Raw genomic sequence first — 72,089 nt, 5'->3', positions numbered from 1 at the left:
AATGAAAAATATTTTCTTGTGATGGTAGTAGAGATAGTGGATTGATAAGACAACATGAAGCATGTTTTTAAAAAATACTCAATTATATTCTCCTTTTTAGTAAAACACTGCGACCACGCAATATCACATTGTGGGAAAGACCATAAAAAGGGTGATTATATGTCAGATGTTTGCCCCCAAGTGGCCAAAGAAATCAATGAATGCTCTAAAAAGCTTTTTTTATCTGTTTATGCAAAACTAGAATTAGATATAAAATGTTATAAGTATTATAATATCTGATGTTCAAACATCGTCAAATAAGTCTGTCCGTTTTAAAAAAACGCAATGATTGATAAAGAAACAACAACAAAAAAACAAAATAGGTCAATTCTGTAAGAGAGTGAATGTGCCAACCAGGGGGGAGTGCCCATTGTTCCAACGGCCCATTATTCCACAGCCCCAAAAGTCCGAAAAATTTCCTTTTTGACAGAAATCCCATTTATAATCCCAAAACCATCTCCAATCGCTTTGAAGGCCCACCACTCCAAATAATCAGTGATATCGGTGAGGTGAGGCGCCTGCACAGAACCTATACTGTAAAAATGTATCTATGCTTGCCGCATCTGCAAAGGTTGTGTACACAACAAAGACTGTATACAAGAAGTGAACGTAGTCACGTGACATCACCCATTGGTGGGTGGACTGCCGTTATGAAACCTTGAGCTCGGCAATTTCGCCGTCGCCTTCTTGCATTATGGCCGTCGCCGTGTTGGTTTTTTTGCAACAGATGAACGGAAGTTACCATATTTGGAATAAGGAGGAGTGATGCAGAGACGCCGTATACTGCCCTGGTAACGGCAGAGACCTGTCAATCATATTAAGCCCGCCCTAAAGTATACTCTGCTCTATGGTCTATTTGAATCTAAATGGACCATAATTTACTAAATGAATATCCTGCTGTATTGAAGAAGACTTGAAAGTAGAGATTGAGACCATAAACACAATGTTTACTGAGGTAGTAAATCAAGAGAGAAGTAGGGTCATTTTCTCATAGACTTCTATACAATCTGAGGAGTCGCGCCCTGATGGTCAGTAGAGAAAATGCATGTTTAAGACACTTTCACATCGGGTTCAATCGGCAGAACAGGAGGTTGCTGCCTGGTCGTCACGGAAGAAGTTACATCAGACCATCAGACGCAGCCCTTTGCTGGGGTAATGTGCAGCCGGTTTACGGTGCTAAGCCAACATTTTCCAACTACACGAATGCGTATGGGCCTAGAAAATGGAGAACTTTGAAGGGCAATGTAATTGCCGGTTTGACTTAAGGAGAAACCCGACACAGAGTTTAATAGATCCATACGGCTGACAATAGTCCGTGACCATCATTGCATAAAGTACAACCAAGGGCTTAACAAACCGATGTCTAATAAAAGACAATACACACTTAGCAACAGCCTGTTCACCTTGTTGCAGTCTGGCAATCTATACAGAAGTATCTGCTGTTGTTACAGATTTCAGAGCAGCTTATTTTCATCAACTCCTCTTCTGTACTCAACATAGAAATGGTTTTTTGTTCGGCATAAAGGGATCACAACTCACATTTTGTTGTGCAGGGAAAGACAATAAATGAGCATTGATACCTTGTACAGAGGACAGTTTAGGACCAAATATAATTGGTTTCGATGAAAATCATAACAGTGATGAAAAACAAGACAACAAAGCACTTGAAACACAGAGCCCTGTATGCCAGTGCCCAGAAAACACTACAGACCTCATTTCAGCATAAGATAGCTGTCCTTCCACATTGCAATGAATTCAAGTGTCTGTGGAAGACACTTGAGGCTGACGGCAAACCTCCTGTATGCTGTTTCACTTCCCATCAGTCATTGTCCTTCTAATTCATCTGCGACCAGAAGGCTGTTTTCTCCAAGGAGACATCATTTCAATAACGATGTGACGAACAAGTGGACGTCTTTATCTCTGTGAGAGGAGGGAGGCTTGTTGTCTCACAGAACTAATCATAGGAGAAGACCTCTAAGATGTCGACTGTTAAATAATGTAAAGCAAACATGTAGAAAAAGTGATCAAAAACACAAATATATGTAATTCTACTTTATAATTTGCAGTTCATATTCGCAGGATCATGGCCTCTTTTATAGCATGATGATTAGAAAAATATTCTATCTCTTAAATTATTTTTTTATTTAATCTCATTGGATGAAATGAAACCATGTGTGACCATATATTAAATATACATGGGAAAAAGTTCATCTCTGTGGGAAGAGCATATATCAGCATGATATTGAGGACTTTGAATTATATCTTTTTAACTAAAACTACATATCATCAACATAATTATATATACTTAGTTAATATATATTATTATAAATATGTTATTATTGTTGTTGGCGCTGCGCCCAAAGTAGAGCGGGCATGGCGCCCCACAAGCCATTGGAGATAATGGGGGTCAGAGCACAGTGGTGCTGTTGTCTGAGAGGCCAAAAATGGTATTTGCTTTAATGTAATAAACATTTAATTGGTGCTTGGCCTTATAATCACTACAGAAAATCATGCGTGTGTGCATGTCTGCGTCTGTGAATAAGTGCGTGAGTGACAGAGTGTGCACCTCTGTGTCTGTCCACGGCAAATCTTGCATTCTGCTACAGCAAACTGCATCATATTTTAGGTGTCCAGCATGCTGAAGGTCCTCTCATGGTTGCGGTGACTCACACTTTCTAGTTTAATACTGCCATATACTGCCTGCAGGCTCCTCCCTGACAGCGGCCCCTACCGGCCCCCAATACTGCTGAGTACATCGCAAACCCCCAGCCGCTAATCTGTGGCCACAAAGTGTGTGAAAACCATAGACTGTATATCTCTGGGGAAAATAGTTTGCTTCACTTTAATCACTTTTAACAGCTAACTGATCTACACACACACAGATGATTGCATCGCTGCCTCTGAGCAGCTGCTCTGCAGCAAGAGACATGTTAATATGTGCCTTTTTGTTGGGCATCAACCTCATGTTAACACGCCTATTGTCGAAAAAAATAGACTTGATGCAGAGTGGACCTTTCTAGTTGAACCTATTATGTGCACATGTGTGGATGGATGTATTAACAGGGATAAAAGATGCCCTAGACCCTGACCCTTTCCACTAGTGTTCCACTGGGACATACTACTTACAGAGGACCTCATGCACTGTGCAGAAAGCTGATATTTTGTTGCTACTAAAACACAAATGCGTACTGGTTGGATCTCCATCAAAGCTTCCGCAGTGGTTTAGGAGATTTTGATCTGGTGGATAAAGTTACCACCCTGTGTGGTTGTTGAGGAAAGCCTCGTCTTCTGCGTTTATGTGCACAGTGTCTCCTGAGATCATCGGAATTACACATTTTGTATAGTTCTCCAACTGTTTTACTACCTTATATCACATGTAAGAAGCCTCAACAATCTGAGAAGCAGGAATCTAGCAGAGGCCCTTCCTGTTAAGATGAAGAATCAACCCCAGAGGAAGGGGTCGAGGTCATATTTATTGCATACCAGAGTACGGATTCTCTCTAAATTTAATTAGCATGAATGCAGGTCCATATAGCCCGAGTTCAGAGGGAGGCCTGGCTGTTTCAGTGACGGGGTGACAGGTCAGATCACACTTTCCAAACCACTTGACGGTGCAACCCCCGAGCTGTTTGTTTTTCTAATGCAACCTGAGACCCCAGTCTCTGAATATTACATTCATCAATGCTAAAGTCATTGAAGTGTCCTTTATCCCCGACCATGTTACTCCGTGCATTCGGGAGTTGTTTATGTAGTCAAGATGAACTTTATGTTACCTGTCCTTTGTTTCTGCCTTTACAGTACTTTAACCAGCATCGAAATAGTCAGTATTGTACATGAACACACTTAAAGAGCACGTTCAGGGTCAAGTCTCGAGCGAGGGCAAAGGGAGGGTTGAGCTTCCACTCGTATCAGTCCTGTGCTCACAGAACCCTATTTGAGCACATCTGCATGCTTAGTTTCTATGTGGGCGGGTCCTGTTCTTTATTATCATATACACATTAACTACACAGAAGCAGTCGTTGACTTTTGAATCTTAGGCTCAAAACTACTTGGTTAGGTTTAGGAAAAAATCATGGTCTGGGTTAAAATAACTATCTATATGTTATGTAAAATAACTATGTTTTTGATGTAACTGACATTAGTAAAGTAATAAGTTGCATTAAAAAAATACTGTTAAATAAGTCCACATTGATGTGATTTCCCACATGAACAGCAGTTTCCGAGGTGAAAGTCCTGTGTTTGTTTGACCCATCCAACCACCCCCTACCTGCGCCATGCGGACCTGCCTGCTCTTTTTACCAGTTCAGGTACTCTGGCCGTCTAATGCTGAAAGATTTCAAGAAAAGTAAACACCTCTGTTCCACTTCCCCACAGCTAAGGACCCCAGTCACATGATAAAATACTCAAACACCCACATTTACACGCAATTTGCATTATTGACTTGCAAGAAAGATTTGGAATGTTTACTCTTTAGAATTGAAAGTCATTTCAGATGAGTTGTCTATGAGTGGGTTTACATTGAAGTTAGTTGAAAGCCTGATGCGTCTTATACTGATGCCAAAGGGTTCCTCAGTTCATCAGCATCAGAATCAGGGGCAGTGGTGGTGTTTGACTAGTTGGGGGTGAGAACGGATTGTTTAAATGGTGATTGGGGATATTTAAGGCAGCTTGAAGACCTCTATGCAAAAAGCATGCTGCAACAAACTGAGCAGTCTTCATGGTATGGGGGAGTTGCTCAACGATATGAAGTGGGCTGCTTCAGTGAAACGATGTACTACTGTCAAAATGGTGTTGTTGCCATCAGAAAGGGGAAGTCCAGTAACATAATCAAGATAAATGTGGGACTAAGGTCCATGTGGTACTGGAAGGGGTTGCAGTTGCCCAGATGGAACGTGGTGAGAAGACATGTTTTGGACACAGACTGAACGGATAGCTACTCAGAACTGTGGCTGGAAGCTGGAACCCCCCCCCCCCCCCCCCCCCCCAAACCGTTAGTAAAAATGCACAGTGTCAGGTCAGGTTAAGGTCTGGAGATTAGGGGTGTCCGGATGGGCAGGAGTGCATCTAAATTCCATTAGGGAGACCAGGGTCTTGTGATTAATGTTTCCTTTCTTTTAACTGTAATGATAATCTTTCCCTAACCTTCACCATATTTAACTTTCCCACTGCTTACAGTCTTTGTCTTCTAATCTGGAATGCTCGGTGCACAGAAATCCAATCGACTTGGATCTTCTCAACTGAAATCACAAACGTGGAGTTCCCTAACCATAGGTCCCTATAAGAGATAAATCAGATCCACATTCCGTGTCTGCCCTGTTGCTTTCCTTCTCCCACCCATAGCTCTTAGCCATGGACAGAGGAGGAATGAGGAGCCTAATCCAAGCAGGCAGGCATTCCTTCAGCCAATGTTTCATCCTGCAGAGAGGAGTCATGGCTATACAAACACAAACAAGGATCGTGTGAATGCTGTGTACCTTCTGCCCCTGTCTAATGAAACTGTGACCTGAGAGATGTGTGTACACTCACTTTTCTCTCCAACACACGCATTCACATTCCTTACTTCTCTGCACACATGTTCACACCTCAGAGTGTTCAGCGTGTCCTGGACGCAGGAACTATCGCCCTTCACAGCAGATAGAACAACCCGTTAGAGATCGCACCGGTATGCACTCACGAAGAGAGAGTTCTATACTCACATGTTAAAAAGCCTGTGTATATGTGTGTCTGTACATAGTGAGACGGTGAGAGAGAGCTGGGGGAGGGAGTGGGTTAACCAAACAGAGTTCATAACCAACCTGGAGAAGAGAATGACGCCATGCCACATATGTTGTGTGTGGTGGGAGGAGAGATGACATGAGGAGAGGACAGTGGGGGTGTTTCATTACAGAGAACACCCAGTGTACAGATACAAGACCAGTGTTGGGGGAAGATTTACACCACCTATAACATCCAATAATGACCCGTACTGCAGGACAGACTCACTGTTATTTAATCAGAACAATCCACCGATTTCATGTATTTGTCAAGTACATTTACTCAAGTACTGAACTACAATTTTGAGGTACTTGTACTTGATAGGTACTTGGACAAGTTCCAGTGAAACAAAAGTAAGTGTGTCTATAGCTTCCGTACTGTGACGCATCTTACATGTTGAAATGTTGCAGATATGGTTGAGGACATAAACAGTGTCTCCATTACATAGTTTTGTCCAGAGAACCGTAAAATTTCCCGCTTTACAAAAATTGAATTAGAATTATGTTTAGAAAGATGAATATCGCATGATATATCATCATAACAACCTTAACTCAAGGGCGACTCACAAGCTTGTTCATAAGGTTTGTCACACAAACACTTCTACATGCATTCTCTGTCTGAGAAAATAACTCAGACAGAGATTCAGGTGAATCTCAGCTTTGGCTTGGTGAATACAAATGTATAGCAGACTTTTTTGTGGATACTTTGGTGTTTACTAGACAGGCAGGGTCTAATGAAAAGATGGTGGCTGATTGATTGGAGGTTGACAAAGGAAGGATATCTCTTCTGCTTGGGTTTTGATCTCTCATTTTTTAAACTCTCCTTTGTGATTCCCCTAACTTTAATATAATACTAAATCACTTTATTGACATTTAATATTGCAAATAAGAAGCCTTATTTTTGAATGCTCAATTCTTCGAGATTGCGAAGCTGTTTGTAGAGTTGTGTCATTTATAGCAGATCCTGTACCCATTCCTTCTAGAATTTAGTTTTTGTTTGCAGGCAGTCTTACCTTACCTGGGAAGGTTGTTGAAACTTTATTCGTAAAGGAGTACCTGCAGACACTACTCAGGGTTGAAAAGGTTACTGCCGAATATTTTTTTCAGGTTAAAAAATATTTAGTTTTAATACAGATTTACAGTTATTATTATAAAAAGAATTGAACAACAGTCATAAATAAGATGGTACAGCACAGTGCTCTGTGTAGTGAAGATGTTAATACAGAAAGTACCACATATAAATAAAACTTTATAGATGACACACACACATCCTTATCTCTATTCTGCATTCATATGCAGAATCAGTAGACAAAGGTTTTTTTTGTTCCTGGAGCATTTGCAGTCAAAGTAAAAAGAGGCAAAGCATATTTGCTGAAATACCATCGGGGAACCCAACAGCTATTGTCTGGAGATGATTTTTGCTTTTTATCGGATAAAAATGAGCTTATAAACTGACTACTTGGTCAACATAAATTTGGTTGTTTACATTGTAGGGTTTTTAAGTGTTCTGAACCATCCAGTCCTTTGAAATCCTGCTGAGATATAAAAAAACAAAAACACGTAATGGGAAGAAATATTATATAGGTGGTCAAAAGCCTGATTATTAAAGGTTAAAACTCCCTCCATTATCCAATTCAAGCAATGTCAAATCACATTATAATCACCGGAATGTTATTGTTACCAATCTACCGAGCATCAGTGGTATCGGTGAGGTGGGGTGCCTGTGCAGAGCCCACCCAGCAACAGCCTGATTCCTCTGCTGTCATCTGGCTATAGAAACAGAAGTACCGGCTGCCATACCATCAGACTACAGAGCAGTTTTGTTCTTCGCCCTGTGAGACTCATCCTCCGTTCTCCACCATAAAAAATTGTGTTGCATAGTGGAACTACAACTTGCATTTCGTTGTGCAACCCTGTGTTGTAGAACAACAATAAATTAACCTTGAATTTATTTTAAATGCAGTCACGAAATGTCCGACAATTTACAGAGGCAGACAGCACTCTCAACAGGAGGTCTACTTACAGGCTTGAGAATATCAAGGTACCACAACATTAACCTTTCCAGTCACTGTAATGAGATGGACTTGGTAATCACTCTTTTCCTGGTTTAAGTTTCCTCTTTTTGAGGCTCTCTTGAGGCCATTTTAATTTCCTCCATTTAAAATGTACATTTATTGTCTTTAGCTGAAGCTGAGTGATTGATCGTGACAGAGGGCGTGGAGGACGAAGATGGGAAATGATGGAGGGAGTAAAAAGATTGAGGAGAGAAAATGAATTGGGAATAAATGGAGACAGTGAAGAGTTGATAGAGGGAAGCAACATAGAAAAGGGCAAAAGCGACAGCAGGGAATTTAAGAGAGGATGGAGAATTAAGACTAGAGGTGATGATGGAGGGATGTAGTTTATGGCACTCATTGAACCACTCGCTCTTCAGAAGAAATGTACAGTAGCCAATTATTCAAACTTGATCTTATTCTCATTTGTCTCAATTCTGACTGTGGCTAATGCTAACTTTGCAATTTGGGACATGCGTGCAAGCAATATGTTTTCAAACGCTAATGTTTGAGTCCATCCAAATTTAACACAGATATTAGCCTAGGGTGACCATATTTTCAAACCCCCAAATTGAGACCTTCAAGTGTACCACACGTTTATGCAAGCATACATGAATGGGCTTATGCACGCACCATAGGTGTGCTGTTGGATGTTTCTATTTGGCCATCTTGATGATGATGATCTTTTACATTGGCATTTCCTACGTGCTCCACTAAATATATACTCTTGCAGTGTGTGCAGAACGCAGCATTTGTATTGCCAGGTAACCTACATTACAAAGGAAGGAGTAAGCCTCATGGAGCTCTTGAGAAAAGACCTACAGCTGGTACTGAACTGACCGGTCCTGCAGGAAAGAACACCAAGCCTCATGTCAACAGCCTTGTAAGCAACACATTGGTTGAGTGACAAACATAAAGACAAATCAGTGTTGAATTCAGACCCGTTGTGCATTGTTCATGTTCTTATATTGGGTAACATGATAAACATCTACGAAAGCCCTTAAAACAAGTTTAGTATTATGATTATTATTTTAATTGGTAGTGACTGATACAAACCAGGATATTTTAATGTTTTACAGATATTTGTCAGGACTCTGGACTAACACACCCTCACTAATGAGCTGGAAAAGTTTCATAGAACCTGTAGTTCTTTGTATGTGCCATCAGATCTCCACATCAGATAGCTAATAGCTCATCCTGGGGTGTAAATTTGAACTCAATGTTAACATCTTTCATGTATAAGTTCATTATGAAAGCAGTAAGAGGCTTGAGCTGCTTGCTCTGATGTTTTGTCAGAGTCCACATTTACCAAACCCTATAGCTGATTGCTATGCAGCTAGCTATGATAGCTAATCAACATGGCTAAAAACTTAACAGACCGAAACAAAAGCAAGTCTGAAAAAATGGGTCTGAGTTGCTTTTTAAAATTGTCCACAGATCTCAAGTCAGATGGGAGAGAGCTCCAAAGTTTAGGAGCTACAACCTCAAAGCACAGTGGCCTTTGGTCTTAAGCCTGGAGCGAGGAACAACCAACAAACCCTCATCAGAGGCCCTCAGAGACCTGCTGCTGAGGTCCTAGCTCCTTAATGCAAGCAGGCGCCTGTCAAAACAACGTTCCAAATGTGATCACAAGAATCTTGAACTGGATTCTGAATTTGGTGGGAAGCCAGCGTAGATAAATACAAATGGTAGTCACATGAGACCTTTCGACTTAATCAAAAGTTGGCTTAACCACTTGTAGGCAGGGGAGTCATGCAATGATAAATAAAATAAGAGCTGCAGTAGTCAAGACAGGAGGAACGTGTGAATAATTATTTCCAACTCAGCAGTGGACAAAATCAGATGGAGTTTAGCTCAGCTGGTAGGAACAGCAGCAAATTAAACAATTTAGATGTTGGTCAAGAATCAAAACCTGGCTCATAGTTTTCACGGAAGGGATTAGAGAACCAGGACTTTCTATCAGCATCGGGACGACGCCAGCTGGGGCCGATATAAGAAACTCTGTTTTGTCAGAATCCAGCTTTAGAAAATGACCTGCCAAGTTGAGGCAATTTTGCCAAACAGATTTTATATAGAAGGAGAGCAAAGTCAGTGTGACCCATCGGTCGGAATGGTTGCAATTATGACACCCAGGTTGATAAATACGGTATTTTTCCTCTAGTTGTTCAGTTTCACAGGCAGAGAACAGCATCTCTTATTGACAACATTCTCCTACTTTTGATTTCCTCTGCCGCTGGGAGATCCATCTGAATTTTAATGCTGTGAAAATGAACACAGCGAGATGCTCCGTTACTCCATTTCCTCACTCTGTCAACTGTCAATCACAAGTTTCCTTTTTCTCGAGTGCAAGCCTTTAGAAACAAAACAGGACTGTGGGGAAGATCAGTTTGTACATCTGGAAGTTGAGATATGAAAATAGCTGTGAAATTCAAGCCACATGACCGAACCAGCAGTATGTCAGAAAGGCCAGGCTTTATTTGACAGCAGCTTTAGGTTCTGTGAAACACACATTGTTGGGTCAGTTCACAGACTACTCGTACTTTTGTTACACTACATTTACAGGCATGTGATTGGCAAGAGTCCCAAAAGCAGGAAAATATACAGATCGTCTCCATCCACCCACACAATAATCCTATTCTACACCACCCTCATGTTATATTGCTTTCTGTTTGTTTAAGGGGTGGAACATGCAGGAAGCAATCATTATTATTTATTCACTAACTACCTAGCTATTTGGCCTCAATGAGTGTGTCCCGTCCTGTGAGTCGGCTTGTTCAGATTCTCTCCACATTGTGTTTACGTTTCATACAGCTTTATTTGGTGCAATAACACACAATAACACATGCTGAACTGTATAATTGCTGGGGAAACTAGAGGTTTCTGTGTGTTCCTTCTTTTGGCATTGACAGCCAAAGTCAGCCTTTATTAACAGCCAAAGTGGTGAGAGAGACAATTCATTTAGGGAGAGATAGCATGGGAATGAAATGCAGCAAATGGTTCAGCCATCCGGGTACCAACTGGAGACACCCTGCTCATGGCATTTGGACGGATCAACGTTGACTTATTTTACTTTACTTATTATGTAAAATTCATATTATGTTAAGGCCAGTTACATTAAAAAAACCACTTGTTTTAACCCAAACCAGGATATTTTCCTTAACTGTCCCAAGAAGTATAATTCAACCTAAAAACTAAATAACCTACATTGGAGGTTTTAGACACTATGCTTGCCGCTAAGCTGAAACTGTATGTTTCCTGTCAACACAAAAGTTTATTTTGAAAAGACACTATGAATGTAAGAAGTGGAAACTGACAGGCCGTCCCTGCTAAGTCCAAATCTGTCACTGTTTGAAGCATAGAGCCACTGAATAAAACAAGAATCAGTGTTTGTCAAGTTGGGAGTGACAATAGCTGTGTCCCAATCCAGCAGCTGCAGCCCACAGAGGACCCAGCGCGGTCTACGTCGGCCGGGTCCTTTGAATACCGCGAAGGCTGGACCGAGCGGTCCCCGAAATGAGACGGTTTGGTCCACAAAGGATTTCCTGTTTGCGTCACCAGCTTTTCGCGCCCCCACTCTTTTGCCGCTCCCGTCTCCTAGCAACCAGCTGCCGTTGTCCTAAAAGAGGTAAAGCTAAGTTAAAAGATTAAAGTGGACCAGCAGCTATAAATAGCGCAGCGGCTCCCGGTAGCGTCAGATGGTTAGTTAATAGTGTCACGTAAATTAACCGATCATTTTAACACAAGTGTGATCTGATCAGGTTCCTTGTTTTTAGTTTTAACACTTGTATCTGTAAATATTCAGTTAAAACCCAATAATTACAATTAAATGTGAATTCTCCCACTGCTGGTCCACTAGTTGCCATGTCATTAAAAAAATAAAATAAAATCAACTTCACCGGCACGCAATGAATCTTGGGATATGTTGGGCCGTGAAGGACCCATCAGTTGTATCTTCCAAATCTGGGAAAAGTAGGCCGCATTTGTCAGCTACATTAGGAGGAGTCGTTGAAATGGGACAGCCTTGTCGCGGCTGCTGTCGGTCTACAAATACACCCTCCAAAGGATGCAGCCGCTGGATTGGGACACAGCTAATGTGTTGCGCAAAGAGATTTCTGGCTACTGTATTTGATCATAAAACTCATTACAATATAATAAAAATACATCCTGCAACATCTGGACAGACAGACATGACTGTGATGAGGCATCAATAACAGCACAGACACTGAGCGATGTATAAAAAGCACAATATTTATTTACAAATAGATATTTAGCAGAGTGATTCCAAAGTTTCTGTAAAAGATTGTCATACCAAAACACGCTTCTGTCGCCTCTAACTTGAATTGTACAACATCTGTGACACGGTGAGCATAAAATACATGCGATTCTATCTGTACACTCTGATCCCCGTCACCAAAATAGATCTGATTACAAAAGATAGTGAGATAGTGCTCAATATAAACCTCTGTGGAGTTCTGTTTCACCAGCTCACTCACTATTTGTTTCTCACAAGTTCTGAAATATTCGTCCTCTGAGTGCTGTGTATTAAAATAACAGAGCTGCTAAAGCTTAGCAAAAATAGACTCTGCAGTGTCTCTAGCTGTTGCTGTCTGAATATTAAAACAGGTTCCCCATCCTCTCCAGTGAATACTGACGTGTTGTTGCTGGCTGAATACAGTGTTTGGGAAAAAATATGAAGTGTTTCTTTTCTTTTTGTCTCTTTTTACAGCAGTGAAGGCAAAACTAGAGTTTCCTTAACCCCCATTGTGTCTGAGTTTAAGCTGGTGACAGGAAACTGAAAAGAATTAAAAAAAAAAAAAAAAAAAAAAAAAAAAAAAAAAAAAAAAAAAAGCGTTGAGCCTGTTTGCTAATTATATGTGGAGAGTTTCTGGGTAGAGTGTGGTGGAACAATACATGAACACAGAGCTATAGAGAAAATAAAGGGAGAGCCTTGACCTGTGCCTCACATACAGAAATAAATATATAGATATTGGGATTTGCCGATTGGCTGGTAGCTTGAACGAAGGACTGCTGTGTGCCTTTCTAACAGGAAAAGAATAGCTAGCAACGAGTGATTCAAGCTATAATGTCCATTAATCTTCAATTTGTCAGTGCTTTTAAGCAGCATTGCAGGAAAATGTATCTCTTATTTCTGCAGGATGTGATTGTTTCACTTTAGAAAATAGTGCTCCAAAGAGAAATAACAGCATATATAAAGGGGTCTCATGCATTCATAGGCTCTCTTCATAGGCAGATGCGGTTGTGGGAGATTTCTAGGATTGATCTATGGTGATTATTTGATTGGTGTAGTTTCCATTTTTTTTCATTAAAGCCACTATGTGTTTGCTATCAAATGTCGCCCACCAGTGGTAGCATGGAAAAAGACATATAGGCAGAGCGATGTCTACACCCACAGAAAGGCTACAGTTAGATCTGTCTCCTGGACACTGAGAATGACAGCATCAAATGGGCTTGTAGTTTCATGACTAATGCGTTAACGAGAGAACACACCACCACCGCGTCATCAACTATGCTAACATGCAGAAAATAGTCAGATGTTTGCCCTTATTCTGAAAAAAAGACAATATGCCACGTTCCACGCTGGGCTAGTAAATCTAGCATATAATTTGCCCAGTTGGTCAAGTGGTAATAAGGCCTTATTCAGAAAATCCAATTTGCCAATCCAAACAAAAGATGCTGCATCATATTTGGAATAATAGTGGAACATTAGTGTGCATGTAAACATAGTCACTGACTGTTTCCCACCAGGAAACTAGAGGCCAAATTTTTCAATAAAGAAAAATATGCTATAATGTATAATGCATTGAAAATCTATACAGAGGCTTTATATAGGTGTGATGTAGAGAGATTTGAAGCATGTCACCATTCCTATAAATTCCAATTTAATTGAAACCCCAACCCTGTATTTGGAGAACTAAACATTAACTATACTATTCCCAGATTTACGGGATTTATTGACGTTCACTGTGGTCCTGGGATTTAACGTAAAAACAGGGTGAAGAACAAGAAACCACGGTTTCAACCATTAAGTCACAAAAACTGATGTGCCAGCTCTTTAAGATGATCCATTTATACATGAATAAAAGTCAATCTAGGGGCGAAGGTGTTCTGGACTATTGTTGTACAGCTTATTTGTAAAGTTGAGAGAAAGACTCTATAGTTGAGTAATGAGACACACAATGTAGGAGGCAGGACAGTTTTTCTTAACTGTGATCTAGCAGCAGTGAGATCCTTGCCACAGGGTTCCTCCTCTCTGCATCAATCTGCTCTACGTAATTGTGTAGAAGACAGAGTGAAATAAGTTAGAGCGAATTGGTTTTCCCGGTGACGGATGACTGATGTCAGACAGGTCGATAAACAGAATGCAGAGTTCCCTCAGCTCTGTCTCTGACAAAGTGCTGCTACGCCCTCTGCTGGCAGCTACAGGTACGTTCAATTCTCATCACAACAGATCTCTCTACCTGCCAAGGGTTTGTAAACTTAAAGAAATGACCTGCCAAGAATAATTAACAAACATATACGGCCGTGTATCCTCCAGAGAATCCACCGCTTCACTCGCTCAGTCACTTAAAATAGATCCAAACTCTTCCATATATATATATAGGATTTATTGCTGAAGACCCAAGCAGCCCACTTCTTCACAGTATCTATTCTCACTGTCAGAAGCACCTCAAACGCCACCAACTGTGAGCTCCAAATACACTTCAAGTGGAGCGAGAGCTCAACAAGTCAGATTAGTGATTATCTTCTAGTTTGACAGTTTAATTAAATAACATTCTTATAGGAAAAAAAAGCCAGTGATGCACCTCTATGTCCCCCATAAGGGAAGGAGAATATTTTAAGATCGCGCAGAAGTCTAGCGCTCACAATAACGGTCAAAAATGAAATGTTGGTCACCAACAAAACGGAACTTAAAGTTAACCGGTTAAAGGGAAACTTTGGTATTTTTCAGCCTGGACCCTAAGTGACAAATATGAACACCAATTTCTGAAATTGGTTCAGTATTGAGTGAGAAGGCTGCAGCTGCCAAACAGGCGGTAATGTAATCGCTCGGAGCAACTCTTCACCGTCAATGTACGTCCACTAAAAGTGCTTGTTTTTACCACTGACGGAGTGTGATTATAAATGTCTGACTACATGACGAAAAGAGCCCTACAGAGAAACATGTATTTTTCTTCAAATTTCACTTAATCTGATTAGTTTGTTATTGTGTCTGAACAAGTCCTGCTCGAAGAAGTCTCCTACAAACATCTCGTGAGATGTGATATCAGCTAAATATCCAGCCATGACATTGAAAATATCCTCTATTCAACGTCACTCCCGTTTCCACCATTGTCTTCCGGCAAAAAGTCACCTCTCACAGGATTTATGAATGAGACTTCTGTGATCGAGACTTGAAACAGTAACAAACAGACCGGATCAAGTGAAGGGTAAAGGAAAACTCTCTTTCTCTGTAGGGTCCTCTCCATAATGTTGTCAGACACTTATAATAACAATCCAAGCCTATAAGTGGCAAAACCAGAACGTCAGTGGACGTACATTGGCGGTGAGGATCACATTACAAAACGGTTAGCAGCTGCAGCCTTCTCCTTCAATACTGGACCATTTTAGGACCTCAAAGTAAAAGATCTTCAAAAATGTTTGAAAACTCATAACAATCTCCAAGACCAAAACATTCCTGTGTGAAGACACAAACGCAGACGTTTCAGACTACACAAACTCAAATTCAGGATTTGCAGTGTCGGGAAATGTAGCATAAATCCTGAAGATTTGGTTTATACTCGACAAAACAGACGTAGACACCTGATGAACTATGGACATCTGCACATGGGTCTCTGCTGTCCCTAATGGACATCAGCAGACCCGTCCCGTAAGAAGCACACATTAATTTGCTTGTTCTCACGAACTAGAGTGATTTTGTTTAAATACAATTTGAATTGTTAAGTTATTTTAATTTGATTTGATTAAAGACAACTTTCTCGAGTATTATCCACTAAAACTAGTAACGACTACAGAACGATGCAGGACATACCTTAGTAGATATTGTACTGTGAGACACTTTCAAACAGTGGTTCGGTTCACCGATGAAACCACATTTTAATGGACTTAAACTGCTTTTGACTATGTGATTGAGACGTAACAGACCGTCCTTTTTCCAGCAGTTTCGATCCAGTTGTTGTTTGACTGACAGCTTTAACGTCCTTCCAAACAAACAGAAACACACAGTATGTTTCAGCCTTAACGGACATTGGACCCCCTAAGCTATCCCATCACCCAGCTTCACCAACAAAAAAACTACCACCAGCACTGAATACAAACAGAGGTAAATAAATAAATTACTAATACGTCGTATAAAACACCGACCGCTTCCAGCAGAACGTTTCTCTACAACAGCAGAGTCGTGGTGTCCGACTTCACACAAATAAGAAATCCAGATGAAATGTCGCCGTTAAAAACAAGCCCATAACATTATGAAATGTAGGTGATGTGGATGTGTTCCTGCTGTGTATTTACTATTTCAACATCACACAGACGTTCCTGTGCTCCGGTGCAGCTACAGCAACATCTCTGTGAGCCTCTAAAGACCACAATGCAGTGCAGCCGTGAGGAAATCGGTTTCTCCAACAACCCTCTTCAACGATTTCCATGTGTCCATCTGGAGATGCTCAAAGGCATCAAAGGATAATTCTAGTTTATTAGAACTTTCTGTATGGGGAAACCAGGCCTATACCTGCTTCTTTTAGATTCAACTGAACCCAACTAGTACTGACCAATTTAACATCAAAACCTGAACCCAACAAAATGACCCCAACCCAACACAAAAACCCCATACTTTGCCGAGACCTGTCAGGTAGCAGAACTCAGGTCTTGTTTTTAGAGTTTTGAACCCCCACCACCTAAACGGAGTCACTCTGTAGAAGAGCTTCAGCTGATTTATCGACACATCGATACTTAGACCGTAGAACATGGCAACTTAGTCCGCATGGCTGTTAGCACTGTAAGCCCACACTGGACTTCACCTGAACTCTTAACTTGGCAAAAAGAAAAAACCCATGACATGACAATAGCAGAAAAGTGTGTTGGGGGCGTGGGGGGGGGTCAGGAGAGGCAGAGGGAGCTTGGGAAGGGGGTGAGGGTGCACACCGGTGTGGGGAGGCCGTAGTAGGAGGGGTCGGTGAAAGGGAAGAGGAAGAGCAGGAAGAGGACGACCCCCATCAGGTAGGAGGAGAGGACGGCGAGGCGGTGGGGGTGCTCCATCGCCGCGCTGATAGCTGGGAAACCCATGTAGTTACAGAAGGAGTGGCAGAGCACCGGGCCTATCAGGTGACCTGCAACACACAGGAAGAGGAGACACATTGCTGGAGATAGACCAGTATACAGCGGTAAGGGGACATGGAAACATGTGGTACACAACGTTGTCTCTGTTAGTAGAAGTCAGTTAAAATAGATTTATAAATGTTCCTTCATCGCCGCTTTGCTAAGTCATTTTTGCACCGCTGTTGTTATGGTAACATTACACCATGCACCATCTAATGTTGTTATATTTCCAGTTTACTTTAACAGCCATGTTCGAGTGAGAAAATGTCTTTAACCAACCTCTCAGACTGTTGTTACTGTCTGTATATCAGATATATTATTCCCCTTGCCCCACACTGATGTAGCATACATTTGATTATCTTTACTGCTATTTCTCTAGTGAAGAAATCCAATCCGTCATAACCGTTTGAAGTTTTAAGTCAAGTGCTTCAGTAAAAACACTGATCCGGTTCAGGGAAAAGCGTTTTTATGACGTAAAGTGATTAAATTAATCTGTGTCACAACATTTGAGATCTAGTATTTTTTCTTATAAGGCATCTGACATATAGGCATCTATAATCTTGTTACATTTGTTTGTTTTAAGTTGTTTACAAGGACACACATACGTACAGAGAATTCTTGCTTTATAGTTAGATGAACTACATATGTGAATGCAGATCCTATACGATCTATATATGATTGTCTGCTTATGGAATATATTCAAGCTTGAATGAATGCCTCTCGGTTGTATGCCAACACCCACCAGTCAGGTTGCAGTTTACATCCGTGTCCGTCCAAAATGTCATCACTGCATAATTTTATTCTATCAGACATTTATGTGAAATTGTCATAATGAGCATATGAATTCTTGAGTTTAGGATCAAAAAACGTGTTATGTGACCTTTGACCACCAAATTCTAAACAGTTCATAGTTTAGATCAGGTGGACACCTGTGCTGAATTTGAAGAAAATCCCTCCAGGGGTTTTCTGAGATACCAAAAGGTGACAGACGCAGGAACGGAACGGCGAGCCAAAACAAACATTTGAAACAGATGTTGGCTGATGCTCGAGGGTAAATGAAATATTTCATGTTCTAAAACAGTTTGGACGCCGTTTCAGAAGATTTTCTTCCCTTACAAGAACAAATCTTTGGTTTTGGTGTGAAAACAATCACATTTAAGGATTGGTATTGTCGTCCAAAAGTTAATAGCGGGACAGGAGGGGATGAGTATGAAAGCTCCTCACCTGTTCTGATGAAGAGGAAGGCAGTGTAGGCCCCAAACACCGCCGTGTAGGAGAACTGGAACACTGTTAGAGACCAGAGAAACATGATTATTCATCACCTTCTGCCTTATCCCACTGTACGATACAGTGAGATCCAGCCATGATGAAAACTCGGACACGTGGCTAAAACACGTCGGTGCTCACCTGCAGAGAGGAAGATCCCCGACAGCGTCCCCTGTCTGAACCTCAGCAGCTCGATCACATGGTGGAAGTGAGCTGGAGGAGAGACGGCCAACGTTAAGACAATCAGAGATGCAGTGACACGATCGATAAAGCGGTACAGGAAGCATCAACGCCATCGGTTTCTGACTGTCCCTGCCTTCTTTAGATCATTCACTTTGACAGCATTTCCACCTCAAAGTAACCACACCAAAGGACGGACAGCGCCCTTACCCATGATGCTTTATGTTTAACAGCTAATCCTTCTTACACTTAGCTACTTTTCTAAGCAGCCATGGTTTACATTCATTTGTACATACTTTAGAAATAAATCAACTGAGTGCTGAAACAAGTTTGAGTTGTTCCATCCCAGTGAATATTAATTATTTATATTAAAGCTGCATTGATGGTTTTTTTGGCCACTTGGGGTCAGCAGAACATTATGTTAAAACAGCATTATGTTGTTGATTGGATGGATATCATAAAGTGTATTTTTTCTTCAAAAAGGATCATAATGGCAATAAACCAGTGGATTACTGTGTAATGGAATCCTCAACAGTTTTGTAAATTGAACAACTGTCTTCAAGTGAAGCAGTGATGTGTGTATTTTATGTGTAACACTCGCATACTGTATAATCACTTTGCAAATTGATATGGCTAACATGCTAGCAAACAGTTACAGACAGAGACCAATGCATATCTCCCAGGAGTGATGTTTGTGTCCACCTGAAGAATTTAAATCCAATCATTACACTGCTTTTAACTCCGTTTTGGGTCTCCATCAACCCCCCGGAGTTTCTTTAGCAGCTAAATGCTCCACAAAGTTCACCAGCTAGTCTCTAACTGTGTCTGTTTGTTGTTTGCTGCAGGGCAAACTGTTGGATTATCAGAGACTTTTCACTGAAAACAGCTGCACCTGCTGCTGAAAACCAGGCTGATGAAATGCTGAAAATATCTGTAGAGTTTAAGGAGATCTGCAGAGACTCTGAGGTGTTCTTTAGAAGCCTTTAGTGTTACGCATAATAATCAATTTTTGATATAAAAATATTGATTAGAACAACTTGTGTAACACTCGTGTACACAGCATTACCTACCAAGACATTTAATTTATGCAGAACTGCAAACTCCAGAGATGTATAAAATGTGAAAGATATGGATCCAAAATCAGGTCGGGGAAATTTGAGGGATTATAATACGCAAATTAAGCCTTTTTGGGATTACAATACAACGAGAAAACATCATCTTGTTTTAATAAAAGAAAAAGTTTAATTGCATTACATTAGAGAGAAAAATGGACCACAGGATAAGCTTACACTTATGTAAAAGTACAATGTACTTACAGTACCAAAAGGAAAAGTACTCATTATGCAGAATGGCCAATTTCAGAATAATAAACATATTATTGGATTAAAATGACTGAAATTTATTTTTTTTAATATTAATATATATATATATATATATATATACACATACACAAACACACACAGCGGGTAAAATAAGTATTGAACACGTCACCATCTTTCTCAGTAAATATATTCCTAAAGGTGCTATTGACGTGGAATTTTCACCAGGTGTCGGTAACAACCCAAGTAATCCATACATGAAAAAGTATTTAACACGCTTACTGAAATTTATTTAATACTTGGTACAAAAGCCTTTGTTGGTAATGACAGCTTCAAGACGCCTCCTGTATGGAGAAACTAGTCACATGCGTTGCTCAGGTGTGATTTTGGCCCATTCTTCCACACAAACAGTCTTCAAATCTTGAAGGTTCCGTGGGCCTCTTCTATGAAATCTGATTTTTAGTTCTTTCCATAGATTTTCTATCAGATTCAAGTCAGGTGATTGGCTGGGCCATTCTAGCAGCTTTATTTTCTTTCTCTGAAACCAATTGAGAGTTTCCTTGGCTGTGTGTTTGGGATCATTGTCTTGCTGAAATGTCCACCCTCGTTTCATCTTCATCATCCTGGTAGATGGCAGCAGATTTTTATCAAGATTGTCTCGGTACATTTTTCCATTCATCCTTCCTTCAATTATATGAAGTTTGCCAGTGCCGTATGCTGAAAAACAGCCCCACACCATGATGTTCCCACCTCCAAACTTCACTGTTGGTATGGTGTTTTTGGGGTGATGTGCAGTGCCATTTGACCTCCAAACATGGTGTGTATTATGGCATCCAAAGAGGCCACGGCGGTTGAGTGCATTACTTATTGTTTTCTTTGAAACAATTGTACCTGCTAATTCCAGGTCTTTCTGAAGCTCTCCACAAGTGGTCCTTGGCTCTTGGACAACTCTTCTGATAATTCTTTTCACTCCTCTGTCAGAAATCTTGCGAGGAGCACCTGGTCGTGGCCGGTTTATGGTGAAATTATGTTCTTTCCACTTCCGGATTATGGCCCAAACAGTGCTCACTGGAACATTCAGAAGTTTAGAAATCCTTCTGTAACCAATGCCATCAGTATGTTTTGCAACAATAAGGTTGCGAAGGTCTTGAGAGAGCTCTTTGCTTTTACCCATCATGAGATGTTTCTTGTGTGACACCTTGGTAATGAGACACCTTTTTATAGGCCATCAGTTGGGACTGAACCAGCTGATATTAATTTGCACTGACAAGGGGCAGGATTGCTTTCTAATTACTGATAGATTTCAGCTGGTGTCTTGGCTTTCCATGCCTTTTTGCACCTCCCTTTCTTCATGTCTTCAATACTTTTTCCGTGTCATTCCATTTTATTACACATAACTTAATTTCTGAACATATTTGTATGGTTTTTACCGACATCTGGTGAAAATTTCATGTCAATAGCACCTTTAGAAATATATTTACTGAGAAAAATGGTGACGTGTTCAATACTTATTTTACCCGCTGTATGTATGTATGTATGTATGTATGTATGTATGTATGTATGTATGTATGTATGTATGTATAACACTTAACATACTGCTAGGTAGCTTGTGAATTTACCCCTAGGGACAAATAAATCCTTATCAATATTATAATCATAATTTATATATTGATTATCTATTTAAATGTTATAATGTTGTAATCTGAATCTGCAAAGTAACTAGTAACTAAAGCTGGAGTAAAAGGTAAAACATTTCCCTCTGAGATGTAGATGGAGACTTGGAGCGGTGGGAAAAAAATAGATTTTAAGATCTAAAAGCAATCAGGAAGGATTTGAAAAGTGTTGGTAAAAATATAGAAAATACACAACTTAAAGTTGAGCTGCTAAACTTGCAAAACGCTGGTATGACCCTTGCTTTTTCATCCAATAAATAGACTTAAATTATAATACTCCAGGTAAGGTTATTAACGTAATGAATCTGACACTGGTGGAACTCACCCACTCCAAAGAAGAGGGGGCAGGTGAAAATGGCAGTGAGAGGACCGGCACAGGGCACCAACATGGGCAGCATGCAGGCCCTGAACACCAGCTCCTCCGTCAGCGGCGCCACCACCTGATTCCTCAACCAGCGCATGTCGCTGAAGCACAAAGACCAGAACCACGGGTCTGCAGGAAGACAGAGACAGAGGAGGAGGCAGTGGAGAAACCACTTCATTATAGTCCACTGACGGATGTATGGAGATTTGGTCCACATTTGAAATGGTGCTAAAAGAGAGGATAGAGAGGACACAATCCAGCATGCTGCCTGTCTCACCCAAGGCCACCCGGATCCCATCCATGAAGCTCCAGGGACAGTCCATAGCCAACTGCATGAGGGGGCCCAGAAACAGGACCTGCAGCACAGGACCACACACAAGACAGGCTCTACCTCCAGAACTGTGTGCTACACAAAACGTGACGTCATTTTCATCACCGTTTATTGTGATGTAGTAAGGTTTTTTTCTTTTCAACTCTCATCCCAAATAAGGCCCAAAATAATTTTCATCTTCCCCCGATCCTTCTTGTTTAGGCCTCAGGACGATGAAATGTCCTTAAGATTGAGCCCAAGACCACATGATAAACAATTTACGATGGCAAAATGTGCTTAAATAGTTAAACACAGAATTCAGAGGAATCTGGAAAATACATAAAACTGATTTAATAGGGCCCTACGTCGTCTAAAAAGCGTAGGGCCCACCTTCCAGTTCCCCCAAGGTAAACACTGTCATGTCTGTCAGCACTGTTAGCTGCGAACCACCAGCTCAGCTGCCGCCATGTTGCGAGCCGTGGTCTGAATTCCGTATAGAGAATCTTTAAAGTGACGGTTGGTGGTTGAATTCTGCTCATGACTGATCAGAGAGGATTTGTTCCTTACCATGGTGAGCATCAGAGGAAGTATGACTGCAGGAATAAGGCCTTCAAACCGGATCCCCATGAGAGCCAGTAACGATGGGCCAGTCTGACACATAAACACACAAAAACAACATCTCAGTCTCATAGTACAACAGCTTATGTGTCAGACAGCAACATGACAAACAGTACATATAAAAGGAATACGTTAAATCCTGGTTTTGGTCAGTGGTTTATGAAACATGGACTCACCCTGACACCTGTGAATGCTCTCCATGCCCACACAAAGAGGGGCGAGAGGCCGGACACGATGAGGACACTGGTGAAGCGTCTCTTTATCACAGTGGGATGATCCCTGAGACAGGATCAGTAGAGACAATAATAACACATCACGTAATCATCACCGGCACAGAGGACAAAAACTGAACTGGCAAAAATTGTTTTGTTTTAATATTATTTGGCTTTGCGCTTATCATATAGAGCATTTTCGCCCAGTGCTTCAATATGGACTATTTAGGTTTAGGACCAGTAACTTCCTGGAGTCTGCTGGTTGCCTGGCAACTGCTCCCAACCAAGAATAGTATGCCACATAACCCCTAGTAAAACAGTGGTTTGTCATTTTCACACTTTGATTTTTGTATGGAGTAATCCTCTAAAAGGATTGAACATAAACTTAACAGTGATTCATAAAATAACCCTACGATAGTTCATAATGAGAATAATTGTTAGTTATCATGAAGTCAGCAGCTGCCTGAAGACCTAATTTCCAGATATAGCTATGAGAGATAATATAGATAATGTTCATTTGTAGATTATAACTGTTTCTTGGGGGCGAATGAGTAGCCCCCCCCCAGCTAACTTTGCCTTGGGGCCCAATAAAAGGTTAGTACGGCCATGGTTGTGCCAAGTTGAGGAACCATCAAATACGTTACAAAGTGTTTGATAACAGGCCACACAGCGGCGCTACGTTCGGGTGTCACTGTCAAACACATGCACATGTTAAGGTCACAACATGTAAAGGTTGTGACCTTAACGTAAAAGCACATTGAGCCATATGTTTAGGTAAATATGTCAGAATGAGCATAGTATAACTGAAACCACGTAGCAGAGAGCAATAGAGCCCAGAGAGGGGGTCTGTCACACCGCTGTGTGTGTGTGGCTCACCTCGGCAGGTCGCTCCTCCACACGTACAAACTCCCGACATAAGAACACGCCAGCAGCAGACAGGACAGCACCGACACCCAGCACAAACCGTCCGGCGGTACGAAGTCGCCATCGCCGTGTTTCATCTCCTCTGTCAGAAGGTTCGGCGAGAATTCCTCCTCCTCTGCCATGACGACTGCCGGTTGAGACTCAAGCAAACGACTCCTCGGCACCGGGGAGGTCGGTGGACCATCTAACGAGTTAATACATCCACCAGCATGAGGTGTGGAGTTGTTAATTATCACCCTTCTCGAAACCTGAGCTAATGTTGCTAGCTGGAGGGCTAGCTTCCGCGGCGCTCTATGACGACGTCATCATATGTTGCCTTTTTTCTTCTTCTTCTTCGACGGGTTTTATTGCAGCTGGCACTCCTACTGTAGCATAACCGCCGTCCTTTGTCGTTACGTATATACGTGCGTCCTTCAATTGTTATATCCTAACGTTACCTTCAACAATCCTAAAATATGCTAAAACGGAAAATGCAAATTAGTTTTATATTCCGGACACGAAGCGGTCAATATGTAAAGAGAGACTATCAAATCCAAAGTGGATTTAAGGTGTATGTTTCAGAATATGTATCATAACATAATTCTACCACGCTCCATCCCATTCAGATTTTTTTGTCATGTTATTATAACCCAAAATAAATAACGTGTAAATCCCCCTTTTTTTCATGAGCATATGTTGATTTCTTTGAAAACTGCTGCACTTTATTACTTTTCTTCCCTTTATCGGTTTCTTTACTTGTATAGTGTAGTTTTATGTTGTTTTTATCTATGGTCTGATTTTATAAATATGGCTAATGTTTTGGTCATGAGCTTTGGTTGGTTAGGACGGGAGGAGCCTCCTGTTAAATTTATTCATCCGTCAAAAAACAACTATGTCCTATCTGGAACAACAATCACATTATATATAAATGATCTGAAACATTTGATTTATTAGAGTAACAGCTTATGAAACTTTATAGCAGATCTTATGAACAAACGTTCTTACAAAAAAGTTCAAGTTCCGTTAAGTTAATGGACAAAGACATTTAAATATGTCGAGGTAAGAAAAGCACAAGTGTCAAATGCATTCGGCTGAATTCCATTTAGCTGCTTCGGTTTCAGGGTCCTGGTATCGTTCAATCTGCCACACTGTCACACTGTCATGGCTTACTGGGACACCTGAATAGAACCAGAACCCTCTTTAATGTTGTGTGCTTTTCCAATCTCCATTTTTTAAAAAGCACTTTAAGGACTTTGTGTCCATGTTAACTTACAATTTGAGATGATACGTTCATTCTTGACCTTGGAACGAAGTAAAACTTTCATGAAAAATAATTACATTTCAATGTCACTATTCCACTTGTTAATAACTGCTGCTTCTCCACAAAAGTTTGCATAGATGTAACTTTTTAGTAGCTTCAGTAATCTAATGTATGTTTCTGAATCTATGGTACAGTTTATATGCTACTAATTACAGAAAAGTTGCTAACTGCCTAATTAACTAATTTGTCTGTTCTTGAGGTGTCAGATTAATAAATCAAGAACTACTAGCAGTGCTATTCTCTCTTTTATGCGTATTGAACAATATCTCTGTTGTGAAAAAAATGAAGCACATCTGATGTTTTGTGATTTATTTTGCTAGCCATTTTGATTTGCCCAAACAGCTATATTGTAGGCTATAGGTAAGCTATGAATGATATATTTCATTATCCCTGTTTGGAAGTTGTATCATTCAAATATACAGGGTGCCTACCTAACAACAGTTCATATGATATGTTAAAACACCTTTCAAAATTATTCAAAATGTTTTTTTATGAGATTGTAGTCTTTGGAATTATTCTTGGGGCCATGCGTTTTTGTTTGTGGGAAACTGAAACTATTGCCACCAGATGGCGCCAAAGTAATAAATGTAGTGGCATTAATTTGAATTTACACATGAGTAGTTTATTAAGAGGTGATGATCTGGATTCTATTGTACTTTATATGCAATATTTAAGAACTGAACGTGTAACACACAATTGTGACCATTTTGAGACTCATTTTACTCCATACACCAAAGTCAGTAGGATTTATCTTCTGTGCACCATGAATATCTGTAGGACTACAAAGTTTCATCTAATAGTTGCTTAGAAATTACAAACAAAAAATCTACTTAAATGTGTGTCTCATGGTGCAACTTCGGAAAAGTCAGGGGATCATCAACGATGTTTGGATTCATCCTCTGAGGACCATGAATGTCCATGAGGTCACAGTAATCCATCCAATAGTTGTTGAGACATTTCAGTCTGAACTATCTCTATAAACAGATATCTGCATATAAACGAAGGAATCCGTAGTCAAAGGGACATGTTTTTGGTATCAGATGTGTTTTGGTTTCCATTTGTAGTCTGAGAAGTATTAACCAATTGTGTTTCTAGCAGGCTTTGGTTGTATGTAGGTAAACATCCTGCGTGGAGCACAAAAGAGGCGGAACGCATCGACCAAAATGCATTCTGGGAACCTAGCAGATATTGTCTGACAACAATTTAGCTTTTTATTGGTTGAGCTTGAAACTGGCTACTTGTGACACAATCTCTCAACTCTAACTCCAGTCTCCCATCTCATGTTGGAACCGAAGACTGTATAAAAAGTGGACGTGGTCATCGTGACGTCACCCATTGGTTTGTGGACTGATGTTATGCAGCCTGGAGTTTGGCGAATTTGCGGAGTTTGGATTGCAGCCATCGCCATGTTGTTTTTGCAACCAATGAACAGAAGTTACCATAAATGGAATGCAGACGAGTGACATAAAGACGCTCGTGGTGTTGCCTAATTCGGCTCTGGTAGTGGCAGCGATCTGTCAATCACAGTAAGCCTGTCCTAAAGCATACCCTGCTTTATGCTCGATTGCATAAATGCATAAATGGACCATCATTTACTAAATGACATCATGCTGTATTGAAGAAGACTTGAAACTAGAGATTGAGACCATAAACTCATGTTTACAATGTTTACTGAGGGAATAAATCAAGAGAGAAGTAGAGTCATTTTCTCATAGACTTCTATACAACCAGAGCAGTCGCCCCCTGATGGTCAGTAGAGAGAAAGCAAGTTTAAGACACTTCTGCATTGGCTTCACTCGGAAGAACCGGAGGTTGCTGCCTGGTTGGAACCCCCAAAATATAGCCCCTTGTCCCCAGAGACAGCTGATGGGTTCCGATATTAGTCTGCAGCAGAAAACTGTACCTACTCACTGACAGACAGAAGGACATTCCAACCCCCAGAACAATATTTGGTCTATAAGCCCCTTTACTTGGGCGTCACAGAGCCACAGAACAATTTATAAACCAATAATAAAGCCATAGATTAGCATAGAGATCATTTTAGAGTGGTCACTTTTATTTTATTTTATTTTTTTAAACAGACATTGCAGAACAATCCAAAGAAAAAGATACATTGGAGCATTTATGAGTTCTTGAAGGCACCAGATATGGAACCCCAAATTCACCAGGTGCACGTAAAGGCGGCACTATATTCGTGTGATGTATTTTTCTTTCTCGAGCCAGAGAGAGAGAGAGAGAGAAAGAGAGCGAGAGAGGCGTGACATCGGGCTGTCTGCTGTTATATCCGGCCGGTGTGAACGTGTCTCAGTCTCCGGTGTAACGTTGAACGGAGGAGAGAGGCGATGCTGCCGCTGCTGATGCCCTGCGCTTCTTCTTCTTCTTCTTCTTCTTCTCCTCCTCCTCCTTCTCCACTCCTTCTCTCTGTCTCTCCGCTTCCCAGGCCGTACGGGGACTGACGGAACCCGCACCCCGACACACGCGCACATCCACCCACCCCAGAAGGAGGAATTACACACAGATCCGAGCCGGTCCCGGACCTCCATTGGCAAACATCAGCGGGTACGGGCCTGTTTCTATCTGATCCCCCCCCCTCCCCCCCATCACCTGTCTTTTCTTACAGCAGCCCCGTCCACACGGACAGATGGACCGGAGGCGCCAGCTGGCCTGTTGTGATTTATGTTAAAATCACCTTTATATTCCTGGATTGTTGACTTTAATCGCCTAAATCCCGCTGACGTGAATCTTTATGAGGTAAATTGGCAAGTGATGTCAAACTGTTGGAAGTGAAGCAATCAACGGGGCTTTAATTGTAGTTTCCTTGCGGATTTTGTTCTTATTATTGAGCGTTTTGTTTGATTATTTACCTCTCCATCACTGCTGCTGTGTGTATGACAGGGAGATGTGCGTAAGGAGGGCGTGTATGCGCGCGTGCTGATGTCTTCCCCGTATGTAGTGTGTGTTGTCTGTGCAGTGGAATCCCCCGTGTACAAACCCATCCTGCACGATGGGCACAGTAGCCTGTTTACGTCGCCAAAACAATGACATGTAAATGTTAAAAACGAGTAGGAAATTATTGATTTTGCGATGGATGTCGATTTTTTTTTCCATTTTCCCTGTTAATGGCCAAATCCGATCAGGTTACTACACCATCGTGCCATAATAGAGCGCAGAAGAAGAAGAAGAAAAACGCGTGCATCCATCCACACACAGCGTGGCCCTGGGAAAACGCAATCCGCTGCAATCCGCACAGACAGAGCAGGAAATAATGAGAGGAGACAGAGGCCATGTTTGAATCATCTGGACCCCAAATCAAGCCTCTCTGGCGCATTAACAGTTCCGTGCAACATCCCCCTGCTTCTAGATGGTTCCGTTTCAGGAGGAGAGGATTTGGTGGGATGGTTGAGGGGAAATGAGTTCAAAATGTCTCACTAGAAAGGGAGCATCAGAACTTTGATGTTATTCATGATCCAACAATAGTGTAGTTTTGCTGAGTAATGACTCATATTTGTAGCTTGCTGGGTGGGAGATGACAGTGTTAGGCATATGGGCCCTGAACATACTTGGAGATGTTGCAATAAGAGTCGGGCCGATGCAGATATGTGAGGCTGAAAATATGTAAAACCAGATGGTACGGTCGGTGCCGTCCACCTCTGCATTAGTGGATCGTGATGCAGCCAGGTTATTAATTCATATTTAATGTAGAGAGGATCTATGGGGATTGCATGTCGAGAAGACGGCTGTTAACCTAAAGTGATTTATTCTGACAAGTTTGGATCAAATTACAATGACTTAGAATCTTACTCAGAAATGTTAAGCATTCAAGTTGCCACATTTACATGTGCCTGAAATTTGAAAAAAGCTAATAGTTAAAGAGCCTGAAAGAAATAGGTAATAACACAATATTTCGTACGAATGTAAAGTAGTATTGAGTCACAATAAAACACAACTTGGTTCAGTTCAATACCCTCAGGAGTTTGGTTGCTACAGCCTCACTTGGTCTGGTATGACCATTAGCTTATGGTGGCTAATGCTATCTGTTAGTAAACTTTAGATAGATGTTGCTATATAACTTAAATGACTGAGTATGTTGGCTGACTTGAATATTCTCTTCTTGTGCCTCCGTTACACTACGGTTTGAGCATCAAACTGCCGGGCTAACTTTAAAGGTACCCATTGTCAAAAGAATTATATTGACAGTGAATGTTTCTCACTAAAACATATTTTGTGTTATTGAGGTCTAAATAATCCGATAAAATCTTCTGTGATTTATGTTTTGATAAAGTTCTGTTTGAATCTAGACAACACTAGCGTACACTATCACTACTGTAGCTGCTGTAAAACGGTGAATAAATTGTTCTGAGCCAAATAACTCGTTTCACCATCAGAATTCGAGCAATTTGGTCCAATACCGCTCAGGAAGTTTATCCCCATTCAAGTTAGCACGTAGCCAAACCACAAGTTAGCAAGGTGCTAAACCACAAGTTAGCAGGCTCGGCCGGTGGAAGTATCCGATGTGAGAGCGTGCCGTGGGTGTTAACGTTCTGCAAAAAGAAGCTGCAGCAGTGAGATGGCCAACAAGATGCGCCGTATATACTGTAAATATGTAATCAACGACCCCAGACCCCATTCTGATAATAAAATATTTGTTTACTATAAACCGTCATTAACCTGAAGGCTTCTTGGGTTCTGTTTGAGGGAAAATTCTCTTAAAACTGTTAGTTGAGCATTATTGTGATTGACATCATCATTGATAACATTTTTGGCCATATTGTCCAGTTCTAGATCTAACAAACACGTTGAATGCATTTATTTTTTATTAAAAAACTTCATTTTTACATCCATAAGTGAGTTGCCATGTTTGTTGGAGTATTTCAACAACAGAAAGCAGGAACGTGCTTGTAAAACCCCCTTTTTTTTAAACAACACATGGTACCTTTAAAGCCCTCATATTCCCATAAATGATTGTTTTAGAAGCCTGATAGTAGGAGTACCACTTTAAGCAGTGCTATCAGGGATGGTAGAAGAAAGCAGCTGAATTACGACTTGTCCTTGCAGTAACAGTAGTTCACTAATACTCTCTGTAGTTGTAGCAGTAGCTGTTGCAGTAGCAGACGTTTTTGCTATAAGCCTGTAGCATTAGCCCTGGTTACAGTATAGTAGAGGATTATCCCTAGTTTTACCAGTAATAGTGTCACTTGCAGCAGTGTCAGTAGCATTAGCGCCATTTATGAAAACAACAGTAGTACTAGTAGTATTGTTTGCAGCAGTAGAAGTACTAGCATCAATAATAGTCACAGTATCTAGTAGGAGTAAGGACTCACTATACTTCAAAGGAACTAGAAATGAGAGCAAACAGTATTTTGCTGATTAGATCTTTTGAATTGTGATACAGCTGTTTCTAGAAACATCTTGCAACAGAGTAAACTAAAGGAAAGAGATATATGATGCAGTTTGGTTAAAAGAGAAGTCCACCATTGACCAGCATAAAATAACTGGTTTGGGACGAATTTGATTCCAAAACTACAATAAGCACACCCTGATCATGTACAAAAGATATTGTGGTCTCCAAAACCACAGCCTGAGACCAGAGATTTTGTGTGTTTGTGTGTGACAGAGGAATGAGGTAACTCGTCAGCAGCCCACCTGTCAGGCTCTCACGAAGCCCGAGGGGTCAAACTGAGAGGAGGTGAGCCCGCAATAACAAGGGAGGGCTGATTTAAAATAACAATGAAAAGAGTTTGAGCTGCTGGTAAACTGTTCTGAAGTGGTTCTTCCAGCTCTAGTTTAAACTCATTTCAAGCTGAAGCCAATTCTCTTTTAGGGTGGTTAGGTTTTTCTGAGGCTACATCCACACTAATACCTAAACAGCGCAGTTGTTATTATATCATATTTGGCTTTTCGACATTTTTCACCAGGTTCTGACATTTTATAGACAAAGAAACTAATCGATTAATCAACATTGAAAATAATCTTTAGTTGCAGCCCTGCTTCTCCCACTAGGAGCTCCGCTGGGTGGCTGGAAGCTCTTGTCGTAATTGAGTGCAACTATATAATAGATAATGAGTTAATTGAGGGTAGGAAGACTCCATTAAGGTCTGTATAGGTGCTAGTAGTTTGATGTAGATGTGATTGGAGTTATCCGTTTGGATAATCTGAATGAGTCCTTATCTGAATGGAGCTTTTTCAGATTAAGACGTGGGATATGTCAATATTATTCAGGTTTTAGGAGCATTCTTTGGACATATTTCCAGCTCATTCAGAATATGCGTCTCAGTAGGGTTTTTTTACGGCACTTTTCGACACAGCCTCTTTCCTGTTTACGACCAGCTCTGTGCTCTGAACACAAACTAACTAGCCAATAGTTTTCAAAACTGAATTAGAGATCCATGACCAAAAGAAACACGCACATTTCTGGTCTTCAGGAGAAACCAACCCATTTTTAATCATTTCAAAGGACTTGGATATTAACAGGTTATGAGAAAAATATCAGACCTTTTCAAAAAGGTGGTTGAAGGAATGAAAGAGGGAGGTTGGTCTCACAAGGAAGGAAAGGAAAGAAAATTTTGACAAATTTGTTGACGAAAAGAAGTGGCTCAAGTGGTTCCGGCCGTTTTACTTTACCATATTTTGATATGATTAACGACATGTTAGGGCATCGACCTGTCAAACACAACCGAGAATGGTGTCGACATTGGATTCATTGGCCCCGGTGATGAGGATGCTGCGACATGGGGTTCGGCTGCATGTTAACGGGAATATCAGTGGAATAATCCTTTTCTTTAGCCATGTAAATGGCCTATAAGGAATATTGTGTGTTTCGGAATAAGTGCAAAAAACTGGACATTTGGTGCATATTTACATACTGGATGATGCTCTATGAGAGAGCCAGTAACTTGTAGGATCTCAGCAGCCGGCCATCATTGGTATCACTCAGAAACCCCTATCCCAATGAGCAGACGGGTTGTCCCTTCATAAGCACAAAACCCTGATCGTGACCTTCAGGGAGCCATGATGTTGGTGGTGCGTTTGCTTCTCTGTCAACTGTTTGCATCTCTAGTTGACTGCCTTTTGAATTGCAGCGAGCAGTGCTTGATGATGAGAGCAGAGAACAAAGGTAAAGGGTTGTAAACCTTTCTCGTTTGCGTTCATCTCCACCGCCACGGTCGGGCCTGTTCGCTAACAGGGTCACGTGAACTGGCCTGCTTTGATATTCAAATAGAGCCGGCGAGCGCTACAGGTGCATTCTCTCTGTCTGATCGTTTCCCCATTCTTGAGCTTTCTTGCTCTTTTTTTCCTTTCTTTTCCTTCGCCTAACTGTGTTCTAGACAGCAGGGCTATTTAGGAGCAGACAGGACTGCAGGATACATATTCCATCACGGCATAGCAGCCACACACACACACACACACACTTGGTGACACAGTGAATCTGCTAGAGTGCCAAGACACAAGGTTTATATTATGCCGTTTGATTATTATATATGGGCATGCCCTTATAGGAACACTGTTGCATTTTGGGACGTATTCCTGTTTGAAATCCTATGCCTATTTTATACAAAACACACAAAAACAACTAGTTTGTGTATGAAATGCATTGCCTAATACCACAAAGCGGCGAACTAGGATGCTACAGACTGAACCAGAATGTTAACAATCAAAACATGAATTATAATATTTCCATTTTTCTATTCAACTTAACAACCAAATACCTTGTGTTTAGTGCTAATTAGCAAATCGTGACTTGACCCATTGGTTTGTGGACTGCCATTATGAAGCCTCGAGTTTGGTGATTTCTAAATGGACCATAATATACTAAATGAACATCATGCTGTATTGAAGAAGACTTGAAACTAGAGATTGAGACCATAAACTCATGTGTAAGATGTTTACTGAGGGAATAAATCAAGAGAGAAGTAGAGTAGTAGAAGAAGCCTTCTATACAATCAGACTTCTAGTCGCCCCCTGCTGGTCAGTAGAGATGATGCAAGTTTAAGGCACTTCCGCATTGGCTTCACTCGACAAAACTGGAGGTTGCCACATGGTGCTCACAAGTCCCAAAAAGTCAGGACAAATCCGCGTGGTCATAACAGATTGGCGGTACGTGGACGGCAGCACAGAGCCAAAGCGACGGGCTGCTGATGAACTGACATCACACATGCCATTCATGAGAGCTTATGAGAGTTATCTTGCTTTGTTTCACCTCAACAAATCACTAGCAAGTGAACCATCTTTCCTGCCAATTTCATTTCCAATTGACATGGAAGCTGCGGTAGTTTGTAAGCAGCAGTTCAATGATAAAAAAAAATTCAACGAATCAAGCAATATGACGATTCATCGGCACATTTATGTATTCCACGCATGCAGTTAAGTTGAGCCTTCTAGTCACAAGGAGCCTGTGAAAACAGTTGTATAGGGTCTTCTGTGTCTCTGGAGGGAAGTTTCTAAAGTCTGAATAATAATAATAAATAATAATGATGTCATCAGGGGTAGCTTATCTCAGCTTGGAATCTAGAGACATTTCAGGCAGAACGTCTTTGTTACCAGCTGGAGGTTTGGAGTTTGAAAAACATGGACATTTACCAGGCAAGGTGTTGCATTATGGGTCATGTGGGATCTAGTCGAATTTTTTTTTTAATATATATCTAGAGACAAATCTCACGGTATAGCTACATCAATCTCATTCACACATCGCAATTTTTCCATCACCATATTTCATATATAGGTAGAAAGTATGTGTGTGATTCAGATGTCTGGAACTAGTTTAGATTTACCCTATGAATATAAATAGATGCACTTCAGTTAAATCCTTAAGTGTCATTGGTGAATATACGAAAAAGAACTGAATGGAACCGATTGTAAGCAGAAAGCGAATAATGAGAGAAAAGGAAGGAGTGGAGGCTGGGTTTGGTGGTGGGGGAGGGTAACTGAGCCCTTCATAACACTGGCTTGTAGGATTTGTACAGTCTAAAGTCTTACATAATGTGGAGCAGACATGCTTTCTGGCTCTGTCATGCTTTCACATATAAAAACATAAGCTACCAATCTGTGTATGATTTGCAGTTTCACACTTAATGATCTGCCTCTATTGTTACATTTTAATTAGATGTTATATGACTGTACTCTCTTTATAACTTACCAACCAAAAGCGCTGTCTCAGTTCCAGTGACTAAGAATACACGCGGAGAGGAAAAATCTTTATTTAAACAGGTTGAAGGGGAGAAATAGTGTGATGAGTTTGGTCATGAGGCCATAATTCACTGCAGAGTTAATTTGTCAGTTGGAGTATATTTAGCCCTCTGTTCATTTGTTTCTGGGAGAGACAAATTTGACTATTCCTTTCTCTCTCTGTTTCGTCTTTCTCTCTTTCGTCTCTCTCTCTCTCCCACACACTCCACATACACTCGCCCTGCCCCTGCAGTGGGCGGTGAGAGAGAGTGAAGGAGAGGGAAAGCCAGAAAAAGAACAACAAATGTCCAAGAAAAACAGGATGGGGGGGGGCTCTAATATCCAAACCAATGATATTATAGTATACATAATACAATACAATGGTCTCGCCTCCAAGAAAATGTAACATCAGGATCAACAAAGAGGATGTGATAGTCAGCTGACACTGAAAGAGAGCTGTTGGTTGCCTTTATTTGGTGTACATATTCTGTGTTTTTATCATTCTTTATGTCAAAAACTTTATGTCACTAACCCAAACTGCATCATATCTGTTATTGATATCTTAATATTTTAGGTCGTATACCCTTTTTAAGTTAAATTAAATCACATAATAACTGAGTTACAAAAGCTAGTAGAACAGAGGCTAGACAGGAAGTGATGTCAGGACTTCAGCCATACTGTATATTAGAAGTGGACCTAGTCGTCGTGATGTCAACCATTGGTTTGTAGACTGATCTCAGGAAGCCTTGAGGTCGGCAATTTCGGCGTCGCCATGTTTTTCGCAACCAATGAAGAGAAGTTACCATATTTGGAATGCAAGGGAGTGACATCATGACGCCTGATACGGCTCTGGGAGCAGCAGTGACCTGCTTCACTGTGTAGCCCCGCCCTAAAGCATATTCTGCTTTATGGTTTATTTGACTCTAAATGGACCAAGATTAACCGTGCGGTAACTTTTTATGTCAGCACACAAGATGTAGATGTATGTTTTTATTCCGTATCCTGCAAGCAGTTCAAAAGAGTAAGCGCTTCACCCGGAGGAAACCCTGGAGCATATCATTGTCCGTTTTGTTGTGATTGGTCAACGTTTCACATTTCAAAAAACTCTTCCTCCGCAGCTCCAGCTCCGTCTCTCTTTTTTGTTGTTTGAGGGCCAAACTAGCCGGAAGGAGTTTTATGTCACTTCCGTTACATCATGACCTCATAAAGTTACGGAAGTGAAGGAGAGAATTCAATGGAGCCGTTTCAGGCAACTCAGGAGCAGTGATTATGAGGAGGAGGGTAACTCCTTTTAGGCGTGGACTTCAGGTTTTACACTCTACGGACCTTTTACATGTACAAAAATATATATAACACACTAAAGAAGAGGGGAAAAAGTGGAAAAACATAATAGGGCCACTTTAATGTAAGTAAATATTTCATCACTGTCACCAAAGGATGGCGGTGGATGCAGGAAGAATGGCAGATTTTGCAGCTGAGAACTCAGCTGTATCGGTTAAAATGGCACGCACAGATGAACTATTGCATATCATCCACACTGATTGGACGTCTACACAAAAGGTGGAGAATTCTCCCTTTAAGTTAAAATAAGATAGAACTTTAATAACCCTGAAGGAAATTCTTGTGCCAGAGTTTGATCAAAGATTACAACAGAAGAATTACCAAACAAAAACAATAGAATAAAAATACAACCATATATGAACAATAGTGGTAATTATTAAGTGTAAAATAAGTAATACTGACGCCAGTGCAAAATAGAAAAGCAATAAGAGAAAAATTCAACTAATGTAGAATAAGTAAATAACAACAAGAAAAAATTCTAATTAAAAATATAAAGTGTACAAGAAGTAATACTTAAGAGAGCCTCATTAAACATGTTTGGTTATATTAAGAGAATATCAGCCAATATTTAAAAATGTTTAACTCTTATATAATCATATGCTTAGTGGTTTTGCCCTCAAAATTCATTGTGTCGTGCAGGGTTTTGTTACATTCTGCTGTATTGAATAGTGTGCACAGCCCTGTGATGTGTGGTGCTGTGATGCTGCGATACAGTGTGTTATGTTGCGTTGGTTGGTTCCTTTGGCTCTGCGTGGTTTACGGGGCGGTGTTATTTGCGATGTGTTGTGTTGTGTAATGCTGTGTGTGAGTGTGTTTAGCAGCAGCAGCAGCTCCTACCACAAACCCTCCAGCCACTCCACCCTGCTCCTACGGACTGCATTCCCTTTATCTATTTCTCTCTATTATTCTCTCCTTCCTTTGTCTTCCTTTGTCAGACAGCTTTTCTTTGTCTCTCTCTGTCTCTCTCTCTCGCTCTCTATCTCCACCCCCAGGATGTGGCTGTGGGTTGATTAGAAAATGCGTGGCACAGAACAGGCAATCCATCACCCTGCCAAGGCACGGCACTTCCGCGCATGCGCTCGCTCCTCTTCCTCAATTTCCCTCCTCTCTTCATCATCCACACATAACGTCCAAGCTTTGGTGTGTGTGTTTTTTTCTCCAGAAAGACCAGCAGCATCTCACATCTGCCCCTCCTTTCATTTTGTTCCCTTCAACCTCTCCTTGCCCTTCAAACCCACTCCTCCTCTTCTTCTTCTTCTTCTTATTCCTCTGACGCCCACCTCCTCCACCGTCTCGTCTAGATCCGCTCATCCACCCATGACAGTCATGCCTCTTTTGCTTTTATGGATTATCCTCGTGGTGATTCTCAGTGAGATCATTTACAGTGCAGAGACTGCGAGAAGTACAAAAGAAGTGGGGGACATGTTTGCAGTGACATATTGATTAACCTCTTACATAATAAAACAGGAGGTTAATCATTTCTATGATATTGCTGTAGTGATATCTTCTTTCTTAAAGCTGGTTTAAATCACCTTTGTACTGAAAACCATTGACAGATTTTAACCATTGGACTAAGACCTTTTATCCTCTGTCTATCTTCTATGAAGTATGTCTGAGACATACGCAGAACTGTTCCTGTACAAATGTGTCCGTACAGGTTTTTGTTATCAGTTTAAATGATATTGACTTTGTTTCTAAACATAGACTGTATAATAGAGGTGGACGTAGCCACCATGACGTCACCTTTCAGTTTGCACTTTGGCCGTTACAATCTTGATTTTTTGGAGCCAGAAGTGACTATATGTGGACAAGAGGGTGGTGCTTGCAAGGAGCATGGCCTGGGGGGCCAGCAGCTAACGCTAGCTCGCTAGCTAGCTTGGTTAGAAAGCTGCATTCTTAATTCACCTTAGCTGTTATATTGATTGGGATGTTAATTTTCTCAAAGGAAAAACATCCTTAAAACGAAATGTAGGCTTACCGGAATAAATTAACCGCCGACTTTAAGTACATTTCTACTTTTAGAGTCAAAGTAGAAATGTAGTCACCTTGTCCAACCATATCTGAAGGCAAAAATGTTAATACAGCTTGCAAAAAGGCACATTTGAAGGCGGTAAGGGGTCCCCAGACGCTGTTAGACAAATTGACAAGCACTTTGATCAAAGAATACTAAGACTTTGAGTGGCTTATGCAGAAACATTTTAAGCTAGGTGATTGGATGTACCATAATGCAACATAGGTATTGGAGTTAACTCGTCCCTGAACAGAGGCTTGTACCTTGTTACCAAAAAAGTGTTATCAGCCAGCTAGCAAAAATGTCTTCACTTTTGTCAAAAGCGGCATAATACTTTGACAAATAATCACAACTCAAGGTCCACCGGGCTTTCGTCACGTATAAACAAACGGTCCAAGGCAACCACTCCATTCACTGACCATGTGGTACGAATGAAGGCTCTGGGAAAGCTAGCAGGCTGACCTTAAATTAAGATTATTTATTGAAATACTATTAACAATATCTAGAATTAACTTCCATGCTTAAAAGATGATTGGATCATTTTAATGTCACTCCAGGGACCCTGACATGTTTTAACCTATAACTCCCCATGGTTCTGATGGGATGGGACACAGGCCTTACCTTCTGTTAGGGATGCACAAAGCCAATCTCCGGATTGGTATCGTCGGCCGATTCTAACCTTCTATCACCTGTATGGGATAGGGAATTAGTATAAGGTGAGAAACAAATTCCCTAATTCCTACTTTTCCTGATTGAGACCAAATTGCAATGGTGTTTGGACGATGACGTTTGGCATTTAGAATTTACGATGAATCATTTGAGGCTATAAATACATTTACATTTCTTTGTCAGGATCTAGAGGGCCCTGGAAGTTCCCCACAATCAATACAGCATTCTACCAACCAAAGGGAGCCCCGTTTCTATTTCTTCTCTATTCGCTATTTTCTTCAGCTTGCTCTTATTCTCTTCCCTCTCCCCTCATTTGCTTCTTTACACCCAGCCTCCCGTGAGTCCACTCTGCCTCCACCTCTGCATCGCTTCCACCGCTCAATATTCTGCCAGGGCAACAGAGATTTGGTAATGAAATGGATACTCGCTGCCGGAATCTGCCTCCTGCCGTCTGTCATCTGATTATGAGGCGGTATTCTCCTCATCGGGCCCCATCAGATGGCCAAAATTCGATTAGGTCAAGTAACAGCCATGCAGTTCAATCACAAGTGTAGTCCGTGTGGGTTGATTTTGTGTGGATGTTGATCGAAAAGGGCCGTTCCTTAATGATGACACCGAAATATCAAGACAGAAAAGGAAGGAAGTGTCCAAACATGGGATAGTATTTTCTGTATTATTGCGTTCACACTCTCAGGACGATTATCTAATCTGCTCAAAAGGGAGAACAAAGCTTGTAGGGCTTTGTCATGCTTTTGCACCGCTTGCTTTCGTCCGTGTAGGTGGTCTCGCCCACTTTTGATTAATAATAGGCTTGAGCATTAAGAACAGGCTTAGAACCTGTGTGCAGAGACAGAGATTGAGCTTTGTTTGACTTGTGTAAAATGAATGTCAAAATGTCCACATAGTGACTCATACTGTATTTGGTAGAAATGATCCCACTCTTTGGAGCATAATATTTGTATTTCCTCTACTCTCTTGCCAGTTAATTAAATGCTTGTCATTGACATTTTGTTGGTGTATTATGGATTTATGTTATCCCAAAACTGTATGATGAGTCCAAGGTGTTTTTAATGCCAAGCCCTTAGTTTGATGTGACAGAACTGGAATCAAAAGCAATGAATGGCCATTGTAATAAAGCTATAATTCAATGAAAGGCAGTGATTGTGAGCCATCTACACCTCTGTTTGGGGGCTGCTGATCAGAGCCTCCTGGGCTTCCTAAGAATCTCGGATACAACAGTTTATCAGGTGATGTTTATCTGGTGGTTAACTGTAAAAGTCTGAAGGGGACATTCTTTGTTGTTTCAAGCACTCCATATCAGAAACCAGAACTCACAAAGTGTAAATCATCACCCGGGTAAAATGGAACATGCATTTTATAGTATTAACAGGGTTCATAGATAGGTATCAGTTTATCTGCCTTTGTGAAAAAAGCTGGATTGCTTGTGCCCATCCAATCATATTAGGAAGGGCCTGCTGTTATGTTGCCCTGGGTCAGCAAACAGAAAGCACTTCAGTCACATAGAGGATGACAATTACCAGAAGAGCCAACGTCACAAAGGCTGGAGCCGGCTAACCATCCTGTGCTGCAGCAATGACACACATTCAGCCGTTTAATCCTGAATTACATTTGTTGGCTATTTTGAGGGATTTTCACAGGGATGCAAAACTAAAGGTCTGGAAATTACCAATATTCTGACATGGCCACTAGTTTAAGGCCTGGAAGTGACCAACATTTACATGGCCAATAGCTTAAGGTCTGGAAGTGACCAATATGTTAGCATGGCTAAAAGCTAAAGGTCTGGAAGTGACCAATATGTTAGCATGGCTAAAAGCTAAAGGTCTGGAAGTGACCAATATATTAGCATAGCTAATAGCTAAATGTCTTCAAAATGACAGATATATTAAAATGGCCACTAGCTTAAGGCCTGAAAGTGACCAATATCTTAACATGACCAATAGCTAAAGGTCTTCAAAATGACAGATATATTAAAATGGCCACTAGCTTAAGGCCTGAAAGTGACCAATATCTTAACATGGCCAATAGCTAAAGGTCTGGAAGTGACAGATATGTTAGCATGGCTAATAGCTAAAGGTCTGGAAGTGACCAATATCTTAACATGGCCAATAGCTAAAGGTCTGGAAGTGACAGATATGTTAGCATGGCTAATAGCTAAAGGTCTGGAAGTGACCAATATCTTAACATGGCCAATAGCTAAAGGTCTGGAAGTGACAGATATGTTAGCATGGTTAATAGCTAAAGGTCTGGAAGTGACCAATATGTTAGCATTGCCAGGAGCTAAAGGTCTGGAAATGACTGTGGTATTAACACGGCCAATGGCTTATTTTCTGGAAGTGACCGCTATACTAACCTGGCCAATAGCTAAAGGACCGTAAATGGCAGCTATATTATCATGGCCAATATCAGCATTTGACAAGGACCCCCATCATCGTGCCCAATTGGCACATAAAACCAAGTGCTGAATCAATGCTGTTGCATGCTTTTTGCTGCAATCAGGTACATACGTATGTGTGTTTGGATGACGTTAAAGATAGCATGTGGATAGTGTCTTCTTTGCGATTTAGAAAGACCTACGAAGTGGCGTGTCTGTCAGCCATATAACAATCTAGCCTTAACTGACTGCACGTCATTTTCCATCCGCACATTCTAGCCAGATAGCATTTGAGCACTGGCCAACAGTTAACGGCAGAACATAATAAAAAATTGCGAATCACATTAATAGTTGGGCTGCACCGATTGGTTACCTGTGGAAACTGGTCGGTTTTTCGCCGTCAGTTTCATTTTAAGATATTTTCTGGTCATACTATCACTCGTGTGTCTCATGGTAGTTTTATTCGGAATCACAGCGGCACAAAGAGTAATGCCACAGTCACACACACAATGTAAACCTTATGAGTGAAGTAGACATAAAGCTTGCAATTTGTCACAGCCAGCTTGTCTGCTGACTCTCTCCCTAGCAGAGTCCTGCTTATAACAGAGCTAATGGCTAATATCAAAGAAGGTTACATTGACTTGCATTAAGATGCATTCAAGCTATTCAGTAAAAATTAGCATTCGGCAAAGGTTAATTATAACGTCATCATGATGTGTTCAGATCTCTTGTAGAATGTTTTTTTTTAAATACAATCATTTATTTCCTTATTACTTGAACTTTGTGTTTTATGCAAATAGCCAGTATAGATGACCATTCAACTCAACTAAAGGTTTCAAAAGTACCCGTCGAAACACGTGGGTGATGTCTTTATGACCTAATGTTTCCACAGTCTATGATTGTAATCAATAATGGTAACAAGCTGGGTGATTATGATGCATTTTATTAACAAAGCCTGTATGAGCTGCACTTGTTTATCTATTTTAAGTTTTACGCCAAAAACATCTCAAATCAAAATTAAACCACATACTGATGTTTTTAATGCTGTAATGTGATAGTTACCTAAATGGAATTTCTTAATATTTTTGATAATTTACTACTTACAATCTAAAGTTAAAGTAGTCAATATGCATATTTATATATATAGTAGCTAGCTAGAAACATGCATTCCTCTAGACAGCTCAGTGTTCACTAGGAACTCTAGTTGATTCTGGTATTTTCTCTACCAAAACTTCTTTTAGGTATCTTCCAGTGTTTTATTGCATGTTATTCTGACATTGAATTGAATTTAGCAGTAACAAAACATTCTCTCTCTCTCTCTCTCTCTGAACCCCAATCCTCCCTTCCCCAGCAGCGAGCCCCAGTTGTGGCCGGTGGGCATGGTTTTGGAGGGCAGCTCAGAGGCGCTGTGTCCCCCCCCATCTCTGGAGCTGCGCCCGTCCTGCAACAAGAGCCAGCCCTCACCTCCTCTGGGCTCAAGCTCGCAACCCCACGAAGGAGTTTTCCCTGAGGACAAGGAGCCTGTCAAGTACGGCGAGCTCATCGTCTTAGGGTGAGATATTGCTATGCCAATCTATATTAAATTAAATTGTGTTTAAGAGCAGGTTATGAGCTTGTGATATGCATTTGTGAGTTATAGGAACCCTGAACCAGAACCCAACTTGGATCTAAATGGATTCAGTCTGATTGGGTAAAGTAGGGTTCCGTTGTATTGCTAGGGGTTCTGATCTGGGTTTATGCTTTGGTTCCTGGTCCAGGCTAGTGTGAGTATGACTTTTAAAGCTCAAGAGCTGCCCTGTCACCAAGGTCTCAAGTAGACCCAGACTGGGTTGGATTATAGGAACAAAGATTGAGTTGAATATAAGAAGCAGTAGTGAAAAATGAAAATAATAGTGTGTTATATACATTTTTGTACATGTAAAAGGTCCGTAGAGTGTAAAACCTGAAGTCCACGCCTAAAAGGAGTTACACTCCCCCTCAGAAGTTCCTGAGCTGCCTGAAACGGCTCCATTGAATTCTCTCCTTCCCTTCTGTAACTTTATGAGGTCATAATGTTACGGAAGTGACGTAAAACTCCTTCCGGCTAGTTTGGCCCTCAAACAACAAAAGAGAAAGACGGAGCTGAAGCTCCGGAGGAAGACTTTTTTTTTGCGGCGTCATGTCGAGAGGACGCTGTGCTCTGCTCTGTGAGGGGAAATGTCCTTTGTTTGGACTTCCGAAGGCAGATGAAATGAAGAAAAAGTGGCTACATTTCATTTTTAACACTTTGCCAGAGCAGTACAACGAAATCTTAATGTTGTGTTCGCTCCATTTTGCCAAGGACAGCTTCAACAGTGTTTTGAACCACTCTGGAAGAGGGGGCTGAATTCTGTTTGTAAGGGGCGGGACATTTCCGACGCATGTGAAACATTGACCATCACAACAGAGCGGGCTAGCTGACCAATCAGGGCAGACTTTGCTTTCTGGAGGGAGGAGCAAGAGCTACAATGGAGCATTTCAGAGAGAGGGTGAGAAGAGGTGCTGCAGGACAGCCAGGATGAGAAAAACTAGGCAGATTATGAGCATTAACGCATGTAAACATGTTGTAACTGTTACTTGAGATAAAAATATGCTCCTGAAAAATAGTATAATAGGGCCTGTTTAACCTCCAGAAGGAACCCCAAATACATTGCACGTGTGTGAGAGAGAAGGATATCTTTCTCATAGGGTGGTATGGTGCTATTCCAGGCCCTGAGACACAGACATATGCTTCCACTCCTCGACCTATTGATCCATGCACTGGATTATAAATACTTTGTGGATCAGGAGAATGGCTTCGTTCACTGTCAATGTGATTGCAGAGAGAGGGTGGGGGGATTACCTGTCACCGACATTTTACAACATCCAGCCAATCATGGCCTCTCTGTGGCCAGCAGAACATGACTGGAGAGAGTGTTAATCATTCTAAATGCAGCATCATATGGAATAGTCAGGGCTGATGATAGTGGATAACTCACTTGTTCTGAAACAAATCCAAGGAGATTTTATTTGGACTTCCTGTGGTCAGAAACATTTCACAGAATGACAAGTTTGGTGCCTATTTAAGTAAACAAAATATTCTTTATAAGTTTCAAACCAAGTTCAGGAAATCATATTACAAAGAGTCAGCCCTTGTTGACCCAATCAGGTTCAATATGGACAATTGACATTTGAAAGACATTCGAAACAGTATATTTTATGCAATAAATATGAGGCTATTGGGTGTGATAACCAAGCCTAGCAGTGGTTTATCACATCTTACCTGAGTAATCATATTCAGTGTGTGGATATAAATGGCACCTTATCAGATCCAGGACTGGTCAATCTTGGGAGCCTTACACCTCCTAATGTATATAAATTATATGAAAGCTGCTGTTGATTGTAATGTTTTTTGTATTCTGACAATAAAAAAGTTGTCCAATAGTTTCATGCCTGTCTAAAATTTTGGAACGGTAAATAGACTGCATTTACATAGCGCGTTTCTTGTCTTCCGACCAGTCAAAGCATGTTACACTACAAGCCAAATTCACCCATTCACAAACACACTTGTACACGGATGGCACAGGCTGTCATAAAAGGTACCACCTGCCCATAAGGATATAACATATATGCTCATTTACACACTCACATACTGATGGCAAAGCCTTTAGGAGCTATTTGGTGTTCCGTATCCTGCACAAGGTAACTTCTTCCTGTGGACTGAAGGAGCCGGGGATCGAAATGCTGATCATCATCATTAGTGGATGACCCACTCTACCTCCTGAACCACAGCCGCCCCAAATAGGACAACAATTGTTAATGCTAGTTGCAAAATTAGTTTGTTTTGTCTTGATTTGGAGCTTGCCAGGACCATTTTGGATGATGATCGGATGATTTAAAAAATATATTTTTTTATTATTATGTCAGGCAATATTATGCATATTATCACATGCCTTGGCATGATTTAATTTGATTGGTACTAATGATTAAGTTTATAATCTGCATCCTTCATCATTGGGAAATAGTTAATACTCATCATAGTGTGACTAGTAAATTGAGCTTTTGGACACTTGTGAATCATCAATGTGAGTCATAATGTCTTAATTCTAGCCAGGTGTGGCATTTAACAACTATGCTTTCTTAGTTAAGCGTCTATCAACATATCTAAAGAGGCAAACAATTTACTTCATGGGAGTATTTATGGTTGTAATTTTGAAGCCACTATATTTTGCATTAATCTGACTCTTGGACAGTCCAATACAATATAGGGGAAGAGTAACAACTAGTGAGTAAAAGATAATGCTCTTTCATCAATATAACCCAGTTATTAACATTATCACAATTAAGTCAAATTTCTTCTTATGCTTCACAGGCACAATGGGTCGCTGGCCAATGGGGACAAGGGTCGCAGAAGAAGTCGTCTGGCCCTCTATAAGAGACCCAAAGCCAACGGGGTCAAACCTGATGTCATCCACAATGTCTCAACCCCTCTGGTGTCAAAGGTGAGTTCACAGTACTTATCATTACAGTTTAGGTTGTCATTTAAACTGAAGAGGTGTTTTCAATAAGGATTGAAGCAGAAAACTTTAAAGATAAAATCCTGATATATCTATCTTTTTTCAATACGTTTTTACATTTCCACCTTAATATTAGTGTAGCCTCATCTTTATCTGCAACTGTGAAAATATACAGGCACTAAACATAATCAATAGACATGCAAGAAAAAATACAACATCTGAAAGTTGATTTAGAATTACAATATCAATGTTATGAATAAAGCTTTAAACTTTTCGCTAAAGCCCTAGTCACACACACATATTAGTTTGGCAAAAGAATGAAAAAATAAATCATAGTGAGGTTGGTAAATTAAACAGCAGTATCTGTAGTTTTAACAAATTCAGGCATTTTCTTCCTACCGAGTGCTCATTTCAGGTGTTGGCAAAAATAGAAATGTTAAAACAACAAAGAATTATGGATTTTCTTGTTCGTTTATTACATTTTTTTGTTTTACATGTTATCGAATGTGGTTTTATTAACACAAAGGAAACAAACCTAAAGACCTTTAGACCTTAATACCTGTAAAAAAAAAAAAATACTATTAGCAGAATCTACTTGGTGGCTATATTTTCTTTTCTTTACATATGACATTGAAATATATAATGCATTTCATTTAGCAATTTATCACTCTATCAATGTGCTTGAGCTTATGTGAGATGGTGGAAATGCTCAACATTAACGGCAGTATGTTAGCATTGTCATTGTGAGCATGTTAGCGTGCTGACGTTAGCATTTAGCTCAAAGCACTGCTGTGCCCAACTGTATATATACACTGTTAATATAATGATTTGTATATATGTTCTGAATGGTCGAGTACATATTGTAAAAAATCCACAGTGTCACACAGTACCTTAACATTAAATGATCTATCTCTCATAACAATAAATAAGCTTGCATTGTCCCTCTAGAACAGAAAATGTCCTCTAGTAGATTGTGCTAGAGGCCAGACCTTCAGCTCTCCTTGTCATGTGACCTGGATAATGTCTTTTTCATTGGCAGGCACTCAGCAACAAAAGCCAGCACAGCATCTCCTACACACTGTCACGGAGCCACTCTGTCATTGTGGAGTACACCCATGACACCAACACAGACATGTTTCAGGTCAGTGTTTGCGCACACACGCGCACACACGCGCGTTTTACCTATGTGACCTACAGTAGAAATAGGACGTCTGAAGACAAAAAAAAGAGACATGTTAAGTGTAAAAATGCCATTAGAAAGTACCATAAATAGGTGATAGAACCACGCTTACAACCAAGGCGACAAACACCAACAATTGTTTACTTAAATCTGTGAACATTAGGGAAAATAAATTTACCTTTTGCTAAATTCCACCCCTCGAACACAGACTGGCCAATCATAGCTTAGCATCGTCTAGCTCCAACCAGGGTCAGACAACTAACTGGCTGTGCTCCACAGTTTTTGGACAGCATGAAAGAGGGTAGCTGATTTATTCTGTTCAAAGCTTGGCTAACCACATCCTGACTCATTCCCTACTTCTTCCTACCTTCAAAGCCAAGTTATTACGTCATTGCTGTCGTGCAATTAAAGAGTGACAGATCAAATGGCTGGTGAATCATCCATTGGGGAGAAGTAGGGTCATTTTCTCATAGACTTCTATACAATCAGACTTCTTTTTGCAACCAGAGGAGTCGCCCCCTGCTGGTCAGTAGAGAGAATGCAAGTTTAAAGACACTTCCACATTGCCTTCACTCGGCAGAACTGGAGGTTTCCTCCTGGATCCTCCTGGTAAGCAGTGATGCAGCGTATTCCCTAGGGCTTTTATTGTGAAAGGTAAGAATGGAAGGAGTAATGCTTTAACTATTTTAAGTATTTAGTCAAACAGTTGCTGAAGCTGTTAGGCATGTAGAGTCAAAGAACAGCAGAGCAGCGAGGGCATCAGGAATGAAGAGGATGCGCCTGTGAGAAATCGTGCAGAAGGAGGGAAGACTAAAGACTGAGGCGATCAAATAAGCAGGAGAAGATGAGTCAGACCTGTCTGCTCTCAGCAGCTCACATTTGTTTTCCAACAACCTTCTCTCAACTTCAAGGAGATCCATACAAAGTGGGACTCCAGCAGACACAATCAACAGGGCTCCACTCCAATCCATCCATGTCTCTCTGTCTCTCCCCCTGTTCAGTAAGACGTTCAGTCTGTTGCGTCAAAAGCAATGAGACGAATGTGGACATTTTCACAATTTACTGATTAACTTCAACTCTAAGCTACAGTACCCACTGTGTTGTGATCACTTGAAGTTTTCTTGAGCAGCTGTTTTGCTAAACTGGTGGTTGACTGCATGTTGCCTGAACCGATGTCCAGTGCTAGAAAAAAACAAAAAAAACAATAAATGTTTCAGCCTAGTTTTAATGAACTGGACAACTTTAGGTTATTATTTGTCTTGGTACTGGACGCAGTGATGGCTTCCCCATCAGACTCATCAAATTTGCTGAGGGGAGGGGCATTTTCATTGAATTGTAGCCATTAAATTATCATAAGGGGAAACTGACCGAGTTAAACAAAAAGGAGCCCAAACAAACTCAGAAAACCCTAAAACTATCTTTACACACTCAAATAGTAGCCCAAATGGGTGTAAAACCCACCCAATCTGGCATCACTTTGACACAATGGCAATTGTGGTCACCATTGAGGGAAGCTCCAATTTCATGAACTGATTCGTTCAGTGACATTGATGATTACGTAATCCATGGTGGAAATCTCAGAAACACCCACCGCTACTAAAACCTGCATGGCTAGATTCACTAGGTACAAGTAGGAAAATATGTTAAGAGCAAACATGGTTATCTACTGTGCAGCTTCCCCCCCCCCATTGTTTTGTCTTATTGATTCCTCTCTCTGGGTTCTTAGATCGGTCGGTCCACAGAGAGCATGATCGACTTCGTGGTGACGGACACGGCGGGCAGCGGCAGCGGTCAGGGCGGGGGCTCAGCGGGGGAAGGTGGCGGTGGAGGCCAGTCGGCCCAGAGCACCATCTCCCGCTACGCTTGCCGCATCATGTGCGAGCGCAGCGCTCCCTACACGGCCCGGATCTACGCCGCCGGCTTCGACTCCTCCAAGAACATCTTCCTGGGGGTGAGTGTTATCCCTCGTGGGCGCTAGGCCTCTCCTGGTAAAAAACTCTTGGGGACTGGTAACCACGGTAACCCTGGTGAGAGAAACATCAGCGACGTGACTGTGCCGCCCACGGGTGACATCATAGCTGTGAGGATGGGAGTCAGCTTATGTGACCTGGCTCGAGGAAGGAGCAGTTTTCTACACGTGTGTGTGTGTGTGTGTGTGTGTGTGTGTGTGTGTGTGTGTGTGTGTGTGTGTGTGTGTGTGTGTGTGTGTGTGTGTGTGTGTGTGTGTGTGTGTGTGTGTGTGTTAATGTACTGCTTCTGGTCATATGTAACTGTCTCAAGCTATTGAAGATGTGTCCGGTTACATAAGCAGTCAGTGAACATACATCATGTTAGAACATACAGTGTATCAGTACATACTGTACACTGTATATGTGTTGCTGATGGTGATCGAGCAGATAGTTCAGGATTTCGGTCCTCTTATAACTTATTCAGCTCTTCAGCTGTGATAATATTGTTCTGACCAAAATAGATAATTGGGATCTGGGAATGAGGGGTTTGCTGTTGGCATGTTTACAACCAGCTCGCTCATTTATGACCCTGTTGGAGCTATTTCTGTGACCTTCGCCGTGCTCATCCAAGCTCTTACTTTGAAGAGTACAGTATTATCATAACTGGTGGTCAAATCTACAAAATTAAAACCAAAATTGCAATCCTTTAATTTGATCACAATCTGTCAGAACCACAATGGGAAAACCCAATTTGGAATGAGCCAGATTTACCCTTAAATAGAAAGGAGCGCTGCGCTTATGTTCATTAACGCAGCACTGTCATGCACTGTCAAGCCAACTCAGCAGTCCTCCGCCGGGCTCCGTCTTGCTGCATCTCTAGTTCAGTGAGTCTGGAGTCTTACCCCCGCAACAGAGTTTAGTTTACAGCTAGTGGCCAATTATGAAAACCCCAACCCATCTGAATATTGGAACGGCATTTCAAACACGTCATTTTTTTCAAAATAACTAACCAGAAACTATTTATTTCCCCCTGTGCTGTTCTCAGATAGCAGACTCGTCTTTGATATAAAAAAACTTCAAAACCTCTGTGGAAGCTGGCAGGGCGAGGCGGATTAAAACATAACATCTAGGTGCACTGAAGCCATGCGAGCCAATAATAGACCTTTCTCATGACTGCATGACGTCATCCCATGCAAGATTCATCAGGACCCCCGACAACTAGGCCAGCAGTCGGGGAGATAACGTCAGCAGCCAGTGCTCAGCTCAACACACACACACACACACACACACACACACACACACACACACACACACACACACACACACACACACACACACACACACACACACACACACACACACACACACACACACACACACACACACACACACACACACACACTTCATGACGGAGGCTTGTATAACTCCACCAGTCATCAGGACTACATTCACACTGATATAAGGAACAAATATTGTCATTTTTAGGACAGGCTCTGGGGTTCACCTTTGAACTGTTTGCTGGATGGGATTATTGTGTTATTGAAAAAGAATGCATTAGAAGTTACAGTCCTTCAGATTTCATTACTTCTTCCTCCGTCAGACCTCTCCAGTTCCGAGCTTTAAGGAGGAAGAGACTTCTGAAATTGTGTACTCCAGAAACGATCATCAGTATAGGATAGCATGTGTTCCGAAAATTGAATTAGCCACACCACTCCCACCAATAACACCAAGGTAAACAATGCAACCTTAATATTTCAATATAACTGCAAATAACTTGTCCTAACCTTTTAGGTTTGCAATCGTTAGCTAACAGGTGAGAGGGCCCACTACACCATGACCGGAGGAACTCTTTAACCTCTCAGTTAGCATGCAGCACGGACTTGTGTCATTACAGCAGCACCTTTGCTCTGTCACGTAGGCTTGATCAAATGATGAGTCCACTGTATATAAGAAGTGGACGTAGTCATCGTGACGTCACCCATTGGTTTGTGGACTGCAGTTATGAAGCCTCAAATTCAGCTATTTCGAGGTCGCAATCTTGGAATATGCATCACAATGTTGTTTTTGCTACCGATGAACTGAAGTTACCATATTTGAAATACAAAGGAGTGGCGTAGAGACTGCTTAAACACCTCTGGTGTCATCCTGTCAACCACTATGTAGCCCCGCCCTAAAGCATACCCTGCTTTATGGTCTATTTGACTCTAAATGGACCATAATTTACTAAATGAACATCCTGCTGTATTGAAGAAGATTTTAAACTAGAGATTGAGACCATAAACTCATGTATACAATATTTGATGAGGGAATAAATCAAGAGAGAAGTAGAGCCATTTTCTCATAGACTTCTATACAATCAGACTTCTTTTTGCAACTGGAGCGCTGCAACACGTTTCCCTCGGTTTGATCGAGTACATGTATGTACACACCCTGTGCAACGTTTCAAGGGAATACAGATATACATACTGTTACATGTTTGATACCTAATACACATATCACACATGTTTTTTACAGTTTCTAGGTTGTATTTGAGCTCTGGTTTTGGTCTCCACCACCTCCTGAGATGTCTATTTATCTGCTAAATGCACCATTATTTTAAACAGCTATTCTCTAAATGTGTCTGTCTGTTGATTGGTGCAGAGCAGGTGGAGTACAGTGGCTTTATCACTTAGCTAAGCTGATGAGAGTGCAAACTGAACCCCCTGACAAGTGACACCTTTCACATTACACAGTCATTTGACCTGTTGTTCATACGGTGTAATAAAGCACCTTGAGATTTCATTGTATTTTAAAGTGTGCTATATAAATAAAATCCATTATTATTATTATTATTATTATTATTATTATTATTAGAGCAGCTTTCAAGGACCAGTTTTTGGGTTTAGTTGCATCTAACGGTGCGGCTGCAGATTGAAGAGCTTGTGTTTGGTTTGTCCATCCTGTGCTACCGTAGAAACATGGCGCACTCCGTCAACAGCATGTGCTCCCTGTGGAGATATCAATTGCTCATTCTAAGCTAAAGAAAACACAACGATTATTAGTTTTTAGGTGATTTTATGATTATTATGTCCATTTCTGCTAATAGCTCCCCCTAAATAGTACCTACTGGGCCTTAAAGTTTGAAAACTTTTTATCCCTAAACACATCCAGCGAAATTCTTCTTCCCTCCAACAGCTAAAAAGAAAGTAATCTCCAGTCGGTTTTTTTTACAACTGTCTAGGCCCTTTAGAAGCTTTTTTTTTTAATGAAACTATGCACACCAGAAATTTGCTGTTTCATTCCATCTGAGCTAATTTGTGTTCATAATACAGCCTTCCTTTCTCTCAGGGACCGGTTCTATCTTAAGCGTGGGTGCATCTCCGTGCATTAGTCAGTACAGTAGTCATTCTGCACTGAGCTAAATATAGCAGCAGAGAAAAGCAACGTTAGCTGTTCTTCTAGCCAGCCACCTCTGACATCTACCTCCACTATCATCCCTCTGTGCCTCCCCGGTATCCCTCTCACCTTTATGTGTTGGTTTGTCTCTCAGGAGCGCGCTGCCAAATGGAGGACTTCGGACGGCCTGATGGACGGACTGACCACCAACGGGGTGCTGGTGATGCACCCGGCGGGGGAGTTTGTGTCTGAGCCGGCTCCGGGCGTCTGGAGGGAAATCTCCGTTTGTGGAAACGTCTTTGCCCTGAGGGAGACTCGCTCTGCCCAGCAGAGGGGAAAACTGGTAAGATGAAGGGGGCTGATGGGAAAATGAGTCCTATGTTTTCACCGAAATGGTCACAAAGTTTGAGGTTACTGACCTTGATTTGACCCATGAACTGCAAGGATGTCTGTAGAAAGTGGTTCCTTAATGTAATGTAAGGAGGTGATAATCCTGGTACTGCAGAACCTGGCTGTCCTATATACTTCATTTTTAAAGAACATAGGAAATGAAGTCCTCTATAATGCTGTAGAATCTAGTCACTTTTGACCTATTGGTGTAAAAGTGGGGGATAGTAGCTTCTGGATTTTAGAATCAATTCACACCACTTTGTCCAGCCTTTCCCTGATGTGACTTGAGTTGTTGTCAACCCCCTGTTACTGCAAACATGTAGATGCCCTGTAAACCGGCACGCTCACATTGCATCATAAAGAAACAAATCTTTTCGCTGTCTTAACTCGAAAAGTCTTCGCTGAGCTTTCCTCATCACAGACGACTGCCCACGATTGGAGATAGTTATACCCCAAAAATCCTTCAAGTCGTTAACTAGTCACCAGTATACCTTCATTGTCGTTAGAAATCAACCCACTAATGCAGCGTCATCCGCAAACTTGAACAACTTGACAGGGAGTGGGAAATGTAGTCTTTTGTATGAAGTGAGTACAGCAGTAGGAGCCCAGCTGTAAATAGCCATGTACGTAGAGAGCCTTGTTGTCGCCTTCAACCACGGGCATCCTGTCCTGCAAGAAGTCAAACTGTCACAGGATACTATTCTTAATTGATGAATCAATCTCTAAATGTGATGCGTGCATGCTGATGATGATGGTATTTTGAGGGAAGTCACTTACAATAGATGGGTGTCAACTGTCTGAACCATAACTATCATGTGGTGGTACGGGGGGGAACTGCTACAAGATTCTCGTGTACAGAATGTACCAGCCCAGTGCAGAGTTGTCCCAAGTTTAAGGAACCCTTCCAGTGTGGCCCATAACAAATCACTGTCTTCTTCTTCTCTTTCCCCTGCTGTTTCCATCGTCTGTTCTCCTCTCGAGGTGGAAAATGAGTCAAACACCCTCCAGGACGGCTCTCTGATTGATCTGTGTGGGGCTACCCTGCTGTGGAGGACTCCCGCCGGACTGCGCCATACCCCAACCCTCAAACAGCTAGAGTCCCTTCGGCAGGAGCTGAACGCTGCCCGGCCCCAGTGTCCAGTGGGCTTCAACACCCTGGCCTTCCCTAGTCTGGCCCAGCGCGAGATCGTCGACAAGAAGCAGCCCTGGGTATACGTCAACTGCGGCCACGTACACGGCTACCACAATTGGGGCTACCGCAAGGAGAAGGGTCCAGCCGGCCCCGGGGGCACGGCACCAGCCAGCACCGGGGAGAGGGAGTGTCCCATGTGCCGGCGAGTGGGCCCCTACGTGCCGCTGTGGCTGGGCTGTGAGGGAGGATTGTACTTGGACGCCGGGCCACCCACTCACGCCTTCTGCCCCTGCGGCCACGTATGCTCAGAAAAGACAGTGGTTGGGTGGAGCCAGATCCCCTTACCCCACGGCACCCACGCCTTCCATGCTGCCTGCCCCTTCTGTGGTACCTGGTTGACAGGGGAGCAGGGCCACATCAAACTCATCTTCCAAGGCCCCGTCGACTGAAGACAGCCGGGAGCCACAAGTGATGGTGGACCGGGAAGAGGTGGACGTGCTGAGAAAAGACCGTGTGCTAAAACAAAAATCTGAACACTCAAGTGTGGGACGAAAGTGAAAGCACCGACGGCAAGTAGAAGAAAAGGACTGCTGAAATGATGAACTGAAAGTGCCATGCAATAGTAGATTGCCATGGCTTCAAATGGAATATGAGGTGTATGGAGAATATGTAAATAAATTGTGTTGAAATGAGCAGGAGTTGAGTGATCTTTTTTTCTACTCTTTAATACCTGCTCAGACTAAGTCCATCACATCCTTTCAATGCATGACAGCAACACTACAAAGAAACAAAAAACAATGATACAAGCCAATTCCGAGGCTAGGCGACCTCAAACGAAGGTGAAAAAAAAGAAAATGATTACCAATGTAAAGATTCATCAAAATTTAAAAGCTGCCCTTTCGAATTTTCTTGTTAACAAACCTTTTTTTAAGTGTTTTAAATCCAGCATTTTTTACAAGCTTGCAGTCTTATACTCCACTGTCTTTGTTGGCGTACTGCAGTATATCTCGGTGTGTTGCTGCCACCTGTTGAACAGTGGAAAGTGAAACCACTGGTAGGACTCACTAAAACAGGGACCCACTAAAACAGCTCCATACTGTGAATAGTGGTCTATAACTCGACAGGGAACCTTGATGCAGGAATTATAAAAACGAAGGTAACCTTTATCCTTTACGGGTCAAACAAGCTGATTGGTCGATCCCAACAGTTGGGAGGTGGATTCAAAAGTTCAAAAGAATACAGCTGTGTTGTTGTTTTTTCGCTCTAACACACCGACTTCCAGCTTCCACTTGGACCATTTCTACCACATCAACCATTCTGTGCGCGCAACATTTTCAGGTGGAAAATGAAAAAAGAAATGATGGTCAAAATTTTGAACAAAAGTTGTAAAAAATGAATGATCTTTAAAAGCACCCACATAGTCGCAACATTTTAGTAACAAGCCCGCTTTACATCTCTCCATCAGTTGCAGGTTGCTGAACAAACCCTTAGCGCCTCTCCATGTGAGGAGCCACTCACGCCATAGTAGCAGCCGGCACGCAGACTACACCGTAGCAAAGCTGTAGACTCCACGATGTGTCTCTAAGCCTTTGCTCCCAGTTTGCAGTGCCCCCATTGAGCTAAAAATAACTCAAGGTCACCAAGCACCCCGTGCCTCCCCACCAGGGGGGGAGAGAGAGAGAGAGAGAGGCAGCTTTGTCATCAGGAGAGCTGCACGTCACCTTGTTAACACCTAAGGAAATGTTGAACAAAATACTGACAAAGCCTTCAATTTGTCCAGATTCAAGAACTCCACAAAAGGCTACACCTTTACACACATCTCTAACAGATGTAGGTGCAGATGGTTATATATTCTGGATTGGATATGAGAACATATTGCTTATCATGTGATATCTGCTGAAAAGGTTGCCCTGCAGAACGGATGCAGAGGACAGTTGTGATCCCACCCAGAGCTGCCGCAGGGTTTTTTTTTATATCCGTGCCAGATCCCTGGACAAAATCTGGCAATATTCAATGTCAAGTATTTCTAAATTTTGCCCGCCGATCGACAGACTGATGTACTACAGCAGAGCAGCCCGCACCTACAGATGATCTGCTCGGTGTGTGTGTTTTTTTAAAAGGGGTACAAATCAAGGGCGGCCACCATGTGGATGACAGGCAGCGGTGGGAGATCTACAGTATGGTAGCCGTGGTAACGGATGGTTCCTGAGGTGGCTCCCGTAGTGGCTTATACTAGTCCACAACAGTGCATTCCTATTGAGAGCATGAGCTGTATGTTTGTATGTGATCCTAACGACTATCAAGAAAATGATCCTCTCATTACAATTTTTTATGTCAGTCAATGCTTAAGATATCTCAATAAATTATTCGGATTAACATCAGATCTGGAATGCATGTTTATGGCCCGATCAGAACAAAAATATCCCTTGCTCACCAAAAAAAATTGAACTTTTATGGGACTTGATATGAAAGTTGATGTGTAGCAGCTCCCTCTGCTGGTTAACACAGTGTCTTTTTCTATGCTACCACTAGGAGTCGCCAAAATGTTCACACCTTTCAACTTTGTTTTAATGGTCTGTTCGGGCTTCAAAGTTATTTATTTACACATTTTTCATTGTTTCCCAACATTGATCTCATTAGGAGAGAAAGCAAGGTGTTTTATAAAAGGACTTTGTACTGAAAGCAATTCTCAAATCAGATGCACCATGAGAGCCACCAAGCACCTTACCTAGTTATGTAGACATGATAAGTGGAGCGAACGTAATAATTGCATATAATCTTAAAAATGTCTTAGCTTTCTGTGTGTGTCATATTTAAACAAGCAGGAAGTGAAGATACTGCAGTACAGGCCTGAGGTTTTAAGGTCAGAGATTTCAGGCCATCACTGACAGGAAACAATTTGCAACCAAACATCAATTATAGATTATTATAATTGGGAAACTTGTTTTTATTTTTATTTCACCGTTTTAAGGGGTATTCTCTAACATTGATGTTACCTATTGATGAGGGATTTTACCCAGAAAGGTCCTGACACCACAGTGCTCCCACTACAATACTCCTTTAAAACAATTTGTTCCATCTGTCTGTCTAAGCATACGTAGACCTACAGTAAGTGAAGATTTATGGAATTGAATATTTTTTATATAATTTTAAGATTAGTGAATATTAACATTTTGATAAAATAATCGTTTTGCTTGGGCTCTGCTGCCTGGTAAAAAACAATAACTAACAATATTATACAATTACCTTTGGCTATATAATGTAAACATTAAGGCCATTGATGCATAGCACCTGTAAATTAAACTGTAACTGTTTTATTTATTTTATCAGCCGCATCCAGCCCATTCCTCCTCCCTGATTTCCTTTTATACCTTTTTCAATACAAAATACTATTTATACTTTTGCGTTTCTGGTTATTACTACTGACATTAGTTTATTACACGGTGTATCTTTTCCAAGCTGTAATTTATAAACACCGTTAGCGTTTAAACAAATATATAGTTGTATTTTACTCTCACTTTTGTCATGCACACAGCAGACAACCAAAGAGAGGTGAACTGCCTAGCTAGATTAGTAAAACATGCTTATCAGAGTAAGCTAGCTGAGCAACTTAACGTGACTATCGCAGAGAAGATCATTCACACGTTTACCTGATTGTTGTTCCCGCAAATCACTGTCATGTGTCGTGAAAGTTCCGCAACATCTTAACGAAGTTGTCAAATTTGACGCGAGGGGGAGGCGGGGTCTGTAAATTGCGGCGCCCTACGCAACTTGCGTAGCGAACGTAACGGGCCACCCAGCGTATAAAACGAAAAATAAATGACTCGTACCATTTTTAGAAGAAGGGGTTTTCTTTCTGAGATAGGCTACATTTTACTAAAGCAACAATAGATACAATGTTTATTTATGTTATCTTAATAGTTATTGGTTATATTTTGGTTCAAATTAAATGTGAATATGAATATGAATATCAGCTTTATTGGTCATATATAAATTGTTACATACATACACGAAATTTCTCTTCTGCATTTAACCCATCCCTGTGGAGCAGGCGGCTGCTAAGAAGCGCTTGTGATTATTATTGCTTGTCTTAGGACTATTATTGGCGGCTTCCCTGTCCCCATCCCCCTTAGTGGTTTGGCCCTAGGAAGGTTTTCCTCTTCATGGCAGGCCTGACAATAACTAATTTTGTTGGAATTAATATTGTCCCAGATGAAATAAAAATATTATTGTTATTTTGACAGACATTTTGTATGCCATATTTTGGGAAATGTAGTATCAAAGTTTTTGGAGCTTGACCCCTATGAGGGACCCTTTAAAATCCCCCAAAAATTATATTTCTGATTTATAGAACCGGAAAAAAAACATCATATGATCCTCAAATTCATTTTGACACATTGTTTCACACATTGATCATATTAGACTTGATAATCATCTTTATTACTCTATAATTACCTCATACCAATTAAGTTGCTTAAGAGATTTCAACACGTGTCAAAGAGGCTCTACGTCTGCAACCTTTTTTCAGATTCCTCACAAAAGGTAATATTCTTCCATATTTATTACGCAAAATCCTTGACTAAAAGAAACATTTTTTTCTTCTACATTTATTTTTTTGTTGTATAAGTTTGATGCACGACATTTAGACAAGCCTGTGAAATACTGGGAGAATATAGTCTGGTCAGATGAGACCAAAATTGAACTCTATCTTTTTTATCTTTTTTATATAAAAATGTGTATATATATATATATATATACAGCGGGTAAAATAAGTATTGAACACGTCACCATTTTTCTCAGTAAATATGTTTCTAAAGGTGCTAAAGAATTTTCACCAGATGTCAGTAACAACCCAAGTAATCCATACATACAAAGAAAACCAAACAAATAAGTTCAGAAATTAAGTTATGTATAATAAAATGGAAAGACACAGGGAAAAAGTATTGAACAGATGAAGAAAGGGAGGTGCAAAAAGGCATGGAAAGCCAAGACACCAGCTGAAATCTATCAGTAATTAGAAAGCAATCCTGCCCCTTGTCAGTGCAAATTAATATCAGCTGGTTCAGTCCCAGCTGATGGCCTATAAAAAGGTGTCTCATTACCAAGGTGTCACACAAGAAACATCTCATGATCGGTAAAAGCAAAGAGCTCTCTCAAGACCTTCGCAACCTTATTGTTGCAAAACATACTGATGGCATTGGTTACAGAAGGATTTCTAAACTTCTGAATGTTCCAGTGAGCACTGTTGGGGCCATAATCCGGAAGTGGAAAGAACATCATTTCACCATAAACTGGCCACGACCAGGTGCTCCTCGCAGAATTTCTGACAGAGGAGTGAAAATAATTATCAGAAGAGCCAAGGACCACTTGTGGAGAGCTTCAGAAAGACCTGGAATTAGCAGGTACAATTGTTTCAAAGAAAACAATAAGTAATGCACTCAACCGCCGTGGCCTGTATGCACGCTCACCACGCAAGACTCCATTGCTGAAGAAAAAGCACGTTGAAGCTCGTTTAAAGTTTGATGCACGACATTTAGACAAGCCTGTGAAATACTGGGAGAATATAGTCTGGTCAGATGAGACCAAAATTGAACTCTTTGGATGCCATAATACACACCATGTTTGGAGGTCAAATGGCACTGCACATCACCCCAAAAACACCATACCAACAGTGAAGTTTGGAGGTGGGAACATCATGGTGTGGGGCTGTTTTTCAGCATACGGCACTGGCAAACTTCATATAATTGAAGGAAGGATGAATGGAAAAATGTACCGAGACAATCTTGATAAAAATCTGCTGCCATCTACCAGGATGATGAAGATGAAACGAGGGTGGACATTTCAGCAAGACAATGATCCCAAACACACAGCCAAGGAAACTCTCAATTGGTTTCAGAGAAAGAAAATAAAGCTGCTAGAATGGCCCAGCCAATCACCTGACTTGAATCCAATAGAAAATCTATGGAAAGAACTAAAGATCAGAGTTCATAGAAGAGGCCCACGGAACCTTCAAGATTTGAAGACTGTTTGTGTGGAAGAATGGGCCAAAATCACACCTGAGCAATGCATGTGACTAGTTTCTCCATACAGGAGGCGTCTTGAAGCTGTCATTACCAACAAAGGCTTTTGTACCAAGTATTAAATAAATTTCAGTAAGCGTGTTCAATACTTTTTCCCTGTGTCATCCCATTTTATTACACATGACTTAGTTTCTGAACTTATTTGTTTGGTGTTCTTTGTATGTATGGATTACTTGGGTTGTTACCGACATCTGGTGAAAATTTCATGTAAATAGCAGCTTTAGAAATATATTTACTGAGAAAAATGGTGATGTGTTCAATACTTATTTTACCCGCTGTGTGTGTGTGTGTGTGTGTGTGTGTGTGTGTGTGTGTGTGTGTGTGTGTGTGTGTGTGTGTGTGTATGTATATATATGTGTGTGTGTGTGTGTATATATATATATATATATATATATATATATATCTCCTGCCCAGTGCTTTTAATCAACAATAATATCAATTTTTAAAATTTGTTTATATTAAAGTTTTTTTCTCATAAGTTTTCTTACTTTAATCTCCGGTTCAATGTCTTAACCTTTTCCGTGGAATATTATTATTATATTCAGTTTACATCCACTTCTGTCGAAAATGTCATCACTTAGGCATTTTTCCTTTTAGACATTTTGAAATGTGACATTGTCAATATTAGAATATTAGTTAATTCTTATTACTTATGGCCAAAACCATGTTTAGTGAGGTCACGGTGACATTTGAGCACAAAACTTACAGTCCAGGTGGACGTTCAAGGTCGGCCCCCTGCCCAACAACCCATTATAACAATACCAGACCAGCTCTCATGTTGACGTTGATCTTTTTCATCATTTTATTATATATAGTATATTTATAATATGTACAGAAAGAAATAACATGATCAAACTCAGCAGGGAGACGGCACCAAAGTGAACAAGCTGAACAGAAAAGAAGACAGAAGGTGACTTGACAGGCGAGCTCCTGCCCGGTGCATTTTATTACCAGACAACACCTAGTGAGTGCCTTTATTCAACCGTAGAACAGCGACGGACAAAGTGTGCAAATGACGTGGAAAATACCCCCTTCAAAACCGAACCAATACAAAAAGTGAACTTAAGAAGAAAAGTCAAGTGTTTTGTTTCATCAGAATCACATTCATAAGCAAAAGCCCCACCCTTGGTCTCTTTGACCCCGCCCTCACAGGATACCCCGCCCTACCCAACTTCCCCTCGTACTTCCGTGGACGAGACAACACACAATAGCATTCAATGAATACATTAAAATCAGTAGAATATCAAGACTTGTTGAAACAAAGATAAAAAAAAAAAAAAAAAAATGGAAATCAGTCATCAAAAGCCACAAAACATTTGGAATATGTGTGTGTGTGTGTGTGTGTGTGTGTGTGTGTGTGTGTGTGTGTGTGTGTGTGTGTGTGTGTGTGTGTGTGTGTGTGTGTGTGTGTGTGTGTGTGTGTGTGTGTGTGTGTGTGTGTGTGTGTGTGACTCCAGTGTTGAGTTTCAAATGGTTGCTTGTTTTGCATCTACTCAAGTGAGACTGGTGTGATGCCAGGACGCCAACATGTGTCCAAAGAGCTCAGGAATGTTACACGCGCTCACACTCTCACACACACACACACACACAAAAACACACACTGCTGGTTCCTTCCCTCCCCACATTTCAGATTCCAGTCCTGCACAGCAAACAGCATTCCAAGTTTAGCTTAGCAGGGCTGGAAATCACAAGGCTAAAAATACATCTGTGGACAATGATACCAACACACACACACACACACACACACACACACACACACACACACACACACACACACACACACACACACACACACACACACACACACACACACACACACACACACACACACACACACACACACACACACACACACACACACACACACACACAACTCCTCTCCAAGTAATGCCGACATCACAACACTAAGTTTTCTGACCGAGCATCATCAGTGACGCAAATGGGGGGAGGCTGTTATTCTCAACACGACGTGGACTCGTCTGTATTCAGGTCTCAGGAGAACTGGGTTGGTGTTGCAGGTTTTTCTTGCAGAGAGAATCAGGAGTTCAACCAAAGACTGGGGCAGACCCCCTTGTCTTGTCGGAGGGGAGGATCTTCAGGAATTCATCGAGTTACAGGGTCATGGTTGGCTGGAGGGGGACGGGGAGGTGGGAGTTCATATCCGGTCTGCAAACCAAGACCAGTCAGTCCCTGAACCTCCGTATCACCCCTGAATGCAACACAAGTGATGAAACCTACTATGGAACAGCTTCTGCTCGGGATGGATCTCCCTGACAGGTAACCAAGACCATAACAAATAAAAGAGGGTGAGTTCCCAGAAGGCCTGATGCTGCTTTAGTACAGTATGTTCACCCTTTAACCAGATGTTCCAGTTCTTTGTAGAAAAACGGCTCAGATTGATGAGGTCTAAAAGAATTTCTAACTTGGGTGTCGAGGCCCTCTGTAGGGGCAGGGGGACGCTCTCCTCCTCACATTCCTTCCTATTTCCCTGGAGATACAGCTGAGACCTGCTTCAGAGCTCCAGGCATGCAAACAACAAGCCCATTCTCACCGTTACCACGCCAACCATGCGGCCTGGGTCCGATCCACACAGAACATCAGCCCGTGTAAACCATGAATAAATGTCTAGTACAGCAGTTACTGGCTCCAGTTTGCTCCTCTCTAGTAAAACAACACTATTCTGCAAATGACGGGGAATCCCGTAAAAAGACGGTAAATGGGCCTCTGGCGTCAAGAAAGATGCTTCAACACTCAAATACGTGTGAATGTTGAAAAACCACTTAAACAACTTTTAAAGATGCATCTAGATTTAACAAAGGACAAGAGGAAGTCTTCCAGTGTCCAAATGCAGACAGGTGTGTTAAACCACCTCCCATGTTGAATGTAAAGGCCTCAGTTTACCTCAAAGGAAGTGCTTGTCGAGTCCTCCATTACGTCTGATAATAAACCCCCCCCCCATCTCAGGCAACAGACACACCCACACCACACCCCCACCTCGGCTTCATCTGCAAACGAGCAAGAATGAAATTACATCCCTAAACCTCCTCTGCCACGTAGGGAACATGAGAGCTTCAGCTTATTGAACAAGACGTATCAGGAGTATCAGTAAGAAATAAAAAGTTAAATAAAAAACAATTAAAACACGACAATAATAAAAGCCATTGTAAGATCAATGCAGATTTTTGCCAATTGTTTCACTTTAAGTTAAACTGAGTATCCCCCCCCCACTCTTCTTCATCTGTGTGCAGTGTTATCTGCCCCTGGACTGTAATATTTAGTGTCATTCCAGGAAGTGGCTAAATGTTACAGCTTTTTGTCACATTGCTTTCTTTCATAGATGAGATGAAGACTAGAAAACCGAAAAACTAACACCATATTTTGCAGTTGTCACAACCCCCGCCTCCGACCCAGCTCTATATGTGGAATCATCTGACCTGCAGGAGGGCAAAGCTGACTACAGTCTGTTTCTGCTCCTGTATGTGACCTCATTACAGGTTCATATCACACCAGCAGTTATGATGGAAACCTCTTTGAGCCAAAACCAATTCATTTCATTTGAATCAACGCAAAGCGTTTCCGTAATGTAGCTTTGGTGAATTTCCTGCCGCTGCCCCAGTGAAACCATCTTGGCAGTTCTGACTTTAGAGTGAACAGAGAGCCGAGGAGTCCAACATTGGGGCATGCTATGCATTAGCTTTACCACATATGTTTTATAGAAACAGTCCCCACAAAGAGACATAGTTTGCAGACAAGATTGGTACAAATTGGTCTCTTGAGTAAACTGTGTTAACTTAAGTCTAGCTGGTTTGCTAACTGGTAAGAAGTTTGCTAACTAGCAGCACAAGTAGTCGCGTTGCTACCTGGCTTGTTTCTGGAAATACATTTTGCTTTGCCGCTTCAGTATGCTTCAAATGAAATGCTTGTCGGTTTACTACCAGCATCTTAGACCCCCTTTTCCCTCGGTGCACTTTTAATCCGACAATCATCTCACTTTAATGCAGCGGTTGGCTAAATGTGAAGAGTTGTAAAAGCGAGCTCTCTTTTCTCATTGTGCTTCCGTCATCCGTATGCAGACGCTCAGAAAGGTGTGTTCAGACGGGACGTGACATGCGAAGTTGGTGGAAAGGTTTGAGCGGGCATAAATAAGCCGCAGATTCTCCCGCAGCAAGTTGGGGAAACTATGTGGATTGAGTTCACCAGAATGACATAATGCATAATATTCATATTCACATCGCGTCTCGTCTGAATGCATCTTTAGAAAGTGAGCGTGGAAGCTGAGGACGGACGGACGGAAAGGAGAACAGTGTTTGGCCAAAAGACTTAAATCTCTTTTAACCTGTGCCTCCCCACAAATGTGTGTGTGTGTGTGTGTGTGTGTGTGTGTGTGTGTGTGTGTGTGTGTGTGTGTGTGTGTGTGTGTGTGTGTGTGTGTGTGTGTGTGTGTGTGTGAAATAAGCTCACTGGTATCTAAACCTAATCTTCGCCTTCATTCTAATCTAAATCAATACCAATCCCCCCTATCCGTTCTCTCTCTGTCGTTGTGGCAGAAAGTAAAAGTGGCCTCGGCGTCTGTCCCCTCCCTCACAGCTTTCCTCTCTGGGTTGGTTGATGGGTGCTCCCAAATTAACCCTTGTAAAGTTTCAATCTGTTTCCTGATCTAAACACTCTTAACAGTTTACTCCTCTGTTGGGCCAACCGTCACTGGATCTCCTGATAGAAGGGGAGTCTGGGTAACAGGGTGTGTTATGGGGGGAACGGTGAGGTGAGGGAGTGGCAGAGATGAGGGGAGGGAACACAGAGAGGGAGATTTAAGCGGAAACGGTGAAGGGTGGTGGTCGGGGGTGGTCGGGGGGTCGAGGGAGGGTCCTTTTAACAGCAGCCACCTCCGGACTGCCGGACCGGGGTGCTCTCGATCTTTAAGTTGGGCTTGTCTCCGCCGGCCGTGGCCCCGGGTCCCATGCGCTTCTTGATCTCCGCCGCCATGGTCATGAAGGCCTGCTCCACGTTGGTGGCGTTCTTGGCGCTCGTCTCCAGGAAGGGGATGGCTAAGGAGTCAGCGAACTCCTGCCAACGAAAAAAGGCTCATAGTGAAAGTGTGCATTGAAAACAGAGAGTCTGTTGAGTCAAGTGAGTCTCTGTTAGACTGACAACATACACACACAGTTCCATACACACTACAATCACGCCTACGAGCACAAACTATGTGTAGTTGACGCACTCATTTTTGTTATTTTGGGCTAACATGTCTTCTTTCTGAATGGTGAAAAAAACAAACATCTAAAATACACATTTAGGTATTTATTTTACAAATGTGTCTCTTTGCTTCTGTAGATTTCTAATAAATTCACCAAAAGTTACGACTAGATAATGCCTCACTTGCATATTTAAACATAACATTTCAGAAACCTTGTAATGCAAAAAAGTATTGTCTTAATGCAAGTAATCAACTGGGGATGTTTCATGGTGATATCTATAAGTTACATTTTAGATTTTTTCACTCTGATCCAGAAATCTTCACTTCAGTAGCATTTACATACACCAAACTCTACAGTTTCATTCCTCTCTATATTCTGAAGGTTTCTACAGAGGGGTTTCCTGATGCTTCATTCATTCACAACATTTTCTTCCTAAATCTTTTTTTATATTGTTAATAACAAATAAAGTTTCCTGCACAGGTGTTTCACATTATAAGACTTCTAGCAGTGCAATGGACATAATCCTTCTTTTTCCTTGTGTTCTTTTAATGTGAAAGATTAGCAGAACCTGACCACTACTTGCAGCTTAACCACAATCAAAAAGATGGCAAAGTAGAAGCTAGTAGAGATGTAAGAAAGGGAAAGTGTTTTCAGCAGAGTGATGAGTATGATAAAGTACATCCTGCTGAATTTGCAATTACAGATAGATAATTGCAATACCCTAAATGTTCTTTCAGGGACTGGCTTTTCTTATCAACTGATCAAAAGAACTGTATAACATGGGCGTCCCTCTGTCGTTGTTAGAAAGCAGCTTACCTTGGCTGTTGTGTAGTCCACTACCTTCTTAGTGGTCAGGTCACACTTGTTGCCCACCAGCAGCTTGTTGACATTTTCACTGGCGTAGCGGTCGATCTCCTGAAGCCACTGCTTAACGTTGTTGTAGGACTCCTGCATGGTGAAGAGAAGGTGAGCAGGACAAACAGTTAAGGTCACTGCAGGTCAGGTCACAGCTTTAAACAACACTGGGACTGTGCAGTGGAACGTTGCACTGTATACTATGTTTCTAGTTGTTCTGATGTTTATTACTTGTTGAGATTATGTCAAGGTATTTGACTTTGCATTTTACAATAAATCATGAGGTTTTCTTTGTAGTTCATCCCATAAATAAAGTTGGACAAGATAAATACTTCTGCACACCTATTCTCCTAATTTAAAAGGGCAGTTTACCCTAAAATCAAAAACTCACATTTCTCCTCTTACCTGTACTATTTACAAATATAGATAAGAGAAGAGAAGAGAACACAAAACTTTATTAACCCCTAAGGAATTTATTGTGCCAGTTTCCTTTAAAGATAAAAATAGAGAATAAAAATGCAAACATACTCACACCAAAACAATCTGGATTGATAAATACTACAGGTGAGAGGAACATGTGTATTGTTGGGGGAGTGAACAGTCCCTTCAAGAAGTAAAGTTTGTTTTAACTCTAGTTGATTCCTAAAAGCTAAAAATCAGATTTATATGAATATATATAACTCTTTGGATTGTTTGTAGATGTATTTCAGTTAATCAGATTTGAAAACAAGTTCAAATGTTACGTTCCAATGCAAAGCTGGACCAACCTCACATTAACACGTTTAAACTGGAACAGGGTTGGTTACAGAACATCAACACATTTAGCTTGTACTTAGTACAAAGTAACTAAACTTATATAAATTATGATAAAGTATCCCACCTGATCCGTCACATCATATACAACTATGATGCCGTGGGCTCCGCGGTAGTAACTGGAGGTGATGGTGCGAAACCTCTCCTGGCCAGCAGTGTCCCACTGAGACAGAAAAAAAGATCAGAAATCAATATAACAAAACACCATTTCATGAAGAATGTCAATAAACTAATGAATAACAACTCCCTCCTCTGAACCCTTGAGGAACTCTGATCTAATGTATTGTTAGGAGCATGCATGTCAAGATGACATTACAGATACTGAGTTTACCACGTTCATTTACAAGCTGATAGAGAACAGCTGATTTAAACCCCTCACTGGTTTTCTTTGTTCATGCAGACTATAACTCTCTTTGAGAACTGGTTTTATTTTATCTGAAGTATTTATGGATACGAAAAAATAAACTTATGCTTTGATGTAGTTGGCAGTTGAGGCTGCAGGTGTATGCCAGACTCTTAACATGATTATCAGCTCTATTTCTGAGCCTGTGAAGGACACAGAGGATTCTTTTGTGGACCATTTCCTGCCATCGATGATTTGATATGAGCGTTCCTTTCTCTCCCGCTTTGAAGTCATCTGACAGCACAAACTCAACCTGATTAATATAACTTAGTTTGGGACGACCTGCTAAATAAAGCTGGTCTTTCGTTGCCAAGTCTGACTTCTCTTAAACAGAATTTTATAATCCTCAGACTTTGTAAATATAAATAAACAATACAAATAAACCTTCTTCTAAACCAGCGGCACTTAATGGACATACTTGTTCTACTGCAAAAATAACACAAAAAATGATTATGTTGTTAATGTCATATCATCTCTCTTCAGGTGAGTTCCTGGAAACAAAGCTGAGCGCTGCTGAGGAAGTGTTACTACATCTAAGTGCCAGGTACTTTCAGGTGCTGGAGGCAGAGCGGTCTCACATGATTGGTCAAGCAGATTTGACATCACACGTCATTACCAGTACCAGTTTGAGAATACAATAGAAACACAAAGAAGAACCAAGAAAAGAAGCCTCACAAGGTTCTTAAAGCTTCAGGCGATGGGAAGATCGAGAGAAAGATGGAGGGCTACTAGTTTTATAAAATCTTTCTGAATAATACCAAGTTAGCCTTGAAATATTGAATATTATGCATTAAATAGACTACATATAAACATGCAGGTTCAATGGTTTATCTGTCAACAATGAATCTGTTACAACATGTGGTTGTTTTTTACAAAGTTGTGTGTCCACCAAAGCTGGGTTTTTCCCAGCTGAGAGCACTTTGGAGTTGCAGCCTTTTTTTCAGCTGAGAGCTCTGGTTTCGTCTGGTTGCTATGATACGGAATATCCACGGCGTAAGTCAGCACAAGGTAGAGTAAGGCTACTTGCTCTGGATGAATGGAAAGGCTGAAGCAGGTTTGGGGAAAGAGGAAAAACCTGCTGGTTTATGTGGGTTCATGAGATTTTGAGCAAAGGTCAATGCTATTTGTCCCGCCCCCTCGTACACTGTGATTGGACGACTTGGTATTAGAGGGATAGTGACCAGCGCAGTGTTTTACCCAAAGTTAAGCAAACTAAAAAAGGATAGCTGACCAGGTGTGTAGATGTCTGAGATGAGTGGTTGGCGGCAGAGCCTGTTCCCTTGAATACTACAGGATCCAGTTACGGCTAGATCTGAATGCAAAACGTGCACACACACACACGCGCGCACACGCACACACACACACACACACACACACACACACACACACACACACACACACACACAACACCTCTGATGTGTTTTGAAAGAATGGTTGGATGTAAGCCCAAGCTCAGGTGAGGTTTACGGAGTTCTGTGTGTGTGTGTGTGTGTGTGTGTGTGTGTGTGTGTGTGTGTGTGTGTGTGTGTGTGTGTGTGTGTGTGTGTGTGTGTGTGTGTGTGTGTGTGCTCACAATCTGCAGTTTGATGGTCTTGCCGTCCAGCTCGATGGTGCGGATCTTGAAGTCCACTCCGATGGTGCTGATGTAGCTCTCTGTGTAGGTGTCATCCTGCGGAGAGGTGAGACGGTTGTGGTTGGAACCGAGACATTTAGAGGCCGGCAGTGATGGAAGAAAATGTTTTAGAGGGTGAGACGGAACTACTTACGGCGAAGCGGAGCAGGAGACAGGACTTTCCTACTCCAGAGTCTCCGATGAGCAAGAGCTTGAACAGATAGTCACTGAAAGAAGAACAATGGAAGTTAGAACAGGGTTCACATTTCTGTCCTTACAATATCACAGCTGATAAAAGTGCTAAATGTGTACGACATTGAATGAAGCCATTCTCCTGACACACGCTCTTCTGAAAAATCAAGGTTTCTACTGAAGATGCTTAAAAACACCTCACAAATATATCTTTTTTTTTTTTAACAAAGCCTCAGTATTTTCCTGAAACAGCTGGTCACTGCTACTCAAACAGGAGGAAATAGTGCATCAGGGCTACAGGGCTATAACAAATTAACATTTGGTGCACTATGGCACAAAGGAAGAAGATATCTCATGCGTTGATACACTCACAATACTTGTTGTTACTAAGCATTCATTGTTGGTCTGGGAAATAGAAATAGAATAGGAGAAGAACAGACATTCCCATTCAAAACAACGTAGCATGATGGTCAGAGTCGATGCCGTTTTTTTGTGCAACGTTGCCATTGCAACAATTGTAGCTTGTAACTTCGGTAAAAAACAAACCGGCTTACGGTAAGTTGCAGACTCACTCAGAAAAAAAGTCTTACCTTTAGATCCATTTAATAGCTTTATCTGGAGCTTTCTCAGTTGTTGTGGCTGAAAGCTCCAGAAAAAGCTAGTGAGGGGATCTTGATTATAGATTTTAGTTTTTGTCCAACTACCTTTTTGCAATTCAACAATTAAGTCAATACAGAAACAATGTTAGGTCCAGGCAGTATTCCATAGACAAACTGTACAGAGTGCACAGAAATGGGAGGGTTAACAGGGGGCCGAGCACACACTTGTGCCCCCGGGCTCTCCAGCAGGTTCATCCGGCCCTGGAATGATGGCTGTCTATCCCACATGCTGATACCTAAACAATGCTTTTTTCTTTTTTTTATGTATTTTGAGGAATATAAACTTTGTTGTTTTTCTGTTGAGGTTTGATACTCACTCCTACAGGCAGGTTCTACCAAAATGATGGAACAACAACCCCCCCACCCCACCCGATCACTGAGAGGAAAACAACATCACATGAATTTGACACACAGCACAGACAGCTGTAGAGAGTTGCCCAAGGCCACTGCTATTCTTGTGTCACAGGAAACTGAGACCTGTCGTGTACCACAGCCTGGCACTGGATCAGCTGGTAATATCTCACAAATGTCTGATCAACAGCGATGTTGCAATCAGCCCAGTTCACATTTCTACATAGCTATAGATGTGTTGATGTGGACTGATGCTGAGGGTCACCAGGTATGGTCAATCAGTTATCATTCATTTCAACACACAATCCAAAGACCACCTTAAACTGAGTGATATGAAAAAGGCAGTTAAGAAAGTAGTAACTAATTAATAAGTAGGGCAGTGTAACAATAACTTTTTCTGATACCTAACTTAGAGGATTATGTATAGGTTTTTCTACTTTTTTTTTTCTTTTAACAAAATAAGTTCTCAAATATTAAATGTTGCCATGTTGCCAATCATTTTTGAAAAAAAAAATGTCTTGTCCTATGGTTTCGATCAGTGGAAAACAAATAAATAAATAAATAGGGAGAGCAAAAAGCAAAACATTGACCCCAAAATAAATATTATTTTAGTTTATTTGTTGCATTAGTGACATTTTATATATTGCTGTTACAGTCAGAACTGTAACCAGACGACGCTGCATGTGCGCTGGTTGGTTTAGTTGCGCGTACACAGGTATCGGAGACAATGGTGAATCAGATTAAGTAGTTTGAATGAGGGGTTTTGTTCGGCTTCTGTGATAAAGCTTTTCATTCTTTATGTCACTGAATAGCTCTGCAGTTTTAAACGCCAAAAACTACTTAAGATTGTCACCAAATGCTCTGGAAGCTTTCTTTCTCTGGTTGGACATCGCTTGATCATCTGTCATAGATGTATTCGTTTTTTAACCTGTGTTTTACTTGGGCAAAATTGTTAATCATGGTGTTAAGACAACAAACATTGACGCGTTCAAGAACGTTTGCTTGAATAATAAAAGCTTACTGTTTATATTGTGCAATGAAAGACGACTTTGGCAACAGGGTCTGCAGTTATAAATAGATTACAAATGAACAAAAGGGTTTTAAAAACATATTAAGTCGGGCCTGCAGTTGTAGATGGTAATAAACTGTTAATAATTGGACTATAGCCCTATTGCTCTGCTGCCTTTTTAACAAGGCATGTGGTCATACGATCCAATGGAGAAGGGTTTCCTGATGAACTTGAGAGTAAGTGTCGAGGTAGAGGAAAATAAACACCGGTCAAATGTTTTTTTATAATTATCTATGAAAGCATTATTGAATGATGTGTTGACCTTAAATTAATCCATTAGTTACATGTGAACTTACTTGAAAGTGGCACCAAATCTTTGAGGATGGATAACCTGCCCCAATCACACACAACGCAGTGCAGAACAGTAGGCGGTATACAGCCATTATAAAGTAAACACAGTGAGAAACAATGGTTGTCTGCTAAGGGTGTGGAGGGGTTAGCTTAGCTAGTTAGACAGGGTTCCATCAGGATTTTAAAAAGGGACGGGTGTTCCTCTCGTTTCAGGGCAGCAGGTCAGCTGACAAACATCTGCTGTAGCGGCCGTATCATGTAGCATTAGCCCGGACAAGCGGCGCAGAGGAATTCATTTGAACGGCGAAATTAGCATACATAGCAGGTACGACAGCATTCAACAACGCAGCGAGGAACTGCTGACCACGTTTTAACCAAACAGTTAGAGTCAACAGACCACTCTGCTCGATACGTTAAGCATGGTAGTAAACAGGAAGCCATTACAAAAGTAAAAACCAAACGCACTTGGCAAATGTAGAGTAACGTCACGGGGCGTCTGAACAGTGAATACATATATATAATATATATATATATATATATACTGTAACGTTATGCACCCCTGTCTATATGAACAACAGCAGGCTAACGTTAGGCCGTCTCTCGAGGATACAGCTGTTACATTATTCATGTAACGTCACTGTCAAGCTGAAGCTATCGGTCTTCGTTGTAGTTTTAGGATTGAACTATGGCCAGCGTTTCCCTCTGACCGTTTTTTTCGCACTGGTTTTTACACACTGTTCGTTTATGTGTCCCGTGAAAAAGGGTCGCGTGCCACAGCCGACACGGTGAGACACGAGCGAAACTGTCAGCTGACGTTTTAAAGAAAACCCGACACATTTATATTTAAAAAAAAAAAAAAAAAAAAAAAAAAAAAAAAAAAGAAGCCGTCCGCGCCCTGTTCACGGGAGCCTGCTAACGTTAGCTAATGTTTAACAATACATGTATCGACAGCACAGTGAGCCTGCATTATTCATACAAGGTTACACGACCTAGAATTACCAATTCTAACTGTACGCGACTGTGGCCGCCTCGCAGTGGAGTGTGTTTAATGTGACTCACTATTCAGGATTCATGGTTTCACTCTGGATGTGTTTTTCTGTCGGCGA

General features: G+C 41.3%; 3 protein-coding genes across 4 annotated transcripts in view; 1 reads left to right on the top strand and 2 right to left on the bottom strand.

Moving 5' to 3' along the window:
* Positions 1-12,669: 12,669 nt before the first annotated feature.
* Positions 12,670-24,170, bottom strand: rce1a (Ras converting CAAX endopeptidase 1a). The gene is made up of 8 exons (XM_054601128.1): positions 24,001-24,170; positions 23,089-23,191; positions 22,862-22,945; positions 22,262-22,340; positions 21,946-22,113; positions 18,590-18,661; positions 18,407-18,469; positions 12,670-17,193 (listed from the first exon to the last, which is right to left on the bottom strand). Exons 1-8 carry the CDS (start codon positions 24,168-24,170, stop codon positions 16,964-16,966), a joined length of 969 nt encoding a protein of 322 aa, XP_054457103.1. The 3' UTR covers positions 12,670-16,963.
* A 22-nt stretch (positions 24,171-24,192) lies between these two features.
* On the top strand, positions 24,193-54,122 carry peli3 (pellino E3 ubiquitin protein ligase family member 3). 2 transcript variants are annotated; one of them, XM_054601126.1, is made up of 8 exons: positions 24,193-24,262; positions 27,789-27,907; positions 42,278-42,475; positions 45,293-45,422; positions 46,477-46,578; positions 48,344-48,568; positions 52,096-52,284; positions 53,313-54,122. In XM_054601126.1, the coding sequence occupies exons 3-8, from the start codon at positions 42,303-42,305 to the stop codon at positions 53,910-53,912; spliced, it is 1,419 nt and encodes a 472-aa protein (XP_054457101.1). In that variant the 5' UTR covers positions 24,193-24,262; positions 27,789-27,907; positions 42,278-42,302; the 3' UTR covers positions 53,913-54,122. The 2 variants fall into 2 exon arrangements, with proteins under 2 accessions (XP_054457101.1, XP_054457102.1); XM_054601127.1 differs by lacking the exon at positions 24,193-24,262 and having other exon boundaries at positions 27,683-27,907; positions 42,275-42,475.
* A 9,875-nt stretch (positions 54,123-63,997) lies between these two features.
* rab1ba (zRAB1B, member RAS oncogene family a) overlaps positions 63,998-72,089 on the bottom strand; it is an 8,381-nt gene continuing 289 nt past the window's right edge. Inside the window, exons 1-6 of the mRNA XM_054600893.1 lie at positions 72,043-72,089; positions 68,576-68,648; positions 68,383-68,478; positions 66,474-66,569; positions 65,555-65,686; positions 63,998-64,607 (exon numbers count right to left, since the gene is read on the bottom strand). The exon at positions 72,043-72,089 is cut by the window's right edge and continues 289 nt beyond it. Of these exons, the coding sequence (XP_054456868.1) occupies positions 64,413-64,607; positions 65,555-65,686; positions 66,474-66,569; positions 68,383-68,478; positions 68,576-68,648; positions 72,043-72,056 (606 nt within the window). The 5' untranslated portion in view covers positions 72,057-72,089 and the 3' untranslated portion in view covers positions 63,998-64,412. The remainder of the gene's footprint in view (positions 64,608-65,554; positions 65,687-66,473; positions 66,570-68,382; positions 68,479-68,575; positions 68,649-72,042) is intronic.

Source organism: Anoplopoma fimbria, chromosome 7 (assembly GCF_027596085.1).
Source record: "Anoplopoma fimbria isolate UVic2021 breed Golden Eagle Sablefish chromosome 7, Afim_UVic_2022, whole genome shotgun sequence".
NCBI lineage: Eukaryota > Metazoa > Chordata > Actinopteri > Perciformes > Anoplopomatidae > Anoplopoma > Anoplopoma fimbria.
The sequence above is the reverse complement of the archived record's forward strand: the minus strand, read 5'-3'. Positions and strand labels throughout refer to the sequence as shown.

What these genes read in the sequence shown, in the direction of transcription:
- rce1a (XM_054601128.1), bottom strand. Translation starts at nt 24,170, where the DNA reads ATGGCAGAGGAGGAGGAATTCTCGCCGAACCTTCTGACAGAGGAGATG. An exon ending in TGGAGGAGCGACCTGCCGAG is followed by an intron (nt 23,192 to 24,000) that starts GTGAGCCACACA and finishes ATCCTGTCTCAG; the next exon opens with GGATCATCCCACTGTGATAA. An exon ending in GAGCATTCACAGGTGTCAGG is followed by an intron (nt 22,946 to 23,088) that starts GTGAGTCCATGT and finishes TTTATGTGTCAG; the next exon opens with ACTGGCCCATCGTTACTGGC.
- peli3 (XM_054601126.1), top strand. Translation starts at nt 42,303, where the DNA reads ATGGTTTTGGAGGGCAGCTCAGAGGCGCTGTGTCCCCCCCCATCTCTG. An exon ending in CAACCCCTCTGGTGTCAAAG is followed by an intron (nt 45,423 to 46,476) that starts GTGAGTTCACAG and finishes TTTCATTGGCAG; the next exon opens with GCACTCAGCAACAAAAGCCA. An exon ending in CCAAGAACATCTTCCTGGGG is followed by an intron (nt 48,569 to 52,095) that starts GTGAGTGTTATC and finishes TTTGTCTCTCAG; the next exon opens with GAGCGCGCTGCCAAATGGAG.